A 54,490-nucleotide genomic window follows, 5' to 3' on the forward strand; every position below is an offset into this window, starting at 1 on the left:
AAGGGTAAGTAGGTGAATTCACAAACAGAGGAACATGAATAATGAGGATTGGCTGCACTCGTATTAACTGTTGGAAGATGTACACACAGAATCCCACACCTGCCCACACACAGCTCTGCAGCACTAGTGAGCACGGGTCATCCGTAAAGACAAGCACGGAGAAGGCCGAGAAGGCCGGGGCCGGGGCCCTTTCGCAGAATTCAGCTCAGCCCACAGGATCAAGGTCTGGAAAACAAAAGTTTTCTAAAGGTCAGCTCAGGTGAGCCTCGCTCTCTGGCCTCTTGATAAAGCCTGAGCCATGGCCACAAGAACTGGTTCCAGCAGCAGGTGGGAGCAAGCTTGCTCTGCAAGATTCTTGACCCACCAAGCCTCCATTTCCTTGTCTTCTAAATGGGTATAAATGATCCTGCATAAAGTGTTGTTCAGATCAGCACAGTGCTTGGTAAACAGTAGTCGCTGCTATGATCATTATTACCACTATCACCCAAGCTGCTCTTATTAGTACTGTCAGTGTTCATTATTATAACGATTACTACCATCATTGGCATTTACTACCCAGCCAGGCATCTGGCTTCTAGGTCATGACAGTCTTTGGTGGCGGGAGCAGATCCAGGTTTTGAGGAGTGAGAGGCTTATATGACTTCAGAGGATGTCTTTAAAAACACACACACACACACACACACACACACACACACACAAAATTGCAAATTAAAAATTAGATCCAGGGTCCTGGAGGGGGCCTTTTGGGTGAGAACCCCAAAGTTTAAGCTCTGTTAGCTCCAAAGTGAGCCCACCTTTTGGATCTCATACCAGTATGTAAATTAAGTCCTCCGTCATATATTCCTTTTTTAATTAATCAATTAAAAAAGTTAAACATAAAAAAAAAAAAAAACGAGGGATCCCTGAGTGGCGCAGCGGTTTGGCGCCTGCCTTTGGCCCAGGGCGCGATCCTGGAGACCCGGGATCGAATCCCACGTCGGGCTCCCGGTGCATGGAGCCTGCTTCTCCCTCTGCCTGTGTCTCTGCCTCTCTCTCTCTCTCTCTGTGTGGCTATCATAAATAAATAAAAATTTAAAAAAATATATTTAAAAAAAAAAAACGAAATCATCCTGTAAAGTCGGCATCCTGCCTAATGACTGACACACCATCTAATTACAAGATGATGTGATGGCTCTAGCATCCAAACATGTGTTGAACGATTGAGAGTGATAAGAACAGTATTCATGAAGCAAGCATAGACAAGAAGTGATAGCTCCTGAGGGGATGGAAAAGCTTCAGGGAAGAGGTCACATTTGAGTTAGGATCTTGCAGGACGGTAGATGAGAAAGTGAGGAAAATGGAAAAGCCACTGGAGGCAGAAGCAAAGCCTGAGCAATGGCACCCAGGAGTGCAGTGTGTGTCACAAAGTCAGAGAACACTGTGACTAGTGTGGCCAGAAGAGCAATTCCCAACATTGTTTCTCCAAGCCAAGACCCACTCACAGGACTGGCACTGGGTTTGCTCAGTCCTCCTCATGCCAATTAGCTCTGGAAATTATATTCTTTTTTTCTTTGGAAATTATTTTCTACTCAGGATCCCCTTGCAATGGAAAGGACTGTAAAAATAAAAGGACAAATACCCACCATTTGCTTCGATGTGGATGGAACTGGAGGGTATTATGCTGAGTGAAATAAGTCAATCGGAGAAGGACAAACATTATATGGTCTCATTCATTTGAGGAATATAAAAAATAGTGAAAGGGAATAAAGGGGAAAGGAGAAAAAATAAGTGGGAAATATCAGAAAGGGAGACAGAACATGAAAGACTCCTAACTCTGGGAAACGAACTAGGGGTGGTGGAAGGGGAGGTGGGCAGGGGGTGGGGGTGACTGGGTGATGGGCACTGAGGTGGGCACTTCACGGGATGAGCACTGGGTGTTATTCTATATGTTGGCAAATTGAACACCAATAAAAAATAAATTTATTAAAAATAAAAAAATAAATAAAAGGAAAACTCTTGATTCTACAAAACTACATGAAAGCAGAATATATTCAGCATCCACAGGGTTTTAACTTCTATTCCATCAAACTATTTATTATTATGCCTCATACTGGTGGAGCACACCCTGGAGCACCTGGGTAAACCTTCTGGAGCATAGCACTAGGTGATCACAGGGGCGTGACTGGATGGTGAGGTGGACCTCGTACGTCAGGCCAAGCAACATGAACTTTATTCCTTAAGCAGAAAGGAGTCATTGATTTTTTTTTTTTAATCCCAGAAATGACACACTCAATGCCTTCTAGATACCCTATGTACTAGTTTCTAGATTGGAGCCTTTTAGAAGATGTGGTAAAAGAGGCCAGTTTACAAAATAATTCCCTAAGTAAAGTTGTCATGGGCATGAGAGAAGTAACTGGAACTTTGTCATGAATCTACCTTGAAGCCTTTGAGCTATGCACAAATCCAGAGGGTTTCTAATTTCATATATATGATTTAATGCTTCTTTATAGAAACAAATTATTAGAGAGAAACTGGAAGATCTACAGAGGATATGCTTATACAACCCCCACTTATCGCCCTTGGACCAGGCAAATATTTCATTTAACCATTGTAACCAGCTTAGAAGCTGATTTAACTTCCCAATGATCACATAATCAAAGACGGAGCTGGGACTTCAAGCCTGGTTTGCCTGAACTGAACCTGTATCTAAGCCTGGGGTACTCACGCTCTCTCTGCCTCAATGTGCTCCAGAGTATCAGCTTTAATTATAACGACTGAAATTTATATTCAATTTAATTTTCGGTAGAAAGATAATTCCTTTTTTTTTTAAGATTTATTTATTTATTCATGAGAGACAGAGAGAGAGAGAGGCAGAGACACAGGCAGAGGGAGAAGCAGGCTCCATGCCGGGAGCCCGATGTGGGACTCGATTCCGGGTCTCCAGGATCCGCCCTGGGCCAAAGGCAGGCGCCAACCCGCAGAGCCCCCCCCCCCCCCCCCCTTTGGTCCCACTCTCCTAGTGGTCTGCTGCCTGCATAGAAGAATGCAACCCTGTGTGCTGCTGCCTCCTGGTGGCAACATTCTTAACTTAACAAAGACAGTGTTTGAGAAGCTTTCAGGTGACTTAAAAAAACAAATAAGAAAGCTCCTAACATCGTGTCCACAGCTCACTTTCCCATGTGGAGACGACTGGTGCCTGCTCATTAGTCATACCCATTGAGCCTGTGTCCTGTCCCTGTCCACGCACATCCAACCTGCCAACCGTTCCTGGGATTTTTCCATCACCCATCTGTGCCTCTGACCTCTTGTCAATCCCTTAACACTGCAGGCTCTCTTACTGTACTTACCAAGTCTTCTTTGCAGCAAGACATTGTTAGCACATAAGCTCTCTGAATCTGCTTCCTCAGCATGAGATGAGACGTTTGTGATGCACAATCGCTGGATTCTCTCAGAAGTATATGATTTGACTACTTGTCTTCTCTCTCCCACTAGCATTTAAGGTCTTGTAGAAGCCTGGGTCCTGAAATATCACTCACTGTCCTCTGCACAGCAGCTTCCACTCAGAATTATCTACCAGTAAACGAAAGAGGGAGCAGGAAACATAGGCTTCTATCCTCAGTTAGTCAAGGGGGTGCTCAGGGACCTTCTCTTCAAGGTACTGGTTCTGTTAGGATGTTATTACTCTAGCTCTTTCCAGTAGTGAAAGCAGGGAATATATTTATAGGTGCACATATTTCTATATCATCTGATTCATATATATTTTTACTTTTTATGAATAATTAGCGATTAAACTCATTTAAATTTTTTGTGGGTTTTTTTGTATATTTTTTTTATTGGAGTTGGATTTGTCAACATATAGGATAACACCCAGTGCTCACCCTGTCAAGTGCCCTCTCTATGCCGGTCACCCAGTCACCCATCACCCCGCTCGTCTCCCCTTCTACTACCCCTTGTTTGTTTCCCAGAGTTAGGAGTCTCTCTGCTTTGTCACCCTCTCTGATTTTTCGCACTCATTTTCATATATATTTTTGAAATCATGATTCCTTTCTAATACCTCTGAATCTAACACTACAGGGTTCATTCTAGCCTTTCTTTGTTTCCTATTTGTAACTGTTTCTTTGACTGTGAGAAGCATGGCTCTTCTTACCACCATATGTTTCCTTATGTGTTTAATTCTGGAATATACATAGAGCAGTTTCAGAATTGCTAGCTTATATACCTATAGACAGCAAACTTGGTAAGACTGCCGTATTTGTCCATAGAGGCAAATGCTATTTTCCAAAGTTACTAAGGTTAGTTCTTCCCATCCCTAATTCCTTCAATGTGATTATGTTGTTGTATCTTCAGTACAGTTCATATATTTGTTACTCATTATATTTCAGTTTTGGTTTGATTTTATTTATTTTTGTGGACCATGTGAAGCATTTTCATGGTTCTAAAAGTCAGAATTAAGCAAATATGAGCATTCAGGTAAGTGTCAACCCCCTCCTTCCCTTGTACCTTCTCCCCAGTCTCCCATTCCTTTGACCCCATCCCCATTCAACTCCTACAGGTACCAATCCCCTTATTTCCATGTTTATCCTTTCTGTATTACTCTGTGCATAAATGAGCAGACACACGTATTTTCTTATATCCTCTTTCTTCTTGCATGAAAGATAGCATGTTATAGATGTTCTTTTGTTCTCTTGACAATATTATTGCTGCTGTTTAAGTGACGTGCTTAGATGACATCACCAAGAGTGTGAATATAAATATAGAAGAAAAGAGACCTAGAGGAAGAATTAGAGCTCCCCTACATTAAGGGATCAGGAATAAGAGGAGAAGTCAGTATGGAACACTGTGAACAAAACCTAGAAACACAGTGAAGAAGGTGTGTCAAGGAGGACAAAGTAACCAAGTGTGTCAATATTGCTCCTGCCTCAAGGAAGCAAGGAAGGTTGGAACTGAGACTTCACCACTGCAATTAACAGCATGGGCATCACCAGTGACCTTGGTAACAGTAGTTCTGATATATTCATGGGAGCAGATGTTACACAGGAGTGAAATAAGAGGATTGTGGGAACTTCCCTGGAAGAGATTCTGGCTCTGACCACCACTGAGGGGAGTAGGTATTCAAGGCAGAGACGGAAGTACATAATCCACACTGGAAAACATCAGCATGGGCTAGACACACTCCCTCCTTCCAAAAAAACAGTAGGGGAAAGTGAACTTGAAAGGCAGACACTGACATTTACATTGCACAGTCATTTCAAGAAAAGAACTCCAAAGAACTCAGACGGATTATTGTGTTTTCAGTTTATTCAACAGAAAAGAGGTGAACTCACTAGGTTGGGGGCCTGCTCGTACCCATGAATGGTTTATGCATGTCTGGGTAAAAGCAGCTCCTATCAGGGACCTGCAAGAAAAGACAAGGGCTTTCCCCAGCTTCTGCCTTCGACAGACCTTAGGCTCCTGGACCCACAGTAGAGTTTTCTGGGTTTTTCTTTCTTTAGAGAGCACTTGTTGGGTCATTAAGTTGATAGAGAAATCGTTTCCTTTAATGGGAACACAGGGTTTTCAAAAAGCAGGAGGAATGTGTCCTGGGGTTAGATGACTGGGCCAGAGAATGGCCTCTTGCTTTTGGCTTCTATCTAAAGATCAACGTAACCCAATAGGGGGTCAGTGTTCACCTTAGAAGTCAAATTCTCTCCTTTAAAAGTCTTGGTCTGCCTATCAGGAGTGACTTTCATCTTTCCAGAGGGGATAGTCATCATTTCAGGGGCTACTGCCCTCTTTACAAAGGTCTCATTCTTTACAGAGGTCAATAATTGCATGGAAATCATAGTCATTTTTCCAAGGGTCACAGTCTCTCCAACAGTCTCAGTCTTTCCTTCCAGAGCCACAGTGTGCTTTACAAAGGATGCAGTTTTGCTCGTAGGGACATAGTGGGTGTCTGCCAAGGGCCATGGCAACGGCAGGGCAGTGCTCAGCCCTATTCCTGGGATTTGCCCCCCATGGACTGAGTATGAAGAGTAAACACCGTATGGAGGCAGTAATTCCACTGTTAACGAGATGATTGGTTAGGGAAGCAGTGTAATATAAAGGATAAAAGTCAGCTTTGGACCTAGGCAGGCCAAGGTTTGAATCTCAGTGTCATCAGTTAGAAGTTTTATAATTGTGGGCACTACGTATATCTTTGAGTTGCAGCTTCCATACTTATAAAATGGAGATAACAGTTCATATTCATTTCATAAGGTTTTATAGGAATTAATAAGACAAGGTGTGAAAAACTGTTAGTTCAGGACTTTGTGTATCATAGGGTTCAGTAAATAGCTGTTACTAAGGATGCTAAAAGAGTTGCCCTGCAGAGTGGGGTTCTCAAACTCATGTGCTGACACTTTCCAGGGAGGTAATGTTTAGGTAATATAAATGGGTGAAGTGGACACAGTAGAGTAGCTCACTCTCCATTTTATTAGAACAATAGTTCAAGCCCAGTGATACACACCAATTAACACGAAGTCTCTTGGTCAGGAGACAACAGAGCAGGGACTGTACTACGAGTAGCCACTTAATGGTGGCCATGTAGTAGAATAGACCCCATGTTGGAAGATTCAACTTCTCAAGAAAAGACAAAAATCTAATTTTTTTGTGAGTCAAGGATGCTTGAGCCAGTATATGAGCCAGGGCTGAGAATGTGTTAGGAACCTAAGGAACATGAGGAGTATAATTCTGGATACCTGAGTCAATATTTTAAAAAATAAAGCAACAATATGAAGAATAAACAAAATAGACCTGTAGCCAGATGCTTTTATGTGCCATCAGTGTTTTCCTGCTACAGAGGATCTCAGATCATGAGGTCCCACATTTCATGGTTTGAGTCTCAATCGTGAAGGCTGGATGCTCATCTTCTCAGGAGACTGAGAGCTCACCTAGTCCACATGTCACTGAGAGACTAACCAGATGTCAATATAATAAATGACACAAGGAAATATAATGACTAGTGGTTGAATATGCATCACTTCTCATATGAAGAAATCAGAAAAATCAGTTTTTTAAACAGATTGCTTGCATATCATGGGATAAGAGCACTAAATGGTATAGAACGGTTACACAAAGGATATTTCAGTAAAACCCTAGGCAAGCCTGATGGAATACCTCACCTAAAAGAGACTGTGTTTCCATTTGTTCATCCATCTTTGCTTCCTTTAAGTACTAAATGAATATTTTTTTAGCATATGCCAGGCCCTACTAGACACTCTAGATACAACGGTGAGCAAGACATAGTTTCTGCTCTCAAGAAGCTTCCAGTGAACAGACTGATCATACACCCAAGAGCTAGTGTATGTGTCTCTCATGGAGAAGTATGTCTCTCTCATCTCTCTTGGATAGGATAGGGGCAGTGGGGAAAACATGAGTTTTGTTGCTAACAGACTTGAGATCCAGCTTACTGTGCACCATCCACGGGGCCACTTGAGTCCCACTTGCATGCCCAGTGACACGTTCCATTCCTTGGGCTGAGTACCTTGCATCAGGAGATGATCAAGCCTCTCAAGAGCAACAGTGATTGGTCAGGCTGGGCAACAACTTGTACCACTGGTTACATTTCCCCTGGTATGGTTTCTAACACTAATGACCATGCTCTTACTGGGGTTTCCCAATTCCTAGCCTGAGTCACCTAATTCTTGTTAAATGAGTCTCTGCATTAATTTCCCTTCCTGTTCTGTAAACCATACACACTACAGTTGTTCCCCACAGGCTGGGTCCTGACTCAGTCTTGCCAGGCACCTGGAGCCCTTGCTGCCTATTTTTAAGACCCCCTTGAAGTGAATGCCTGCCTCTCATAAGCTTACCCTCATGCTACCTCCTATCCCCCAGATTCCATATCGCTGAGATTTCCCACTAGGTTTGCACCCTTCCATCCCAACTCCTGCCAGCACTAGTTCTTACTGCTGTCCCCAGCACAGAGCTAAAGTTGCTTGCCAGTCTGAACCATCATCTGCACCTGGGTCAGTCTTCTGGGATCCTACTCTGCTGCACTGGGTAAGGCTGGATCTCAGACCTAACCATTCCATGCCCTGGGATGATGAAGATAAAGAGAACACCACAATGTAACAATGGATGCCTAGGAGTGACCTCTACTTCGGTCACCGATGACTGCACCAAGGATGGCAACTGTGATTCCATGTGTAAAGCAGATGAATAGTAAATGCTGAATGACAGTCATGTTCAAAGTCATTTGCCAGATCACTCTGCTCTCAACCCTTGAGTTCTGTCAGAACCCCGCGATACTTGAAAATACTCCTCCCTAGTGCTTAGCCTGTTCTCATGAGAAGACATTTACAAAGGTCTTTTATTTGGCTTCCTGAAGAAATGGCCTACAGCAGTGCACCCCCTGCCGCATTTCACAATACCCAACTAGATGGCAAGATCAGAGTTGAAATATTTTGGTTTTAACAAAGCATTTGGCCAAATCTTTCATGACACTCCTATGTAAATTGGACAAGTATGACCTGAGCAAAATCAATTGGCTGAATCTAGAGTCCAAAGACAGTTGACTATAGATTGGTAAAACTTGAAAGATCTTTACCATTTTACATCTTTAAAATGAATAGGATAGGGGCACCTGGCTGGCCCAATAGGTAATGTGAAACTCTTGGCCTCAGGGTTGTAAACTCAAGCCCCACATGTGATGGGCAGTTTATTTAAAATAAAAAAATCTTTTAAAAAACCAAATGGGATAGATTTGGCAGTTTCCAATATTTGCCATGAGACAATTTTTGGTTGTGCATGAGGATTTAAAAATTATTGTATATTAAAAAGTTTATATTATCCCTACATCCCTAATTTCATATTGCTTAAAAATTGAGGCAACTCAAAAAAGGATTATTTTAATAAATTAATAAAGGTAGTACTATTTGGTTATTTTGCTGCTATGATGTGATGGTGAATCAGCAAGTAATGCCCATGTAGCTATTAATGACCTGGCCTGCTGCTGTCCTATGGGGCAGGAGACACCTTGGGAATCAGAGCAATGTCTGGTGCCACCTGAAACCATACAGAGCCTTCATCAGCATTTGTCTCCAGGCACTACCCAAAAGTTGAGCCTCCTGTAACTGTGGTGACTGCAGACCAGCAGTGGACTAGTGGGTCAGGATGGTGGTCTTTAGAATAAGAACGATGAAGTTAGGGAAATGGATTTACTCCAGCATTAGACATTTGAACCAGTGAAATTAAATGCAGTATGAATGCCTGTAGTTTTAAGCAAAGTAAAATGAGTCCATTCCCAACTGTCACCACTAAGTTCATGCTCACGCTACTCAAACTAGCGTCACGCCCAGGACTCACTGAACCACCCTACATGGGATACCTATTGCATTTCTCTAATTGAGAAGTCACTTTCTATTCTAAACCAACTTTTTTGCTCACTGTAACATACACATTCAACCCAAACTGGGATGGTCATTGCTACCTGGTATGGTGATTTTGATCAGATTTGCAAATGTCTTGGTGGCAATCATTAAATGATGTGATTACTCTCATTGGCAGAGATCTGAATCCAAACCAACTTTTTTTTTTTTTTAACAGTAAGAGAATTTTTCTAAAACTAAATTTTCCCTCTTTGCTGTCATTTTAACTACCTGGATACAAACATTTCCTTGGGTTCTCAACTTCACTGCTTTCCTCTCCATCGCTCAAGTGGAAGAAAAGGACTGCATAAATTTAGTTCCTACCCACTTCATCCCTCCTCACGTTCTCTAAGCCTAAGAAGGCTAAGAAGTTTATCTCTGTGAAGAACTTAAGCATTTCTACCCACCCACTCTATTACCTTCCAAGAAGTTATTGTTAAGAATAATGAAGGCTTTCTTCCCATCTTACCCCAAACCTAGTGACCACATGACTACAAATCCCAATGTTTTTACTTGGGGTCACTGTGACAACAGACCTTATGTTTGGCAAGGGTGAAGCATGGAAGCTTTACTTAAAATATTCTGTCCGTATTCCTTCAAACTGCCCCGTTTCATGCAACTGTAGCTGAGCTAAACTTGCAAAGCACCAAAGTACATAACTGATTATATTTAGTTTCATAATCAGTAATTAACCAGGACTTCTGGCAGTAGCCAGTGCACCAACCCAAGTAACCCAATATTTAAATTCCAACTAGCTACTCTTAAGGGGCTAGGGAAGCACACACACAAATCCTGGGTCATGATATCCTGATGCTTCATATAGTGATATGTCTAACTTCCAAAGACAGGCCAACGAAGCCAACACTTTTTATTTCACCAACTGGTATTTCTGATTTTCTGATGCTGCACTTTAAAATCTTCAGAGTCCACAAAAACAGCATTCAGACCTCCTATGTCCAGAGAATGGGATCCAGAGGCCAGGAGAGGTCAGGCCTCAAGCTGTTTTTCAGTGGGAATCATAGCAGACATTTTTCTCCAAGTCTGTGTCAGTTTTTAACTTAACTGAAATGCCTTTAAGCTCTCCATCATCCCAACTTTTTTCCATGGGATCTATGATAGGAAAACATTCATCTTTCACATATACAATTCCATGGGCCGGGGTTGGAGGTGGGGGGGGGGGGGCAGGGGGGAGCATAATATAGGCACCAGCCAAAATTTTATACAGCCAGAAAATGCATTTTTTACTCCGTTTAATGGCAAAGAGATGTGCAAAACTATGATGAGTGTCCTGGCTCTTCCTTGAGATGAGCTGGGCAGGATTTTTGTGAATGAAGCACTGCCATGAAAAAGGCAGACTAAGTTCTATAAAAAATAAAGTTGCTCCCATCTCCATGAGTAGTATATAAGCTGCTTCCAAGAATCCAGGGATGCCCCACATCCCATACCTCATCTAGTCATGGCCACTTCCTCATGCACAGCTACATAGGAAGCATAAAACCCTTTTGTGAACTTTGTGGGGTTTTTTTTTTTTTTTTTTTTGGTGGGGGGAGAACTTGGAAAGATGTTAAGATGGACTTAATTCCTCCCACCACCAATAACTATCTATCTACAGACACACACTCAGACACACCTACATATCCAATTTTAAGAACGCTGGTCTTCCCTATGACTACAGGATCCCAGAATCCAGCGTCCCTCAGGCCAAGAGACAATGCCTATTAACTGCCCAGATCTGGTGTAGAGCATACTGTAAGGCTCCTGTGTGGTCTCACAGGCTGAGAGGGCAGGGGCAAAGGGATACTCATGGGGGATTCGCTTTTTGTCTTAAATCCAATCTACTCGGCAACACTCTTAGGTCCAAGGGCTGGGAGAGGCTCTGTGGGCAGGATGTGGTGGATGACCTGATGATCCCAGCCTACTGTGGTAAGGAGGGAGTGATTGAGCGGGGACCACGTAGCATCTCTCACAAAGTCTCTGTGGGCTCGGCTTCTAAACCTAAAAGAGAAAAAAGGAAAGTTTGGGCATGGTGAGAGACAAGAGGAAAATGCAAAGGTGGAGAAGAGAGAATCCAACACAACCAGGACACCTTTCTGGATGTGTTACATAAACTTCACCATATGCGTGGCAATGTGGTTATCCATAGAGAACCTCATCTCTCACTCGATCCCGCGCCCTAATTCCATATAAAAGTGGTGGCTGAAGAAAGGTAGTAACATGGGCCAGGATCAGAAAGTAACTCCTGGCGAAGAAGAAAGTATAATTCCAGTACTCTGCTGCCTTTCACCCCACAGCAGGCCCATTTCATGTACGTGCCTTGTATGTGAAGAGTGCAGACTGCCCCTTTCTGGGGGACAGCTGCCACCACACCCCTCCTTGACCAGGGATGGAACTGGCTGTGAGTCAGCCCCAGGAAGAGGGAGACAGTCGTGTCAGCCGGTTGCCATTACCTAGTCCCCTTGAGTGAGACAGCGTACTCGGTGCACTTTAATGAAAACAGAAAGGACCCAGTCAACCACAGCTCTTCTCCCCGATTCCTGATGACTTACACCTCAGAAAGGCCACAGTCCAGCACAGCGAGTGAGCAGTCCTCACTGACAGCGGCCAGGAAGGGAACACTAGGAGAGCAAGGGGAGGGTTATGACAGGTAAAGCCATGGTTCCAAGATGAATCCTGCCCAGTCTAGTTCTCAGCCCCCACCCTAACGGGACCCAGGGGAGGTGGCTTGATCCTCACTTTGGGTTAAGGTCTGGCTACCACTCAACTCCACGTTACAAGTTCCTGGGAAAGATGAGGGAAATGGAACAAGCCAGGTTTACAATTATCCTGGCAACTAACTATCCCATCTGGTCCCTCCCTGCAGCTTTAGCAATAATCCAAAAACACAGTTTTCCCACCCAACAGTCTCAGAAGCTCACAATATTCATCATTTTGGGTGCTGAGCAGGAACAAGACCAGCTTTCAGCCATGTGAAGACAGACACTACATCACCCAAAAAAAGACTATGGTCTTAAGAGATCTTTAGCATTCTGAAACCTCAGCTAGGGCACTGTCTGCTTTAAGGAATGACCTAATTGGCTAATGCTCTGCAAACATAAGCATCCCCCTGCACTGTCCCATTCATACCCAGCAGGCCCCTGGGGACAAAGGACAGTACCTGTGTGGGGAGAACACCAGCCCAGTGACACACTGGGAGTTCACGGCTGAGCTGAGGGCACAACTTGCACTCTTGGTGTCCACCAGGGAGACGGTCCCACTCTCATCACCTAGAGAAAGCAGGGAGCCCATCACAGTGGGTAAGAGCATGGGCCCTGGAGTCAGCCAGACCTGGATTTGAATGTTAGTCCCTCAGCCTTACACAAGCTAACCACTCTGTGCATCAGTTTCTTCTTTTGCAAAGTGGGGATAATTAGTCACTGGTGGTTGTGAAAATTAATGAACGAGGTAGTTATTATTTTAACCACAAACTATGTCATCACAGGTACAGCCTCATCGCTGTGAGAGCATGAGAGCTACCCCCACTCTACAACAGAATTCTCTACGTAGCAATCCACTTGTTCTGTTGTGATCCACTGACTTCTGGCTGCACCCAAAACATAGGAGCTGAAGCACATACTCAGGAATCAAATCTACCAGGAAAAAAGTCATCACATTTTGCAAAGTCAAACTAAAATCACTTTTGGATCATTCCACCTTCCCACCTCACCACTGGCAGAATTTACATAATGCTCAGGTGTGCTGGTGAGACTGAGCGGCCAGGGCTTTGTGCTTTACAGGGTCAGCGTGCTCTCATCCTCCCCCTTCCCAGAATCAAAACGCTGTGTGACAGGCCGCCTTACCAAAAACAAAGACTTCACTCTGCTGAGGATGCCAAGCCAGGGAGGTAGGAAGGTAGCCAGAGGCAGTGCAGCCTGCAAAGAGAGAAGAGGGATCTGAAACAAGACTTAGAGCCCAGCTCTGGGAAGGAGCTTCTCAAACAAAATTCACTCCAAATCCCAGAATCACCTTAATTTGCCTTCTCAAACCCTGCTAGCTAAGGCAGTTGTGTCCTTGCCCTCAATCTTCATACCTTCATTTATCCTTCAGCCTCTCCTGTCCTTTCTGGACACTAGTCACAGGCAGGTTTCAGGTATAAAACATGAAGGCAACAATTCTGGTCCCTTTATCTACCCATCCCAGAAACGTAAAGTATATCAGCCACCCACGAACCAACCCATCATCTTGGTACCCACTGCACACAATGGAATCAACAGAGCTTCAATGGGAAAGAGAGTGAGTGATTATGTCTCTTATGCCACAATGACTGAGCATTTGGTGACCTTGCCTTTGTCTCTGGCCCAGGAAGCCTCTTCCAGGTGGGTTCCTACTACCACCCTCCCACCACCGGCTCTCAGACTCACCCATCTGTGATGCTGGCTTGGGACAGCGGGTATCCCAGAGTAAAATTCTGTTGTCCTAGAAGAAGGAACAGGAAAAGAGCTTCACAATCCAAAAAGCAGCTGCGGGCCTCCACACTAGACTTGTGGCCAGAGGGTTCGAGTGTGGTTAGAAGTGAGGAGAGAAGGAAAGGCTGTATCTCACCTCACTGCATGAAAGGAACACGGAATCCTTGTGGGGAGAGGCTGCGACACAGGTGACCTGCCCAGAGTGAGCTGTGAAGGAGAGAGAGGCAAGCATGACAGAAAAGCTGCAGGCATCACTACCAAGCAGCCCAGATACCACCAAGGGACCCCTTATCTCATGAATGCAATCTAACACATTTTGTGAGAGATTTTGGATCAGACAAAACCTAAGAGAAAATGTTGATGGAGTTCTAAAGCTAAAAAGGCATGGGGAAGCCAATGAATTAGTAAAGACAAAGGAAGAAAGATCAGGGGCTGGGCAACAAGAGTGAAGGAATTTACATCCCAGAATAGCAATTTTCAGATTTTAGTACACACACCTCCAGACAACATAGAGAAACTTTCAAGGGAGGTCTGGACACTGACACATTTAGGGAAATAAACTTTCCCAAAGTTCTGTTTCCTAAAACTGAACTGAGAAGTTTCCAGTCTGCCAGTGCCCCTTTCCTTCCTCCTCTTTTATATTCCCCTCCTCCCAGTTTTAGAAGAGACACGCACTTCTCAGCCACCCCACATCTCACCACGGTACAATGCCCAGGTGCCTGAAACCCTAAGGTATTAAACAAAAGGGGCTTTTCCCTGAGAGCCAAAGAGCATCTCGGCAAAATTCAGTGCAGGAGCTGGCCCTGTCTCAGCTACCACAAACCACAACACACCACGAGCAACTAGAGTATTCTGGGACTCTATTTCTGCCTAACAATGAAAATTTTGAGAACTATGACAGATGATGTCCTGAGGACACATCTGACAAATTTAACTGAACTTAAAAATGAAGTCAGACCTTTTCTGATAGAAAGTTGAGTCTAGGGGCTCCTGGGTGGCTCAGTGGTTGAGCGTCGGCCTTTGGCTCAGGGTGTGATCCTGGGGACCCAGGATTGAGTCTGTCGGGCTCCCTGCATGGAGCCTGCTTCTCCCTCTGCCTATGTCTCTGCCTCTCTGTGTCTCTCATGAATAAAGAAATAAAATCTTAAAAAAAAAATCACTGTAAAAATCAAAACCAAACTGACGTGTTACTCAAAGCTATGGTTGCACACCGGCACCATCAGTATCATTTGGGAGCTTCTTAGGAAATAGTCTCAGGACCACCCCAGAGTTGCACTCGGGTAATCCTTTGGTACATTAAAGTTTGAGATGCGGGAATTCCTGGATGGCTCAGCGGTTTGGTGCCTGCCTTCGGCCCAGGACGTGATCCCAGAGTCCCAGGATCGAGTCCCACATCAGGCTCCCTGCATGGAACCTGCTTCTCCCTCTGCCTGTGTCTCTGCTTCTCTGCCTCTCTCTCGTGAATAAACAAAATCTTAAAAAAAGGAAAAGAAAAAAAGCAGGTTGAGTCTAATTTGGCCAGCTGGCCTAACAAAGCAGGTTGGTTTTTAGCCAGTTAGGTTATTTGATAGACATTTGGCAGAGGTTACAGGGACTTAAACTGCAAATCCAAAATCTTGACCAACACGTGCTTGAAACCAGTGCACAATAAATGATATGGCCAGAAAGTACCTCCTTTGCAACTATTTAAATTTAAATTAGATGCCAATTTAAAAATGTGTGAGAGGGTAGTTTTTCAAAAAATTTTCAGGAGGGCTACATGCTAAAAACTTTAAAGATCACTGCCCTACGATGCATACAGGCTGTGGAAACCACCTACTCTGAAGGCATTTACCAGGCTACTGGAGATAGTCTGAATATGGCTCTGCCCAAGACAGGAGGATGTAATCCAACCACCTTTCATAGTTCTTCCCTAGCCCTTGAATCCATAAAAAGCCAACACAATGAAAAAGAATTGACCACTCACTTGAAAGCAAAGTTCAGAAAAGCACCATGGGAAAATACAAAAGATAAAAAGTGGTTCCTCTGCCCTCAAGGGATTTGCAATTCAGTGGGGGGAGTAAGACAGAAATACAAAGAACTGATGAAATACTATGAATGGAAAAAGTGCTGAAGGAGTTAGTGCAGACCAGGAAAATCCCTCATAGACCTAAAAAACAAAAGGCATCAGTGTTTTAACATTGACTATTTATAAATCTTGGACTCCCACTAGAGTCTAAGATTTATAAATAGTGAAGGTCCAGGATATGTAGGAGTTTCTAGTTTTTTGCTTTGGCACATATATGAATCATACACTTTGCAATTAGAATTGGCAGGGAATGGTACTTAGCTATTGAGTGAACCAGGTAACTACCTGGCATCTATATCTCTTAACCACACACACATTAATGCTCTAGGCATCATCTCCATAGAGAATGGCTCTAAGAATAAAGTCAGCTGCTACTGCTATTGATGAAAGTAAAAAAAAATAATAATAATAACATTAATAGAAAGTGACGGTTATCACTAGGAAAACAAATTTTATGGAAGTGAATATTCAAAAGTGCAAGATTCACAAGTTTCAGAGTATATACGTGGAAAATGCCAAGGCTCTACTATGGCTGGGTTTGATTAGACCAGTTTTTATTTACAGGGCAAGAGATAGAAGGGCTCCACTGCCATAACAAGAAAGTGAGATATTAATCCACAAGCCACGCAAATCATGAAAGGTGAGGGACTGCAGATGGAGAGATGAGGTGAGTGCCACCATCAGTGCGAAGTAAAACTTGGAAGCAAAAGGGAACATCAGAAATGGAAAGGGAGATCACTGACCAGGTGGAAAAAAATGTCAAAAGACTTGGGAACCCACTGATGGTGAGGAAGCAGGAGGGATGGAAAAGTTTGCCTTCGAGCTGGAGTCTCATGTGGCCAAAAGATGGGGAGGCCAGTACTAGAAACAGGAAAATTATTAAGAAAAGGCATGGAACAGATATTGGGGCCTGATATACTTTTTGGAAAAAAACTATAAAGCAGAAAGGGCAAGGAACTGCTGCCCCTAACACCCAAAGTTCAAAGAGCCCAAGGGGAGAATACAAACAAAACAGCTAAGGCCAGGATTAAAAAGAATGTGCACTTACCCCGGTATGAACTCAGTACCATCTGCTGGGCAAGGTCCCAAACTTTGATGCTAACAAGCAAAAGGAAACAGATCCTTAATTTTGACCTACAGTATCTACAAAAACACACGTGTTCAAACAAGAGCTTCCTTTAACTGACATGTCCTATGTCACTGCCTACTGGGCTTCTGGAAAGGCCTATTCACAATGAATTTCAGTATCTCTAAGGAAATGTTATAGACATATCATAATAAATCACTGTGTTCTTACAGTAAACCCAAAACATTACTTGGTGAGGCTAAGAGGATAGTAAAGACACCCAAAGGACGTCTCATTACAGGAGCAATGAGCACAAGGACCCACCAGAAGTCTTTGCTACCGCTGACAGCCTGCATGCCAGAGCTCAGGACACTAACTGTAGACACGATGTCATCATGCTCATACTTGCAGAACTTGCTGACAATGAGTGTCTCGTTCTCGTCCAGCTCCCACAATTCAACAGCACCTGTTGGGAGTGGGGAGAAGGTTGAGGGAAATGAGTGTGGATACCACCAAGACAGTAATTCACTTTCAGGATTCAAGTGAGTCCACTGTCACTAAACAAAGTAAGCTATCGCTATAAAAGCAAACTCCGGGGATCCCTGGGTGGCTCAGCAGTTTAGCGCCTGCCTTCAGCCCAGGGTGTGATCCTGGAGATCCGGGATCGAGTCCCGCGTCGGTCTCCCTGCATGGAGCCTGCTTCTCCCTCTGCCTGTGTCTCTGCCTCTCTCTCTTTCTCTCTGTCTCATGAATAAATAAATAAAATCTTTAAAGAAAGAAAAAAAAAGGAAAATCCACTGTCACAAGAGGATTCAGCTAATTACCAAGCCAACTGGTTTTATTCTGGCATTACTGTTTTCTTGATAATAGTTCAAACAATTTGGTGAGGAAAGCTTCCAGAAAGACAAGGAAAGATGAAATGGCTGGTAAAATCCGTTATCTGGCTTCCAGTGAGAAAACTCTAGAGAGTAAGTGCGAGGAGACATGGATAAAGTGTCAGCAATCTGTGTAGCACACAGTCCAGTGTGGTTAAATCTTCCCAATTACTTGGACATTAGTATTCACTAAACAATTTGAATAAACACCTTATAACTCCTTTAAAAATATTGTGAATAACTGAACGTCTTGCACTGTGACAGAGTAAGTACAGAGAACCCCCCAAGTTATCTTGGATATGTGGTGCTCAAGCTCAATTGTCCAAGGCTCCATCTGTAATGTCCCACTTTAATCCTTGCATGCAACGCCTGCCAATCTTCAAATTCTGATTTTTTTCATTCCAAAGACTCTATTGCTGAACTTGTCTTTCAAAGCAAACAAAGCAGAATGAAGACATCTAAAGAGAAGAAAATGGGAAGAGATGGAAAGAGCACAGACTGCTTACGCATCATCTTTAAGACCAAGATTATCCTTGGTCTGGGTTGAGAGGCGATGCCGGGAAGTTTACCGGGAAGAAAAATGGTTCTGATCCACTTCTTAATTTTGTTAGAAATTCCCACCAGGCAATTCAAAATCTCGGAAAAGCATTTTCCTGCTACACGTCTCCTTCGGAGCAGCACCCTGAAGGTCCCCGAAGCACGAGGTGGGACGGCAAAGGCTGCGCCGGTGCAGCCGCGTCCCGTCCGTCACCGCACCCGCGGGGCTGGGGAGAGTCACTCACCCGAGTCGGAGGCCACCAGGATACCTCTGTCCCCAACCCACGCGAGGTCGGCCACTCCGGCCTCCGTCTGCACTCCGGCGGAGCAGAAGCCTTCGTTGGGGGCGGCGCAGGGGTCCTTGAAGAGCCAGAGGGAGCCGGCCCAGCAGCGGCCGCTGAGGCTGGAGGCGCCAAGCAGGAGCGCCCCGTCTAGGGAAGCACGAGCCGTCAGCGCAGGAGGCGGCCCCGCTCGTCTCCACGGCGACCGCAGGCTGCGGCGGTCGGGGGGGGGACGGGGGGGCGAAGGGGGGAGGACGGGACGGGGGACCGGGCGGGGGCCGGAGGCTCGCGGCGCGGCGGGGTGGGCGCGCGGGGAGGGCCGGGCCCGGGGGGCGGCTCACCCGACCGGTAGCGCGCAGCCTCCAACTGCCGTTCCATGCAGGCGGGCGCGTTAGGGGGGAGGCTCCACTCGCGGGCCGCGGGGGGCACCAGGGGGGGCGGCGTTTCCTTCCGCATCGCCACCGCTCCGACTCCAACCGAGACCCCAAGCCTCACGCCCGCCCGAGCTCGGCGCCGGCAGCCCCCACGTGGTGCCCCTGCGGGCCTCCGCCCCTCTACGCAGGCTCGGGCCGCTCTACATCTCGCGAGAAGTGCTTCTACGCTCGCCCTCCGCCGTCGGCAGCGCCCTCTGGCCAAAGATTCATCCGGCTCCACGCCTCGTATCGCGAGAAAAAAAAAAATCGAAGCAAAGTTAATGGACAGAGGGCGCAATGCTCTCGTCTCGCGAGACTTGTGAGCGGCCATCTTGCTCCCGCCTCGGACGGAGCGCCCGGTCCGGGTCATTGGGACGCAGAGGCTCCTGCGTGGACCCTCGTTGACCATGCTGCGCCGGATGGTGCTTTCTGCGGCCGCCGCAGCGGGTGAGAGGCCTACACCCTGGTTCGGACTGTCAGGGTGATTGCAAGGGGGCGCGTCTAGGGTTATTGGAAGCGGTGGGAGGAGCGGGCGTGCAGAAGGGCGCAGCGGACTCGGGCCTCCGTGGCGTGGGAATCCCCCCGCCGGGGTGGCTCGGGGGCCTCGGGCGGGCCCCGCGGAGGCGGGGGCGGGGACGGGGGTCTCGGGCGGGCCCCGCGGGGACGGGGACGGGGGTTTCGGGCGGGCCCCGCGGGGGCTGGGGCGCGGACGGGGCAGATCGGACTCCACCTTGACTTTGCTGACCGCGCTATGTTTATGTGCAGCGCCCTGTCTGAGGAACGCAGCCCTCCTCGGCCCGGGGTAAGTGAGGGCAGAGCGCCTCCCTCCGCCCTATCCTGCGCCGCACTGCACCTCTCTGGGACCCCTCTGAGCTGCAGGCCCGCAGTCGCCCTTCGTTAGGTGATCTAGAAAGGCCTAAAGCTCATCCCGGCAGTGCTGCTCCGTGGCCGCCTGCAGCGTTGTCGTGTCGTCCCCTGGCAAAGACTAAGGGGATAAGCGCTGTGTTGTGACCAAACTAGAAGCCAGGCTTGGGGTCCTCGAAGCTCCGCCCTTGACCTTCAGCTAGGCTTACGTGCTACAGCGGGAATCCGGAGCTTCTAAAACAAGTTTCCTTAAGTAAAACCAGAAAGCATATTATTTTTAGTCTCTCAGATTCCAACTTTTACAGAGAAATCATTCACGAATTCTGTAAATATTTATCTTGCCACCTACATAACCAGATAGAAAAATGAGTGAGGCTGACGTGCGTATGTGGAGCTCACCTCCAGAGGTCGCAGCTCCAGCGTAGCGGGTTCGAGCAAGGGCCGAAGCTACAGTAACGCCCGGTTTCTCCACTGAACAAGCTGCGGGACCTCGATCTCCTCTGCAAAATGGAGATAATCGTACGTTATGGGTTAGAACTAAGAGACTGAATTCCTGTAAAATTCTGAAAACAGTGCTCAGTATATACCGTGTGCTTAGTCTTGGCATCTGTTATTAATGTTCCATAAATCCTATTAATTTCTTTTGGAATTCTCTTTCTGCTTCCAGACTTAGACTTAAATCTTGCCAAACATAATGACTTTATGCCTTGAAAAAATGGCTTTTAATTCATCTGATTAATTTTTGTGTGCACAATAAAGTGAGGCTACAATTGCTCCCAACATATCAGAGAAAAAAGAATCCATACAGACAGGTAAACAATTTTAATGAGTCACAAATAAAATGATTACAGTGTAAGATACAAGGAATGTACTCAATTTCTCCTCGTTTTCACATTCTATAATATGTCAGCAAGGCTGTCTCCTCCAAATTATATCTGGACTCTAACCATTCTTCCACTGCCACTGCTATGAACGCCCATCAGTTTTCACCTGGTCTATTTCAGTAGTCTCTTAACTAGTCTTCTTACATGTCTATTCTTGTCCCATAACAGCCCATTCTTCTACTAGCCTTAGGGATTACATAAGCCCCGGGCCCCAACAAAACCCTTCAGAGCTCCTCTTTCCACAACTTCAGTACAATGTGAATCCTGGGACCTTGACTGCTCATTGCTATACCCCTAGCACCTGACATACAGGTGAATGAATGTAAGATTGGAAAGGGCTTTATAAAGGATACGCTTGAGATGTTCTGAAGGCTGGGTGGGCTTGGCAGCCATTTAGTGAAAGACATACCAGGCAGAAAGAGCAGCATGAGGCAGGTTTTGGGGGTTTTTTTTGGGAGGGGGGGAGCTATATATAGCCATATGTGTGTGTGTGTAAATACATACATATATATTTATTATTTATGTATAGTTCCGTATGGCTAGAGGATAGGAGAATGAAGGAAGATGAGGATATAAAATCTGACAGGTGTTGAATCATGTACGCCATGTTAAAGATTTTGTTTTCTGTAGGTAGGAGAGCCTGTTGAGTTTTGTTTTTTAAGATTTTGCTTATTCATGAGAGACACAGAAAGGCAGAATCAGGCTCCAACGGTGAGTCCATGCAGGACCTGATCCCGGGATCATGACCTGAGCCAAAGATAGACAGATGCTCAACCACTGAGCCACCTGGATGTCTGGAGCCTGTTGAGGTTTTTTGGGTTTTAGGTTTGTTTTTGTTTTTTTGTTTTTAAGATTTTATTTATTTATTCATGAGAGATACAGAGAGAGAGGCAGAGACACAGGCAGAGGGAGAAGCAGGCTCCATGCAGGGAGCCTGACAACCACTGAGCCCCTCAGGTGCCTGAACCTGTTGAGTTTTAAAGTCAAATTTGCATTATAAAAACATTGGCACTAGTGTGGAGGAGCTAAGTTTTTTTTTGTTTTTTTTTTTTTAATTTTTATTTATTTATGATAGTCGCACACAGAGAGAGAGGCAGAGACACAGGCAGAGGGAGAAGCAGGCTCCATGCACCTGGAGCCGGATGCGGGACTCGATCCCGGGTTGGAGGAGCTAAGTTTAAAGGGGTATTTGTTGAGAAGCAGAGAGAGACCAGGGTTTGGATTATTAAGTAGTTTAGGCCAGAGATGATGAGGGCTTAAATTAAGATAGCTAGTTCAAGAGAGGATTTGAGTTGGCCTGAAATATTTATTTATTTTATTTATTTGTTTATTTTGGCCTGAACTATTTAAATATGTGGTTCTGGGTGGCTCAGTGGTTGAGTGCCTACCTTTGGCTCAGAGCGTGATTCCAGAGTGGGGATCGGGTCCCATATCGAGCTCTGCATGGAGCCTGCTTCTCCTTCTGCCTATGTCTTTGCCTCTCTCTCTCTCTGTCTCTCATGGATAAATAAATAAAAATTTAAAAATAAATGAAAGAACCTCGAGCATGATTGTCAAATTACAAAAGTTGGTGGGCTAGCTAAAACATAGGGAAGCAGAAATAACCTTTAAACGATAAGCAGCTAACCAAAATCAATTAAATCATATAAGTCCTTACCTTGCAAAGGGATAGAGGTTGAGTGGGGAGGTGGGGGATAAAAAACATAGAGAATTTGAAGAAGACTGAGGTTGACAGCGTGTATAAAAAGATGAGGACTTTATTTCATCGTAATTTTAATGAAATGGTAATATGTTGTAACTGCTAAAAATGCAGTCCTGGGCTGTTGGAATATGAGAGTAGTTTACAAATCTATGATAATACAATAATTCGAGCTGAGTTCTGTATACTTACCTCACTGTAGTAAACAAAACCGGGCAGCTTCTTGTGAACTGTCAGGATTGTGAGAGAACAGAGATGTTTAACCCAGATACATGGAAATTCTATGTGTTACACAGAAAAATGAAATTGGAATTAATGAATAGAGATTTCAAGTATGTACACAGCAGTTACATTTAAAGATGAACATAATTAGAGCTACCCCACACCGAAAAGGTCTGTTTCACACAATGGTTAGTTAGCACCCCATCACAGAGAATACTCATGTCAAAGTTCTTGCCATCAAGATGCTCACAACACAGTGAATATATAATAGGTATTCGCTTACATATTCTACTGTATGCTTAGCACCATTTGAAGCTCTTTACCTAAAATCTTCAGAGCAACCCTGTAAACTCCTTCTTTATTCCCACGCTACCTAGAGAAATCCGTGATTACAAAAGATTAATCTACTTGCTCAAAGTCAAGTGGCAGGTCTAGGATTTAAAACCAGATAATCAGGCAGCCTGGGTGGCTCTGCGATTTAGTGCCACCTTCAGCCCAGGGTGTGATCCTGGAGACCTGGGATCGAGTCCCTCGTCAGGCTCCCTGCATGGAGCCTGTTTCTTTCTCTGCCTGTGTCTCTGCGCATCTCTCTCTCTCTCTCTCATAAATCTTTGAAAAAAAAATAATAAAGCCAGATAATCTGAGTATAAAATCTATGTTCTTATATATTGGAATTCTAATAAGCATACAAAGTGCTAGACAGATGACTTTTAAGACCTACAGAAGGGTTTTGAGTATCGATTGGGTAGAAAGTTATATACAACTTTACTCTCGGGACGCCTGGGTGGTTCAGTGGTTGAGCGTCTGCCTTCAGCCCAGGGCCTGATCCTGGAGTCCTGAGATCGAGTCCCACATTGGGCTCCCTGCATGGAGCCACCTCCTGCGTCTACCTGTGTCTCCGCCTCTCTCTCTCTCTCTCTCTCTCTCTCTCTCTCTGTATCTCTCATGAATAAATAAGTAAAATCTTTATAAAAAACAACCTTGTTTGCCTGCCACAGCTAATTATTAGACCCTAACTTTCCCATTCCTGGTCTATTCTCTTTGCATTATGACAGTAGCAAACTGCCTCAGTCCTCATCCCCATTCTTTCTACTAATTGTGCATACGTTATGTTCTCTTTAAATTTGTGTGATTGCTACCCCTAGGGCATTGCAGGCGACAAGGATCTTCCACACAGGGCAGCCGAGTCTTGCACCTGTACCCCCTCTTCCTGAATATGGAGGGAAAGTTCGTTTGGGCCTGATCCCCGAAGAATTCTTCCAGTTCCTTTATCCCAAAACTGGGGTAACAGGTGAGCATTTGCCCAGTGTTTGATAGTACATTTAGGCGGTATAGTTTGTTTATCTAGGATTTGATGGTCTCTTACCTCTTCTGCGTATGCACAAAAATGAAGTCAAAGGTAAATTATGGAAGTAGTTCAATGTAACAGTTGTGATTTGGTTGCCCTGATTTGTCTGTGGTAAATGTGGTTGGGATTTTCACTTGATTTTATACCATTGTCTCCATTTGTTGATAAATCAGTCACTGAATGCCTGCTCTGTGCCAAGTCCTCTTCTAGGCATAGACTGTGAGCTGAGGTGCCTGCCTTCCAAGGAACACACATTCTATTATAGGATAAGCAGGAAAGAAAGGAGTAACTGTATAATATATCGTCAGGTGGTGGAAAGAGCTGTGTATTAAACTAGGGTTTATTAAATTGTATGTATAAGTAAAAACAGAAGTTGGGCAATATGTATCAGGGTTCCCCCCCCCTTTTTTTTTTAAAGATTTTATTTATTTATCCATGAGAGACACACACACAGAGAGGCAGAGGGAGAAGCAGGCTCCATGCAGGAAGCCTGATGTGAGACCCGATTCCGGGTCTCCAGGATCACATCCCGGGCCAAAGACAGTGCTAAACCGCTGAGCCACCGGGGCTGCCCGTTTTTGTTTTGTTTTTTTTCCTTTTAATAAAGCATACACTCTTCTGCAATCTTACATTTTCATAGTGCAGTCTGCTTTCACTTAAATTATTTAATCCTCATAGCAGTCCTGTAAGATATTTGTTACCAAGAAGAACTAGAAACTAAAGTATGGGCTGAGATTTATTCTTTCTAGTTTATGGGTTGGCCTTAAACCCAAGTTCCTACTTCTGAATTCTTGTGCCTCCTACTGCTGTGAGGAGGGGATTCTGGAAGCCAAGGGTTGTTTGTGTTTTTAAACCTCCAGAGGGTGACCGAAAATAGGGTTTCTGTAACTGAAATTGCAAGAAACATTAGGGTCCTCAGATCCCCACAGGTGATTAAAATATTACCAACAATAGGCTTTTTTGCAAATTCACATTTAAAGTTTTGAATTTATGTTCAGCTTTAAGATTTATATATTAGAGACAAATTTTTAAAAGAGCTATTGAAACTTTTTATGGGAAACTGGATAAAATACATTTGAGACCCTTATTCTTGTGTTACATCCTTTGGTATTCATTTTGCTCAGAGACACTGTAAAATTCTGCCTTAAGGAGGAAGCTTTGTCCTTCCCTAGCTCTTCTGAGGCACAACAGAAAATCCTAAAGAAATGTACATCATGGTTTTATGTCCTTTCAGAACTCAACAGCTTGGTTAAAGAAAAAGATAGCTATATTTGAAGCATTATAACTAGGTGTTACAGGAATTGAGAATCCTGATTCATCCTAATAGATACATACTACTTTCTTTGGGGGGATTTTTGTTTGCTTGCTTGCTTGCTTGCTTGCTTGCTTGCTTATTTCTAGTGTCAGGTTCCTCCTATTCAGTAAAAATAGGCAGGACCGGATAAATTTTATCCTTACCAGTGTTCCCATTCAATAAATAGTATGTCTTGCACAAATTACCTAAGCAGTTGTACTAGGCACTTTACATACATTATTTCTCAGTTTCATCCACCCTGTGAAGAAAGTATTGTTCCCATCTTACAGATGAGGAAACTAAACTGAAAGATTATTTATATCATTCAGTTTCTTCTGTGTTACAGAGTCAGATTCCCTGATCTAGATCCTTTTTTTCAGCGCTACCACACTGCTCCTCAGTACAGGGTTATTTTTAATCCAGTTGCTTTAAATCATTACATAACACCTTCAACTAATCAGATGTAGAACTTTTTGTCTTTCCTTTCAGATGTAGTATATCCATCATAAAATAATTTTTCCTTCTTTTAGGACCCTACGTGCTTGGAACTGGACTTATCTTATATTCTCTGTCCAAAGAAATATATGTGATTACTGCAGAGACCTTCTCTGCCATATCAACAATAGGGTTGCTTATCTATGTAGTTAAAAAATATGGTGCCTCTATTGGAGAATTTGCTGACAAACTCAGTGAGGTAAGAACTGTAAACCTTATTTCTCATTTTAGACTATTAAAAGTATCCATACCATCAAGTGATGTTTCTGATGTTCATGTTAGGGGACAAGCATATAGAAATTAACCTAATTACGATGATTAAAATTATAAGTGTTAATGTTGGTTATTAATTTGAGATAAATACTTTTAAATCTACCAAACTGTCCAGTTTTTTCATAGTTCTGCTCATTTGACAAGATACTTCATAGTTATTGTGAGCAATTAATTATCTTTAAGGATTTGTGCATGTCTCCCAGTATATGTTTCTTCATGAGTGATTTTCACAAATGAGGAATATAACTTTGAGGAAGCGTAGAATGAAGCTATTTTTGTTACTCTCTCTGTTTTCACTGATCTTTGTTGTAAAATCATAATTGCAGCAAAAAATTGCCCAACTAGAAGAGGTGAAACAGGCTTCCATTCAACAGATCCAGGATGCAATTGATACAGAGAAGTCACAGCAGGCACTGGTTCAAAAGCGCCATTACCTTTTTGATGTCCAGAGGGTAGGTTTCAGAACCTTCTAAGGAAAATAAAGTTAACCCGTTTGTGTGCATTTAAAACAAAAATCAAATTTTATGAGAATTGGTTGAATATGTTGAGCATCTAGTATTTAGAAAAGAGGTGGGGTTTGACAATTACAAGTATTTAGATATTTAATATCTATCAAGTGGATAAATAGTTACTCTAAAATTAGAGTAAAGGTTATAAAAACATATTTTTGGTTCTACACAGGACAGTAGTCATTAAATTACTGCTGACTAAAAAATGGTATTCACTATCTAAGGCCATAGGTGTAATACATGCTGTGCATTTCATATGTACTCGCTATGAGGAACTCTTACTTGACATACTTACAGTGAGGAAATCTGATACTTTAGATTCCAATTCACAAACCAAATTCAGATAGCTGTAAAGCTTTTTTACTGTGGTCAAGGCATCATTAGATTCTAAAATATACTTCATCTCTGAAACATTTCTAGGAATATGCTCAGGTATTTTTGTTTAAACAATCACATTGTTACCTACTTTGAGCCCTTGCTTTATTTTATGCCTTTTATAGTGAGATGCCCTATAATTGAAATTTTATGCTAAAGAAGCACATATGAAATGAAAAATGAGGTGGTAAGGTAAAGTATATGAAGTATTAAGGATCTAGGCCAGTATTTCTTAGTGTGGTTTGTAGTACCACATGTATCAGTCCTCTTTGGTGCAGGTTTACGAACCCAGCCCAAGACTTTGTAGATTCAGAACCTGTGTTAGGAACTGTCTAAGAATCTAGATTTTAAAAAACTGATCCCTAAAGATTCTTAAGCACATAAATGTTTAAAAAATCTCAGGAAACTTTAAAACCTCTTTCTGTACATACTTAGGTTTCAACCAGAGAATCCTTCCTACCTCATACATGATATGTACACACACAAAATTTGACTTTTGAAGATGTAGCCCTTTCATAAGAATCAGATGGTAGTCTTTATATTTTTACTTATTTTTGAAATATTTAGTGACTAGTGATAGAGCTCTTCCTGTGTGAGACTCTGGCAGGTGTTTGGGAATAAAAGAAAGTCTGCTTTTATGGAGTCTGCTTTCGAGCCAGGGGTTGAGGGGACAGAAAAAAAAATAACTGAGCAGATAAAGAATATCAAGTCCTATGTAGAACAACAAACTAGGAAAGGAAATGAGAGGGAGTTAGTTTTATTGGGCAGTCTAGAGAGGCCTCTAATATGATACTTGAACAGACACCTGAAGAAATGTTGGTGCAAGCTGTGTGGACTTCTGGGGAAATAGTATTACAGCAGAGCGAAGAAAAATTGCAAGGGCCCAAAACCTGGAAGCTTATTTGGTATGGTCAAGGAATAGTAAGGAGACCAGAATAGTTGAAGCAAATGGATGAGGAGGAGAAAAAGCAGAGAGTGGTCAGGGGCTAAATTGGGTCAAGTCTTGTAGGCTTCTCTGTGGACTCTTACCTGTCCTCTGAATAAGAAAGTCATTGAAGCTTTTAAGCAGAGGAGTAACACCATCTCACTTGTCTTTTGAAGGGTCACTCTGATTGCCTTGTTGGAAATAGCCTTCGGTCTGGTAGCATTGGTTTGAAATGCCTGCCAGTTAGCCAAGTAGAGTTACGTGGTATAGACCATTACATAATATATGAGTCTGGAATTTATGGGGAGAATTCCAGGCTGAAGATTTGGGAGTCACGAGCTGACAGGTGGCACTTATAAGACAAGAACATGGTGAGGGAAAACCGGTGACAAGGACAGTTCCAGTGTGTAGTCATCCTAGTTGTTATGGTCAAGAAATAAAGGGCCTAAAATTTGCCATGGATTTAGCAACATGGAGGTTGTTGGTGACCTTATAAGGGCTATTTTAGTAAAGTGGTGGGAGTTGCTTGCAGAAAAAGTAGAAGGGAAGAAATTGAAGTCAGAGTATAGACAACTGTCAAAATTGTCAAGGAGTTTTATTGTAATGGGAGGCAAAGAAATTAGTTGCTAAGCAGAATAATTCAGAGAAAGACAAATACCATATGATTCCACTTGTGGGATTTAAGAAACAAAACAAATGAACATGGGAGGAGGAGAAAGGCAAACCAAGAGGCAGACTCTTACCTGTAGAGAACAAACTGATGGTTATTTGGCTGGGGGGGGCGGGGGGGTGGGTAGTGAAGTAGGTGATGGGGATTCAGGAGTACACTTTGCTGCGATGAGCACAAGGTGATTTATGGAAGTGTCGAATCATTATATTGCACTCCTGAAACTATTACTACATTGTATGTTAACTAATTGGAATTTAAATAAAAACTTGAAAGAGAAAAAAAATAAAATTAAAAAAAACTAAAAATAAAAATTTAAAAAATTCAGAAACTATAAGGGGAAAATTTGTTAAATTGACTTCACAAAAATTTTTTATATAAAAATTAGCATAAACAAAGTTAAATGACAAACTGGGAAGAATGTGTGGGTTCCATATGACACAAAAGGGTAGTTCTTTTAGGAGAGACCAATATCCCAGTAGAAAACTAAGCCTAGGAAACAGACCATTCATAAATACATGTAAATGATTTCTAAATATGTCAATGTTCTTAGATAATGACAGTTAAAATTCGTATTTTTTCTGCTTATGAGAATAGAGAGTAAAAGGTTTTATAGTTATCATTGGTCAGGGAGTGATAGGCATTTGTGTTGCTGGTAGGACAATGACGTAGCACAATTTTATGTGGAATGTGACAGTGTTAATTAAAGAGCATCGGCTTTATAGCCTGGCTCCTTGTATTCAGATCTTGGCTTGCTTCACAATTTATTAGCTCTGTACAAATAGAACAACCTTGGACAAATTCCATAGCATCTGCCTCAATTTCTTTACTGGAAGTTGGATATAATAATAACTATGCCATGGTATGATTATAAGACTAAATTGACACATAGTTTGTAGAACATAGTAGATAATCAGCATGTTATTAGAGCAAGTATTTACACATAAGTGCAAAGACAACAGATGTAGCATTATTTCTAGTAGAAAAAATTTGAAGCAGTCTAATGTATTAATAGAGCTTGGTTAAATAAACTCTGGATTACGGGACACCAGTATAGTAGAATTCAATGTAACTTAAAATTGTGGTGGGTCTTTATGTCATAATTCGTAAAAGTGATGTGTGTGTGCATGTGCATACCTGCCTATACCTGTATTTTGTTTATTGAAAATTTCTGTGAGGGAGTTACAGGACGTACAGGAAGATGGTGGCCTTGGGTGGGCTGGAAGAAACTTACTGTATATACTTTGTTTTTGTTTTTTTTTTAAGATTTTATTTATTTATTCATGAGAGACCCTGAGAGAGAGAAAGACAGGCAGAAACGCAGGCAGAGGGAGAAGCAGGCTCCCTGCAGGGAGCCTGACGGATTCGATCCCGGGTCTCCAGGATCAGGCCCTGGGCTGAAGGCAGGCGCTAAACTGCTGAGCCACCCAGGGATCCCACTGTGTATACTTTTAAATATATTTTTACCACATCCTAGCAGAGTTTGTTTAGCACATGTATCTCTTACCCATTCATATTAAATAAAACCATTTTGCATAAAGTACAAGAAAGTGGTGGGGTATTCTAACCGGCGGAATCGCAGAGTGGAAGTGACCCTTCAACGATGCAGACTTTTTCATCAATTCTTAATTTTGCTTCAGAATAACATTGCTATGGCACTGGAGCTCACTTACCGGGAACGGCTGCATAGAGTGTACAGGGAAGTGAAGAATCGCCTAGACTATCACATCTCTGTGCAGAATATGATGCGTCGAAAGGAACAAGAACACATGATAAACTGGGTGGAGAAGCATGTGGTGCAGAGCATATCTGCCCAGCAGGTACATGGTGTCCTGAAGTTTCTGGAATTGTATTGACTTCTCACAAACCTCTGCTGATGCTCTGGTACAATAGGAATAGCTGGCAAGGAGTCATTAGCCTAGAGACGATGGGGTCGCCCTGCTTCATTGTTCTGGGAACACAGAACAATGCACAGCTACCTTGGTGGCCTTCCTCTTCCTCAGAATTTGGTCACCAAAGGGTCTCTTGCTGTCAGAGACAGTGACAGTTGAGAACACTGTGGCACACTTATATTCAAGTTCTGTCACTTAGGAAATGCTAACCAACATAGTTCATTTCTCTGTACAATAGACTGGATAAAGTTATTCCTGAGTCCCTTTCATTTCCTAATTCCATGATCTCTATTCCATTTCCTCTTCCCAGCCACTTACATCATTGGTCTTGAACAGAAAAGAAATGTTTATTACTCACCTAAATTTGTTTTCCTTTTCTAAAGTTTATATATTTTTTTATTATGATTTGATTTCTCTCCCAAATATATAGAGTATGTAGATATTTATGACCATTTTCTGTTGTAATCATCAGGGATTAGAAGAAGTGTTTTGTCTACCAACAATTAAAGGATTTTTTTTTCCAGTAAATTCTTTTTTTTTTTTTTTTTTAATTTATTTATAGTCACACACAGAGAGAGAGGGGGGGGGGGGGCAGAGACATAGGCAGAGGGAGAAGCAGGCTCCATGCACCGGGAACCCGACGTGGGATTCGATCCCGGGTCTCCAGGATCGCGCCCTGGGCCAAAGGCAGGCGCTAAACCGCTGCACCACCCAGGGATCCCTCCAGTAAATTCTTTTGCATAAAAGTAACATACTTAGGAATTGAGGAAAACACAAAAAAAATAAGAGACAAATTTTTATTCTTGACATTTCTGTGATTGTTGTTAGGCTGCTGTTTTTCAAGCAGCTGTTAGCTATGCAAGCTAACATCGTTGGCACGTGGTTATAGCAGCATCTGGCTTCCCGTTCTATATAGATTTCACTCATAAAAGCTGTGAGCCAGGGGATTTTTAACTAATTCCCTGGATTTGCTTAGAATAAATTGCATCCCTCTGTGGTACATAAAATATTCCTAGTAATCTGTTATGTCATCTTGAGATTGTGTAGGCATCTCAAGATCTTCTAGGAGGTATCCTTTAGAATTACAGTGTTTTGTGCCCTTCTGTGATTTGGAGACGTCTAAACAGATTTCTCTTTCCTTGTCACAGGAAAAGGAGACAATTGCCAAGTGTATTGCAGATCTAAAGCTGCTTGCAAAGAAGGCTCAATCACAGCCAGTTCTCTAAATGCATCTATCCCGGTGGAGAGAGCTAGAAGCAATTAACTAGCCTGTGACATCTTTCTGTTAACCTTTCCTAAAATGAAAAGTTTGTTTCATATAGTGAGAAAATTAAAATGATCTATTTGCCAGTGAGCGGTTTTTCATCCTTCTTGCTTGTATTTTGAGTTCCATGATCACTTTTGAAAGACCAGTTTGCTTTTTAATAAAATTTGTTGGCTAAGATTACCAAGTTATAGCTTAAACTTGTAATTAATTCTACTATCTTGTACTTTATAAGTGACAGTTAAAACAAGATTTTTCAAGTTGCATAATATTCTGAACTATTTTAACATATGGCTAAAAACTAAACATATTATTGAACTGATAATTCAGTGGTAAACTATTTCTGGCTAACAGGTAATAGGAAATTTAAAGCTTTTTATTAATCTTAAAATAACTAAAGAAAATGTGTATCAAGTCACATTGGTTTTATTGTTTTAGTAATATGTCATAGAAAATATCATGAACCTGACGTGTCATAAAATTATCGTAAAGAGTCTAGCATTAAAGTCAGAAAACTCTGCCTTTCCATAGGTTTGTCTGCATTTCTATAAGGATATGCTTATACACAAAGGACGACTTTAATAGGAAATATTTGGAAATGTGTACCATTTGGATAACTGCTGTTTTCACTGACTTCCTAGGATTTTAATTTATGTAACAGTCGATTTCGGGTCAGTATTTATTGATAGCTAATGTATTCCTCTGCTATAGAAATCAGATTGACATCTTTATTGTTACTTTAATAGAGGTGTTCCAAATTATTTGTTTCACAAAGGATTTATAAATGCCTAATTTGTGCTAAGTACCATCCTGCACTGGTCATATGGAGATAAAATTTCCTCCTAGAAAGTCAAAATTCTAGAAAGGCATAAGAGTATGCGAACAATAGAGACTCTAGCACAGGTGCTTTGAGATTATAATGACAAGTACCATTTCACAAGCCTCGTTTTTCTTGTACGTAACTGTCAGCATTCAGTCAGAGAAGCAGAACTACTAGGGTATAGTAATTTAAGTAGGCTTATATGGGATTGGACTTGATGCTGTTGTGGGAGCTGGTCAAGCATGGCTCTGCAAGGCTGTTAACCTTTGTTTCTGATGTAACAGCTTGAAGTCCACGGGGCAGGCTGTAAAGAGGGAAGATGGATGTAAAGTGGGAGACATGGGAACAAGTAGAAATCACAAGCACAGACTGAAACCCTTGTCATTTTTATTACCTCTGGCTTTGATGGTATGACTCCTGGAAAAGTCTCAGTCCTTTTTCACACATACCTTGTCCAAAGTTTAGAAAAGCTGAAGAATGATCCAGGGAAAGGTTGAGAAGTTGCAAGCTCAGCTACAGCTGGTGAGCCCCACATCAGCATTAACATGTATGAGCTACTAAATAGCTGTGGCTTCACACCGGCCCTCTAAAGTTGCTCAAGAATTGAATGCTTGCTCTAACCAAAACATTCAGGGACAAGAATTCTGGAAAGTTCAGCCTAACACACTTGACACATTACAAACCACCACAATAATTAGCGTATTAATAAATGTTAACCTGAATGAATAATACTTAAAGAATAATCTCAAGAAGTCCTTGAACATCAGTAAAACATGGAGAGAGCAGAAAGGTGACAGGTCAGAAAAGAAAGGCTGAGCTGGCATTTGAAAGAGGAGGTTCACCAAGAGTGAGAGGTGGGTCCAGAAAGGAGTGGCATTTGTGATTGTAGAAAAGCTAATGTAGGAGAGTAGCATTTTTGAAACTCAAGAAGTTATTTATGAACTATAAATAGAACATATATTGGGGTCCTTAAATGCTGTGCTCTGAAGTTAGGTTTTGTTCTGAGGAAGGGAGCCAGTGAACAGGTTTTAGCACAAGAATGACTAGATTTTTCAGAAAAGTAATTCAACAGTGGAGGACAGTTTACAGAGAGGCAAAGCTAGTTTGGCTCTGGGATCATTCAAGCCAAAAGACCTTGAAGACCTTAACTAAAGGCAGCATTAGTGAGACTTGACTGTGCCTATGGAAGAAGGGAACCATCAATATGAGTCACAGCTTTCTTAGAAAAGAACAGGTATTAGTATTGTTCCTGTGATTTGGGGTACAGGACTAACTAATGATTCAGGAAGGAAAATGAGGCTAAGTATAGAGCCATGAAGGAACGAACATCAGTGTTTGAGAAATGGCAGAGGATTCAGCAAAAGAAGAAATGGCCAGTTATTGAGGAAAACCAGAAGAGAACAGTGTCATAAACTCAAGACAGCAGAGAGTTCTGTATCAGAAGAGCCACTTTTTCAGGGGCATTAAGAGGACTTCATAGCTTGAAAGTCTTTGGTGGCCCCTTTTAGAGTAGTACTTATGAACAGCAGGGACAGAAGGTAAATTACAGTCGTGATAAAGGATTGAAAGACTGTGAGGAAATAGACCTACATAATTTCTGGAACACTACTCACCCTCACTTGTACTGTCTGCACGTGTATTGGATACCTTACAGGCATCTCAAATGTAAGTTCAAATATCTCTTAGTCTCCACCCCCCGCCTGCTTTTCTCTAAGTCTTCTCTATCTCAGATAATGGCACTACCATTTACCCAAGTTGGTCAGCCCAAAAAACCAGGAGCATAATCCCTTTACTTTTCTTTTTTTTTTTTTTTTTTTAATTCTTAAAAATCAATATTTGTTTAAAAAATTTTATTTTTTTATTTTTTTTTATTTTTTTTTAATTTATTTTTTATTGGTGTTCAATTTACTAACATACAGAATAACACCCAGTGCCCGTCACCCATTCACTCCCACCCCCCGCCCTCCTCCCCTTCTACCACCCCTAGTTCGTTTCCCAGAGTTAGCAGTCTTTACGTTCTGTCTCCCTTTCTGATATTTCCCACACATTTCTTCTCCCTTCCCTTATATTCCCTTTCACTATTCTTTTCTATCCGTCCATGAGCAAGTCTTGTTACCTCTACTCAAAATTTGTCACAAATCTGTCCACTCCTACCACTGCCTAATCCAAGCTGCCATGTTTCACTTGGGTTACTGTGATTCTCTGTTGTCACACTTGCACCCCTTTTAACAATCCTCTGAAGCCAAAGTGAGCTTTATAAAATAAAAATCGAGTCCTTTCCCTCCCCTGCATTAAAAGTTGTAATGCCCTATCACATTTAGAATCTAATCCTTACTGTTATTTTTAAGATGCTATATGATCTGATCCCCAACAATCTGACCTCACCTATCACTCTCCCTGTACTGCTCTGACCACCCTTTCTTTGCTATTCCTTAAACGTCTAAACTTGTCCAGTTTGCAGCCTTTGCACAAACTTAGAGCTTCTCAGGTTGCCACAGATGGCAAATATATACTGCTTCTCAATATGTAGGACAGCCAAGCTGTTAGAGTCCTCGGGCCAATGATTCCAGGCTAAGAACAGCTTCATCTAGGGCTTCTCATCAGGCCACTTGGTTGCAGCAGAGTCTGAGGAGAGCCCCACGGTCCCCAAAACCAGAGGACCGGATGAGTGATGTCCTCTGCTCATCAACACTGAAACCTCGCCAAGAGAGTGCTGTGCCACCTGGACATAAGAAATGGCAGCCAGTTGTAGGGCACATGCTGCTTCTGTTGGGCAAGGGACCACAGATCTATATGCTGGGGGAATTTGTATGCCTATGCCCAAGGAGTATGGGACCCAAAGTGAAGCCAGTCAGTAGTGAGAGGAGGTGATAAGCCAAGCAGGGTTTCTAGAGACAAAACTCCAGTGCCGGGTCTAAATCTCTATCTTCAAATCAGAAATTTATTTCTATTTGCTAGATGTAGCTTAGTACTTACAAACGCTGCATAGTGCTTGGCTGTGCAATCTGCATATTAGAGTATCATGATGCTTTTCTAAATACATGATATGAAGAAGTCCAATTGAAGTATTTTTGTATTAGCAATAGAAATAGTTTATAATGTCAATGAAAAAAGGAAAATATTACATTCTTTTGTTATAAGTTTTAGAGTGAGCATAAAAAATTTATTATCAATGATAATTAATCATCTGAAGACGATTCTACTCAATCCAATCCCCTAATTCAGTGGAGGGGGCTCGTATTTTTTTATTGGGGTTCAATTTGCCAACATATAACATCGAATGCTCATTCCGTCAAGTGCCCCCCTCAGTGCCCGTCACCCAGTCACCCCCACCCCCTGCCCACCTCCCCTTCCACCACCCCTTGTTCGTTTCCAAGAGTTAGGTGTCTCTCGTATTCTGTCTCCCGCACTGATATTTCCCACTCATTTTCTCTCCTTTCCCCTTTATTCCCTTTCACTATTTTTTATATTCCCCAAATGAATGAGACCATATAATGTTTGTCCTTCTCCAATTGACTTATTTCACTCAGCATAATACCCTCCAGTTCCATCCAGGTTGAAGCAAATGGTGGGTATTCATCGTTTCTAATGGCTGAGGAATATTACACTGAATACATAGACCACGTCGTCTTTATCCATTCATCTTTTGATGGACACCGAGGCTCAGTTTGGCTACTGTGGACATTGCTGCTAGAAACATTGGGGTGCAGGTGTCCCGGCGTTTCATTGCATCTGTATCTTTGGGGTAAATCCCCAGCAGTGCAATTGCTGGTCATAGGGCAGATCTATTTTTAACTCTTTGAGGAACCTCCACACAGTTTTCCAGAGTGGCTGCACCATTTCACATTCCCACCAACAGAGCAGGAGGGTTCCCTTTTCTCCGCATCCTCTCCAACATTTGTAGTTTCCTGCCTTGTTAATTTTCCCCATTCTCACTGGTGTGAGGTGGGATCTCATTGTGGTTTTGATTTATATTTCCCTGATGACAAGTGATGTGGAGCATTTTCTCATGTGCTTGTTGGCCATGTCTATGTCTTCCTTTCCTATGAAATTTCTGTTCATATATTTTGCCTATTTCATGATTGGATTGTTTGTTTCTTTGTTGTTGAGTTTAATAAGCTCTTTACAGATCTTGGATACTGGCCCTTTATCTGATAGGTCATTTGCAAATATTTTCCCCCGTTCTGTAGGTTGTCTTTTAGTTTTGTTGACTGTTTCTTTTGCTGTGCAGGAGCTTTTTATCTTGATGAAGTCCCAATAGTTCATTTTTGCTTTTCTTTCCCTTGCCTTCATGCAAGAAGTTGCTGTGGCCAAGTTCAAAAAGAGTATTGCCTGTGTTCTCCTCTAGGATTTGGATGGATTCTTTTTGTTTGTTTGTTTGTTTGTTTTAATTATTTTTTTCTTGGAGCTGAATTTGCAAACATAGAGCATAACACCCAGTGCTCATCCCATCAAGTGCCCCCCTCAGTGCCCATCACCCAGTCACCCCATCCCCTGCCCACCTCCCTTCCTCCTGCATTTTCTCCCCTTTCCCCTTTATTCCCTTTCACTGTTTTTTATATTCCCCAAATGAATAGATTCTTGACTCACATTTAGATCTTACATCCATTTTGAGTTTATCTTTGTATCTGGTGTAAGAGAATGGTCTAGTTTCATTCTTCTGCACGTGGCTGTCCAATTGTCCCAGCACCATTACTGAAGAGATGGTCCTTTTTCCGGTGGATAATCTTTCCTGCTTTGTCAAATATTAGTTGACCATAGAGTGGAAGGCACATTTCTGGATTCTCTATTCTGTTCCATTGATCTATGTGTCTCTTTTTGTGCCAGTACCACACTGCCTTGATGACCACAGCTTTGTAGTACAACCTGAAATCTGGCATTGTGATGCCCCTGGCTCTAGTTTTCTTTTTTAATATTCCCCTGACTATTCAGGGACTTCTCTGATTCCACAAATCTTAAGATGATTTGTTCCAACTCTCTGAAGAAAGTCCATGGTATTTTGATAAGGATTGCATTAAATGTGTACATTTCCCTGGGTAGGATTGACATTTTCACAATATTAATTCTTCCAATCCATGAGCATTGAATATTTTTCCAACTCTTTGTGTCTTCCTCAATTTCTTTCAGAAGTGTTCTGTAGTCTTTAGGGTATAGATCCTTTACCTCTTTGGTTAGGTTTATTCCTAGGTATCTTATGCTTTTGGGTACAATTGTAAATGGGATTGACTCCTTGATTTCTCTTACTTCAGTCTCAGTGTATAGAAATACCACTGATTTTTGGGCATTGATTTTGTATGCTGCCACACTGCCAAATTGCTGGATGACTTCTAGCAATCTTGGGGTGGAGTCTCGGTTTTCTATGTACAGTATTATGTCATCGGCAAAGAGGGAGAGTTTGAATTCTTCTTTGCCAATTTGAATGCCTTTTATTTCTTTTTGTTTTATTGCTGAGGCTAGGACTTCTAGTACTATGTTGAATAGCAGTGGTGAGAGTGGACATCCCTGTCGTGTTCCTCATCTTAGGGGAAGGGGTCCCAGTGTTTCCCCATTGAGAATGATATTTGTTGTGGGCTTTTTATAGATGGCTTTTAAGATGCTGAGGAGGGGCGGGGCAAGATGGCGGAAGAGTAGGGTCCCCCAAGTCACCTGTCCCCACCAAATTACCAAGATAACCTTCAAATCATCCTGAAAATCTACGAATTCGGCCTGAGATTTAAAGAGAGAACACCTGGAATGCTACAGTGAGAAGAGTTCATGCTTCTATCAAGGTAGGAAGATGGGGAAAAAAGAAATAAAGAAACAAAAGGCCTCCAAGGTGGGGGGGGTGAGGAGCCGGGCTAAGGCCGGGGCGAGTGTCCCCAGGACAGGAAAGACCTGCCTGGAGAAGTGGGAGTTTCACCAATCTTCCTGGAGGGAAAGGCACTCGCAGGGAGTTAGAGCAGGACCCCAGGAGGGCGGGGATGCCTTCAGGCTCCCTGGGACACTAACAGAGCACCTGCGCCCCAGGGAAGAGCGCCCACACCCCACAGCCCAGCTCCCTAAAGCGCTGCAGCTCCGCCCCATGGCCCCTGGAGCAGCTCAGAGGGGCTCCGGCAGAGGCTCCCCACGGAGGGGGCTGCCGGGCCGGGAGCACGATTCCAGCAGCGCAGGCTGGGGAGCACAGTGTGCTGGGGACACAGCCCAGGATCCGGCCTCCCCCCGGGACATGCAGAGGCCAGGAGGGCCCAGGACAGCAAGGACGCTCCTGCCCGGAGCTGAGCAGAGCACCGGCCCCGCCCCCGGAGCATCCAGGCCCTGCAGACGGAGAGCTCCTTAGTCACTGCAGGAGTTGAATCCAGGGCATCAGAGCTGGCTGCGGCCACTGTGGTTGTTCCTCCTGGGGCCTCACGGGGTAAACAACCCCCACTGAGCTTCACAGTGGCCTCACCGGATAAACAGCTTAAACATCTTTCACTGAGCCCTGCACCAGGCAGGAGATAAGCAGCTCCCCCAAGTGCTAACACCTGAAAATCAGCACAACGGGCCCCTCCCCCAGAAGACCAGCTAGACCAGTAGGGGAAAAACAAATTATTGATCAAGCAGCACTGGAAAGTTCCAGGGGGAAGTCGAGGGACTTACAATATACAGAATCAGAGGATACTCCCCCTTGTTTTTTTTTTGTTTGTTTGTTTGTTTGTTTGTTTTGATTTCTGTTTGCTTCCTCACCCTTTTTTTCTTTTTTTTCTTTTTTTCTTCTCTTTTTTTTCTTCCTTTTTTCTTTTTTCTTTTATTCTTTTTCTTTCCTTCTTTCTCTTCTCTCTTTTTCTCCTTTTCCCAATACAACTTGTTTTTGTCCACTCTGCACTGAGCAAAATGACGAGAAGGAAAACCTCACCTGAAAAGAAAGAATCCAAAACAGTCCTCTCTCCCACAGAGTTACAAAATTTGGATTACAATTCAATGTCAGAAAGCCAATTCAGAAGCACTATTATAAAGCTACTGGTGGCTCTAGTAAAAAGCATAAAGGACTCAAGAGACTTCATGACTGCAGAATCTAGATCTAATCAGGCAGAAATCAAAAATCAATTTAATGAGATGCAATCCAAACTAGAGGTCCTAACGACGAGGGTTAACGAGGTGGAAGAACGAGTGAGTGACATAGAAGACAAGTCTATGGCAAAGAGGGAAACTGAGGAAAAAAGAGACAAACAGTTAAAAGATCATGAGGATAGATTAAGAGAAATAAATGACAGCCTGAGGAATAAAAATCTACGTTTAATTGGGGTTCCCGAGGGTGCTGAAAGGGACAGAGGTCCAAAATACGTATTTGAACAAATCATAGCTGAAAACTTTCCTAATCTGGGAAGGGAAACAGGCATTCAGATCCAGGAAATAGAGAGATTCCCCCCCCCACTAAAATCAATAAAAACCGTTCAACACCTCGACATTTAATAGTGAAGCTTGCAAATTCCAAAGATAAAGAGAAGATCCTTAAATCAGCAAGAGACAAGAAATCCCTAACTTATATGGCGAGAAGTATTAGGGTAAGAGCAGACCTCTCCACAGAGACCTGGCAGGCCAGAAAGGGCTGGCAGGATATATTCAGGGTCCTAAATGAGAAAAACATGCAACCAAGAATACTTTATCCAGCAAGGCTCTCATTCAAAATGGAAGGAGAGATAAAAGCTTCCAAGACAGGCAGGAACTAGAAGAATATGTGACCTCCAAACCAGCTCTGCAAGAAATTTTAAGGAGGACTCTTAAAATTCCCCTTTAAGAAGAAGTCCAGTGGAACAATCCACAAAAACAAGGACTGAATAGATACCATGATGACACTAAACTCCTATCTTTCAATAGTAACTCTGAATGTGAATGGGCTTAATGACCCCATCAAAAGGCGCAGGGTGTCAGACTGGATAAAAAAGCAGGACCCATCTATTTGCTGTCTACAAGAGACTCATTTTAGACAGAAGGACACCTACAGCCTGAAAATAAAAGGTTGGAGAACCATTTACCATTCAAATGGTCCTCAAAAGAAAGCAGGGGTAGCCATCCTTATATCAGATCAACTAAAATTTACCCCAAAGACTGTAGTGAGAGATGAAGAGGGACACTATATCATACTTAAAGGATCTATCCAACAAGAGGACTTAACAATCCTCTATATATATGCCCCAAATGTGGGAGCTGCCAAATATATCAATGAATTAATAACCAAAGTTAAGATATACTTAGATAATAATACACTTATACTTGGTGACTTCAAGTCAAGCTTGCAAATTCCAAAGATAAAGAGAAGGTCCTTAAAACAGCAAGAGACAAGAAATCCCTAACTTATATGGCAAGAAGTATTAGGGTAAGAGCAGACCTCTCCACAGAGACCTGGCAGGCCAGAAAGCGCTGGCAGGATATATTCAGGGTCCTAAATGAGAAGAACATGCAGCCAAGAATACTTTATCCAGCAAGGCTCTCATTCAGAATGGAAGGAGAGATAAAGAGCTTCCAAGACAGGCAAGAACTGAAAGAATATGTGACCTCCAAACCAGCTCTGCAAGAAATTTTAAGGGGGACTCTTAAAATTCCCCTTTAAGAAGAAGTCCAATGGAACAATCCACAAAAGCAGGGACTGAATAGGTATCATGATGACACTAAACTCATGTGTTCTATGTATACAATGGAATATTACTCAGCCATTAGAAACGACAAATACCCACCATTTGCTTCAATGTGGATGGAACTGGAGGGTATTATGCTGAGTGAAATAAGTCAATCGGAGAAGGACAAACATTTCGTCTCATTCATTTGGGGAATATAAAAAATAGTGAAAGGGAATAAAGAGGAAGGAGAAAAAACAAGTGGGAAATATCAGAAAGGGAGACAGAACATGAAAGACTCCTAACTCTGGGAAACGAACTAGGGGTGGTGGAAGGGGAGGAGAGCTGGGGGTGGCGGTGACTGGGTGGTCACTGAGGTGGGCACTTGACGGGATGAGCACTGGGTGTTATTCTGTATGTTGGCAAATTGAACAACAATAAAAAATAAATTAAAAAAAAAGATGCTGAGGAATGTTCCTTCTATCCCTACACTCTGAAGAGTTTTGATTAGGAATGGCCGCTATATTTTGTCAAATGCTTTGTCTGCATCTCTTAAGAGGATCATATGGTTCTTGTTTTTGTGATAGGTATGATCTATCACAAGATTGCTTTACGAGTGTTGAACCAGCCTTGCAACCCGGGGATAAATCCCACTTGGTCATGGTCAATAATCTTCTTAATGTACTATTGGATCCTATTGGCTAGTATCTTGTTGAGAATTTTTGCATCTGTTTTCATCTGGGATATTGGTCTATAATTCTCCTTTTTGGTGGAGTCTTTGTCTGGTTTTGGAATTAAGGTGATGCTGGCCTCATAGAATGAGTTTGGAAGTATTCCATCTCTTTCTATCTTTTTGAAACAGCTTTAGTAGAATAGGTATGGTTTTTTCTATAAACTTTTGATAGAATTCCCGTGGGAAGCCATCTGATCCTGGATTTTGATGTCTTGGGAGGTTTTTGATGACTGCTTCAATATTCTCCCTGGTTATCCACCTGTTCAGGTTTTCTATTTCTTCCTGTTCCAGTTTTGGTAATTTGTGGTTTTCCAGAAATGCGTCCATTTCTTCTAGATTACTTAATTTATTGGCGTATAGCTGTTCATATGTTTTTAAAATCGTTTGTATTTCCTTGGTATTGGTGGTGATCTCTCCATTTTCATTCGTAATTTTATTAATTTGAGCCTTTTCTCTTTTGTTTTTAATAAGGCTGGCTAATGGTTTATCTATCTTATTAATTCTTTCAAAAAACCAACTCCTGGTTTTGTTGATCTGTTCCACAGTTGTTCTGGTTTCTATTTCATTGAGTTCTGCTCGAATCTTTATTAACTCTCTTCTGGTGCTGCGTGAAGGTTTTATTTGCTGTTCCTTCTCTAGCTCCTTTAGGTGCAAGATTAGCATTTGTATTTGAGTTCTTTCCAGCTTTTGGATGGATGCTTGTATTGCGATGTATTTTCCTCTCAGGACTACTTTTGTTGTACCCCAAAGATTTTGAGCAGTTGTATCTTCATTCTCATTAGTTTCCATGAATCTTTTTAATTCTTCTCTAATTTACTGGTTGACCCTTTCTTCCTTTAACAGGATGCTCTTTAACCTCCACGTGTTTGAATTTCTTCCAAATTTCTTCTTGTGATTTAGTTCTAGTTTCAAAGCATTATGGTCTGAATATATGCAGGGGACAATCCCAGTCTTTTGGTATAGGCTAAGACCTGATTTGTGACCCAGTATGGTCTATTCTGGGGAAAGTTCCATGTGCACTTGAGAAGAATGTGTATTCAGTTGCATTTGGGTGTAAACTTCTGTAAATGTCTGTGAAAACCATCTGGTCCAGTGTATCATTTAAAGCTCTTGTTTCCTTGGAGATGTTGTGCTTAGAAGATCTGTCATTTGCACAAAGCACTATGTTGGCCAGCCTGGGTGGCTCAGCGGTTTGGCGCCACCTTCAGTCCAGGGCATCATCCTGGAGACCCAGGATCGAGTCCCACTTCGGGCTCCCTGCGTGGAGCCTGCTTCTCCCTCTGCCTGTGTCTCTGACTCTCTCTCTGTGTCTCTCATGAATAAATAAATAAAATTTTAAAAAAGAAAGCGCTGCGTTGAAGTCTCCCAGTATAAGTGTATTATTATCTAAGTATGTCTTAACTTTGGTTATTGATATACTTGGCAGCTCCCACATTAGGTACATAAATATTGATGATTTTTAGGTCCTCTTGTTGGATACACCCTTTAAGTATGATATAGTGTCCCTCTTCATCTCTTACTACAGTCTTTGGGATAAACAATTTATCTGATATGAGGATTGCTACCCCTGCTTTCCTTTGAGGACCATTTGAATGGTAAATGGTTCTCCAACATTTAATCTTCAGGCTGTAGTTGTCCTTATGTCTAAAATGAGTCTCTTGTAGACAGCAAATAGATAGATCTTGCATTTTTATCCAGTTGAAACCCTGCGTCTTTTGATGGGATCATTAAGCCCATTCACTAGTTCTGTTCAGAGTTACTACTGAAAGATATGAATTTAGTGTCATCATAATACCTATTCATCCTGTTTTTGTGGACTGTTTCTTCGGATTTCCTCTTTCTTTTACAGAGTCCCCCTTAATATTTCTTGCAGAGCTGGTTTGGAGGTCACATATTCTTTCAGTTTCTGCCTATCTTGGAAGATCTTTATCTCTCCTTCTATTCTGAATGAGAGCCTTGCTGGATAGAGTATTCTTGGCTGCATGTTCTTCTCATTTAGGACCCTGAATATATCCTGCCAGCCCTTTCTGACTGCCAGGGTCTATGGAGAGGTCTGCTGTTAATCGAATACTTCTCCCATATAAGCTAAGGATCTCTTGTCTCTTGCTACTTTAAGGATCTTCTCTTTATCTTTGGAATTTGCAAGTTTCACTATTAAATGTCAGGGTGTTGAACGATTTTTACTGATTTTAGGGGGGATCTCTCTATTTCCTGGATATGAATGCCTGTTTCCCTCCCCAAGTTAGGGAATTCCTCAGCTATGATTTGTTCAAATTCACTTTATGGTCCTCTGTCCCTGTTAGCACCCTCTGGAACCCCAATTAAACATAGAATTTTCCTTCTGAGGCTGTCATTTATTACCCTTAACCTATCGTCATGAACTTTTCATTGTTTTTCTCTTTTTTCCTCAGCTTCCTTCTTTGACATCAACTTGTCTTCTATGTCACTCACTCTACCTCATTAACCCTCATCGTTAAGACTTCCAGTTTGGATTGCATCTCATTTAATTGATTTTTAATTTCGGCCTGATTAAGTCTAAATTCTGTAGTCATAAAGTCTCTTGAATCCATTATGCTTTTTTCAAGAGCCACCAGTAGCTTTATAACGTGCTTCTGAATTGACTTTCTGACATCGAATTGTAATCCAAATTCTGTAACTCTGTGTGAGAGAGTACTAGTTCTGATTATTTCTTTTGTGGTGAATTATCATCTCTAGTCATTTTGCTCAGTGCAGAGTGGCTAAAAACAAGTTGTACTGGAAAAAGGAAGGGGAAAAAAAGAAAATAAAAGGGAAAAAACAAAACAAACAAACAAAATCAAAACAAGGAGGGGTACTCTCTGGTTCTATGTACTTTAAATCCCTTGACTTCTCCTGGAGCTTTCCAGACTTGCTTGTTCAAGAACTTGCTCTTCCCCTATCCTTGCAGCTGGTCTTCTGGGGGAGGGGCCTGCTGTGCTGATTCTCAGGTGTGTGCACCCGGGGGTGCTGTCCTGCCCCCTGCCAGGTGCATGGCTCAGTGGGAGCTGTTTATCCGCCTGATACCCCTGTTCCCTGGCAGCCCGGACCTTCCCAAGCACAGGGTGACACAAGGAGGAACAACAGGACTGGCAGCGGCCAGCGTTCCAACCCTGGAGTCAGCTCCCACAGTAACTACCACAGTCTTCCAGTCCGCACTGGCCTGGATGCTCTGGGGCAGGGGCGCCGTTCTGCACAGCTCGGGGCCCTCCAGTTGCAGAAACGTCCTCACTGTCCTGTGCACTCCCAAGCTCTGCCTGTTCTGGGGGAAATGCAGGATCCTGGGCTATGTTCCCTGAAGCCCAGGGATACGGGGCGTGCGCTGCTGGAATCATTTTCCCTGGGACTGGCAGAACCCTCCACCCAGAGCCACTGCCTGAGCTGCTCCTGAGGCCCCGCTAGGCAAGAGCTCTAGCCCTTTACCATGCATGGCAGGCAGTGTGTGGCATGCTTTCCCCTGGGGCACACTTCCTCTGTTAGTGGCTCCAGGAACCTGATCGCTGCACTGCCCGGCCTGGGATACAGCCCGAATTCCCTATGAATGCCTTTCTGTCCAGGAAGATTATTAAAGTGCCTGTTTCTCTGAGACTGTGCTTTCCTGTCCTGGAGGCTCTAGCCAGCCGGCTTTAGCTTGGCTCCTCTTGGGGGCCGCTCCCCCACTGGATTCTTTTTTATTTAATCTTTATCCATCTTCCTACCATGATAATAACTTACTTGGAAATACTTATACAAGAGAGGCTACTTGAAAGTTGACTTCAAGGAATAATTACTTCTGAGGGTCATGGCAGGAACGTCCCACATCCTGACTACCTCTACACTTACCTTTCAACATCCTTCTGTTAGATGCTGGCAGAAGTTCTGTGAAAAGCATGTGGAAGTTGCAGGCCCAGACGCCTGGTGCATCTGATTCAATACAGCCATTTGCTAGTAAAAGGCTCAAGTAGAAAGGAGCTGGATTCCAAATTTCATAAACCAGAAGCTAGCTAAAATTTCTCTCCAAGGTATACTTACTTCTGAGAGTTGACCACAGGTCCTGTCCCTCACAGTTCCACGTGGCATCGGGATTCAGGTTCCAAAAACATCTTTTCAGATAATTCGCAGAAGGAGAATGAGAATGAAGTGGCAAGCTGCAGGCCTGGAAGGCTTGTGTCTCCAAGTTCAAGATGGGTTTTGCCTCAGTCAATCCTACCGCACAATGAAGTTATGCATTAAATCCCATAGGAGCGAGTCTAGGTGTAAGCCAGATAGGAGGCATACTTACTTCTCAGAGTTGAGCTGATGCCTTGTATCTCCCCCATCCCAACTGCCTATAACGTAGCTTCTGACATCCTTATGTTTGATGCCTGACAGAAGATGTGTGAGAGGCAATTGAACATTTAAGGCCCAGAAGTCCGGTGTCTCCATGCTCAATACAATGATTTTTAAGGAACGTGCCCTTAGGTGAGGATTAGGTTCCAACACCCTTAATTAGATACCTGATGGAAGAGCTAGAGGCCAATGGCAAGCTGCAGGTCTGGAAGGCTTGTGTCTCTGTGTTCTATACAGCTTTGGCCTCGGTCAGTCCTACCGCACAATGAAGTTAGCCACTAACTCCCCTAGGAGGGAGTCTAGCTGTAAGCCGGATAGGAGGCATCCTTACTTTTCAGAGTTGAGCTGATGCCTTGTATCTCCCCCATCCCGACTGCCTGGAAACTTAGTTTCTAACAACCTTCTGTTCGATGCCTGACAGAAGCTGTGTGAGAGGCAAGTGAACATTGCAGGCCCAGACTTCTGGTGTCTCCCTGTTGCATACAGCGATTTCCAAGGAACATCCCCACTGAGAATGGAGCTAGGTTCGAAGTGCCCTTGATGAGAGGCTAGTTAAAAACTGGCGTCAAGGACTACATCCTATGGAGAGGTGAGCACACCTGCCGTCCCTCACAGGACCACACCGCCCCCTCCCTGTGGAGGATTTGCTTTCTAACATGCTCATCGTAGAGTGCCAGAAGCTGACACTCAGAGAGGAAGCAGTACACTGCCGGCCTGCAAGGTTTGTGTCTCCGAGTAGTGTCAAGTGCTTTGCATGGATCCTCCTCACCTACATGCTGCTAGGGTCTATCTCCATTGGGAAGGGAGCTAGTTGAAAGATGGCTGCAAGACATACTTCTAAGTGTTGAGAAAAGCACCCATCCCTCTCGGGACCACACTGTATGTGTACTTAGCTACAAACTGCCTTCTTTTACGTGACTGTCAGAAGTTGTGTGACAGGCAAGTGGCAAGTTGGACAAAACAAAGGCTCATTTCTCCTCCTTCTATATGGCGCTTTCCGTTGAGACTTCTCATCTTGAGAAGGGCTTCTTGGTAATTCTCATAGGAGAGAGGCTACTAGAAAGCTGGCTTCCAGGCCTACTTACATCAGAGACGGGTCACATGGCAGGACCCTCCTGCATACTGACTGCCTGTGGACTTAGCTCTCAACATCCTTAGGTTTGATGCTGGCAGACGTTGTGTGCAAAGCATGTGGAAGCTGTAGGCCCAGACGCCTGGTGTATCCGATTCAATACAGCGGTTTCCTAGTAGCGTGCTCAATTAGAATGGAGCTAGGTTCTAACTGCCAGACGTGAGAGCCTAGTTGAAAACTGGCTTTGAGGCCTATTTACTTCGGAGAGATGAGCACACGTGCTATCCCTCACAGTACCACAAGGCCTGTGGATTTACTCTATAACATGCTCATCTTAGATGCTTCTCAGAAGCTGTGCATGAGGCAAGCAGCACGCTGCAGGCATGGAGGCCTACTGTCTCCTGAGCTCAGTACACCTTTTGCACTGGTTATTCCTGCAGGAGAATGACATCTGCTTGTAACTCCCTTGGGAGCAAGTATAGTCGTCAGCGGGCTACAAGATGTACTTATTCCCGAGGTGTGAACACAGGTGCTGTCCCTGGCGCTTTCACGCTGCCTGTGCATATAATTTCTGACATCCTATCTTGGACGATTGTCAGAAGCTGTGAATGAGCGAAGCAGCAAGTTTCAGGCCTGGAAGGCTTGTGTCTCCAAGTACGGTACAAGTGCTGGAAAGGAGCCTCCTCACCAAGAAGGGTGCCAAATTCTAACCCCTATAAGAACGAAGCTAATTGAAAGCTCGCTTCAAGACCTCCTTCCATCTAAGAGTTGAGCTCACTGCAGGACCGTCCCGCATCCTGACCGCCTCTCAACGTCGCTCCCAAGATCCTCATGTTAGATGCTGGCAGAAATTGCGTGCAAAGCCTGTGGAAGCTGCAGGCCCAGACGCCCAGTGTATCCGAGTCAGTGCAGCCATTTCCTAGTAACATGCTCAGTTACATTGGAGCTAGGATCGAACATGCATAAATGAGAAGCTAGTGGAAATCTGGCTTGAAGGCATACTTTCTTCAGAGAGTTGAGACAGGGTACTGTCCCTCACAGTCCCACACTGCCTGGGGATTTAGGTTCCAACACTCTCCATCAGATACCTGACGGAAGCATGAAAGGCCAATGGCAAGCCGCAGGCCTGGAAGGCTTGTGTCTCCGTGTTCTATACAGCTCTGGTCTCGGTCAGTCCTACCGCACAATGAAGTTAGCCACTAACTCTCCTAGGAGCAAGTCTAGCTGTAAGCCGGATAGAGACATCCTTTCTTCTCAGAGTTGAGCTGATGCCTTGTATCTCCCCCATCCCGACTGCCTGGAAACTTAGCTTCTAACATCCTTCTGTTCGATGCCTGACAGAAGCTGTGTGAGAGACAAGTGAATGTTACAGGCCCAGACTTCTGGTGTCTCCCTGTTGCATACAGCGATTTCCAAGGAACATCCTCCCTGAGAATGGAGCTAGAATCGAAGTGCCCTCTATGAGAGGCTAGTTAAAAACTGGCGTCAAGGACTACATAATATGGAGAGGTGAGCACACCTGCTGTCCCTCACAGGACCACACCGTCCCCTCCTTGTGGAGGATTTACTTTCTTTCTTTCTTTTTTTGATTTAAATTATTTTTTATTGGTGTTAAATTTGCCAACATATAGAATAACACCCAGTGTTCATCCCGTCAAGTGTCCACATCAGTGCCCGTCACTCAGTCACCCCCACCCCCGCCCACCTCCCCTTCCACCACCCCGAGTTCATCTCTCAGAGTTAGGAGTCTTTCATGTTCTGCCTTTCTGATATTTCCCAATCATTTTTTCTCCTTTCCCCTTTATTCCCTTTCACTATGTTTTATATTCCCCAAATGAATGAGATGAAATAATGTTTGTCCTTCTCCGATTGACTTATTTCACTCAGCATAATACCCTCCAGTTCCATCCACATCGAAGCAAATGGTGGGTATTTATCATTTCTATTGGCTGAGGAATATTCCATTGTTTACATAAACCACATCTTCTTTATCCACTCATCTTTCTGTGGACACCGAGGCTCCTTCCACAGTTTGGCTATTGTGGACATTGCTGCTATAAACATCGGGGTGCAGGTGTCCCGGTGTTTCATTGCATCTGCATCTTTGGGGTAATCCCCAGCAGTGCAATTGCTGGGTCGTAGGGCAGCTCTATTTTTAACTGTTTGAGGAATCTCCACACAGTTTTCCAGAGTGGCTGCACCAGTTCACATTCCCACCAACAGTGTAAGAGGGTTCCCTTTTCTCTGCATCCTCTCCAACATTTGTGGTTTCCTGCCTTGTTAATTTTCCCCATTCTCACTGGTGTGAGATGGTATCTCATTGTGGTTTGGATTTGTATTTCCCTGAAGGCAAGTGATGCAGAGAATTTTCTCATGTGCATGTTGGCCATGTCTATGTCTTCCTCAGTGAGATTTCTCTTCATGTCTTTTGCCCATTTCAGGATTGGATTGTTTGTTTCTTTGGTGTTGAGTTTACATAAGTTCTTCATAGATCCTGGAAACTAGCCCTTTATCTGATAGGTCATTTGCAAATATCTTCTCCCATTCCGTAGGTTGTCTTTTAGATTTGTTGACTGTATCCTTTGCTGTGCAAAAGCTTCTTATCTTGATGAAGTCCCAATAGTTCATTTTTGCTTTTGTTTCTTTTGCCTTCGTGGATGTATCTTGCAAGAAGTTACTGTGGCCGAGTTCAAAAAGGGTGTTGCCTGTGTTCTCCTCTAGGATTTTGATGGAATCTTGTCTCACATTTAGATCTTTCATCCATTTTGAGTTTATCTTTGTGTATGATGCAAGGGAGTGGTCTAGTTTCATTCTTCTGCATGTGGATGTCCAATTTTCCCAGCACCATTTATTGAAGAGACTGTCTTTCTTCCAGTGGATAGTCTTTCCTCCTTTATTGAATATTAGTTGACCATAAAGTTGAGGGTCCACTTCTGGATTCTCTATTCTGTTCCATTGATCTATGTGTCTGTTTTTGTGCCAGTACCAGACTGTCTTGATGACCACAGCTTTGTAGTACAACCTGAAATCTGGCATTGTGATGCCCCCGGCTATGGTTTTCTTTTTTAAAATCCCCCTGGTTATTCGGGGTCTTTTCTGATTCCACACAAATCTTAAAATAATTTGTTCTAACTCTCTGAAGAAAGTCCATGGTATTTTAATAGGGATTGCATTAAACGTGTACATTGCCCTGGGTAACATTGACATTTTCACAATATTAATTCTGCCAATCCATGAGCATGGAATATTTTCCCATCTCTTTGTGTCTTCCTCAATTTCTTTCAGAAGTGTTCTATAGTTTTTAGGGTATAGATCCTTTACCTCTTTGGTTAGGTTTATTCCTAGGTATCTTATGCTTTTGGGTGCAATTGTAAATGGGATTGAACTCCTTAATTTCTCTTTCTTCAGTCTCATTGTTAGTGTATAGAAATGCCACTGACTTCTGGGCATTGATTTTGTATCCTGCCACACTGCCAAATTGCTGTATGAGTTCTAGCAATCTTGGAGTGGAGGCTTTTGGGTTTTCTACGTAGAGTATCATGTCCTCGGTGAAGAGGGAGAGTTTGACTTCTTGTTTGCCAATTTGAATGCCTTTAATGTCTTTTTGTTGTCTGACATGTTGTCTCATTCCATGGAAGAGCACCTAGCTGAAAGCTGGCTTCTAGGCATGCTTGCTTGTGAGAGCTAAGCTCAGGGCAGCACCCTCCCGCATCCTGACTGCCTGTGGACTTAGCTCCTAATATCCTTAGATGGATGCTGGCAGAGATTGGTTGAAAAGCATTTGGAAGTGGCAGGCCCATAGTCATGTGTATCCATTTTCAATACAGCGTTTTCCAAACATCGTCTTCAATTAAAGTGGAGATACTTTTTAACTCCCATAAGTGAGCGCCTAGTGGACAGCTGCCTCCAAGGCATACACACTCCTGAGAGTTGAGCTTATGGCATGTACCTCCCACATCCTCATATCCTGTACGCTTTGCATCCACAGGATTTCATTCGATAAGGGACAAAAGTGTTGTGAGCACCAAGTGTCTCCAAGGTCAATCCAGCACCTAGTAGACAGCTGCCTTTATGGCATACACACTCCTGGAGTTAAGCTCCTGGCCTATACCTCCCTCATCCTTACTGTCTGTACGCTTTGCTTCCACAGGATTTCGTTCGATTCGGGACAGTAGTGGAGTGAGAAGCAAGTGTCTCAAAGTTAATCCAGTGCCTAGCAGACATTTGGCTCCCAGGCATACACACTCCTGGGAGTTGAGCTTATGGCCTTTACCACCAACATGCTAAAAGAGTGTACACTTCGCTTCAACAGGATTTCTTTGGGGGAAGCAAACAGAAATAAAAAAAAAAAACACAGGGGAGTATCTTCTGATTCTGTATACTTTAAGTCCCTTGACTTCACCTGGAACTTGTCCGTCTAGCTGGTCTTCTGGGGGAAGGGCGTGTTGTGCTGATTTTCAGGTGTTAGCACTTGGGGGAGCTGCTCTGCCCCCTGCCTGGTGCAGGGCTCAGTGGGGGTTTACCCCATGAGGCCCCAAGAGGAATAACCACAGTGGCGGCGGCCAGCTCTGGAGCCCTGGATTCAGCTCCCGCAGTAACTACAGAGCTCTCAGTCTGCAGGGGCCTGGATGCTCTGGGGCAGGGCCGCTGATCTGCTCAGCTCGGGGCAGGAGTGTTCTTGCTGTCCTGGGCCCTCCCAGCCTCTGCCTGTCCCAGGGGGAGGTCGGATTCTGGGCTATGTCCCCGACGCCCTGTGCTCCCGGTCCTGCGCTGTTGGATTCGCCCTCCCAGACAGCCAGCCCCCCTCTCTGCAGAGCCTCTGCCCGAGCCCCTCCGAGCCGCTCCTGTAGCCATGCAGCCACTAGCTGCGTTCTTACTGCAGTGATAAAGTAGCAGCCTTTTAAGTGAGGAGTTTCCGTGAATACCGCTCTACTGCACCTGTAGATACAACCTTCCAAGTCTGCAGTTTTCCACTTGCGTCCCACGGGCTTCAGACAAACATCTCGAGTGAGGATGGTCGAAACTAATTCTGCAGGCAGTGTGGAACTGTGAAGGACTGTGTGTGAGCTCAACTGTCAGAAGCAAGTTCCCTTGGACATTGCATTCAACTAGTTTCTCATGTATGGAAGTTAGTATGTAGCACCAATCTAAGAGGGGAATTCCTCGGAAATTGCTGGGTTTGAGATGGAGACACTAGTCTTGTGGGCCTCCACCTTCCACTTACCTCTCAACCACTTCTCTTATGCATCGAACCTAGGCCTGTTAGAAGCGAATTGTACTTGCAGTCAGGATGTGGGAGGTACAAACCATAAGGTCAACTCTCGGAAGTGTGTATGCCTTGGAGGCAGCTGTCTGCTAGCTCCTCAATTATGGGAGTTAGAACCAAGCTGCACTCTAATTGAACAAGGCCGTTGGCAATCGCTGTATTGAACGCAGATACACATGAGTACAGGCCTTGACACGTCCACATGCTTTTCACAACCCCCTTCCAGCATGTAATATAAGGATGTTAGGGGCTATGTCTACAGGCAGTCAGGATGCGGGAGGGTCCTGCCCCGAGCTCAGCTCTCACAATGAATCATGCCTAGAAGCCAGCTTTCAACTAGCTGCATTGTTATAAGAGTGAGAACGTAGCAGCATTCTTAGTGACGAGTTTCCATGAATACCGCTCGACAGCACATGGAGACACAACATTCCAAGCCTACGGTTTTCCTCTTGAGTCGCACGAGCTTCTGACAAACATCTCTTGTGAAGATGTACGGAACTCATTCTGTAGGCACTGTGGAATGGTGAGGGACGGCGTTTTAGCTCAACTCTCAGAAGCAAGTTACTCTTGGACACAGCATTCAACTAGCTTCTCATGTATGGAAGTTAGTATATAGCACCAATCTAAGAGGGAATTCCTCAGAAATCGCGGGTTTGAGATAGAGACACCAGTCTTCTGGGCCTGCACCTTCCACTTACCTCTCAGCCACTTCTCTCACACATCGAACCTAGGCCTGTTAAAAGCGAAGTGTACTTGCAGTCAGGATGTGGGAGGTACAGGCCATAAGCTCAACTCTCCGAAGTGCGTATGCCTTGGAGGCAAATGTCTGCTAGCCCCTAATTTATGGTAGTTAGAACCTAGGTACACTCTAATTGAACAAGGCCGTTGGCAATCACTGTATTGAACTCAGATACACGTGAGTACAGGCCTGACACTTCCACGTGCTTTTATACAACCCCTTCCAGGATGTAACATGAGGATGTTAGGAGCTATGTCCACGGGCAGTCAGGATGAGGGAGGGTCCTGCTCTGGGCTCAGCTCTCGCAAGCAAGCAAGTCTAGAAGCCAGCTTTCAACTAGCTGCTCTCCCATGGAGTGAGAACGCAGCAGCATTCCAAGTGAGGATTTTTCAAGAATACCGCTCTCCTGGACTCGGAGACACAAAGCTTCCAAGCCCACAGCTTGCCACTTGACTCCCACCAGCTTCTGACCATCATCTCTACTGAGGATGTTTGAAACTCCATCTGCAGGCAGAGTGAAAATGGGAAGGACCGCGTGTGGGATCAACTCGCAGAGGGAAGTTCCACATGAGACAGCTTTCAACTAGGTTCTCAGGTCTGGAAGTTAGTATGTAGCTCCAAACTGAGGGAAGAATTCCCCTGAAAGTCGATAGATTGAGCTTGGAGACACTTGCCACTCACTCCACTACTGTCCCGAATTGAACGAAATCCTGTGAAAGCGAAGCATACAGACCATCTGCCTCTGAGAGGTACAGGCCAAATGCTCAACTCTTAGCAGTGTGTATGCCTTGGAGGCAGCTTTCCTTAGTCACTGGTTTGTCCTTGGAGACACATGCTTCTTACTCCACTACTGTCCTGCATCGAACGGAATCCTGAGGAAGCGAAGCGTACAGTCTTTCATCATGTGGGAGGTAAAGGCCATAAGCTCAACTCTCAGGAGTGTGTATGCCTTGGAGGCAGCAGTCTGCTAGGCGCTGGAATGACTTTGGAGACACTTGCTGCTCACATTTCTGTCCCGTAACGAAGGAGATCCTGTGGATGCGAAGCATACAGGATGTGAGGATGTGGGAGGTACTCGCCACAAGCTCAACTCTCAGGAGTGTGTATGCCTTGCAGGCTGCTGTCCGCTAGGCACTCATTTATGGGAGTTAAACCTATCTCCACTCTTATTGAAGACAATGTTTGGAAAATGCTGTATTTAATTCG

The 54,490-nt window shown here is 43.6% G+C and overlaps 2 protein-coding genes across 2 annotated transcripts; one reads left to right on the plus strand and one right to left on the minus strand.

Moving 5' to 3' along the window:
* Window positions 1-10,201: 10,201 nt before the first annotated feature.
* Window positions 10,202-19,210, minus strand: WDR77 (WD repeat domain 77). The gene is made up of 10 exons (XM_077905864.1): window positions 18,976-19,210; window positions 18,599-18,784; window positions 17,266-17,407; window positions 16,924-16,973; window positions 13,944-14,014; window positions 13,763-13,817; window positions 13,202-13,273; window positions 12,520-12,628; window positions 11,912-11,980; window positions 10,202-11,360 (listed from the first exon to the last, which is right to left on the minus strand). The coding sequence occupies exons 1-10, from the start codon at window positions 19,088-19,090 to the stop codon at window positions 11,201-11,203; spliced, it is 1,029 nt and encodes a 342-aa protein (XP_077761990.1). The 5' UTR covers window positions 19,091-19,210; the 3' UTR covers window positions 10,202-11,200.
* Window positions 19,211-19,341: 131 nt separating this feature from the next.
* On the plus strand, window positions 19,342-31,941 carry LOC144318697 (ATP synthase peripheral stalk subunit b, mitochondrial). Its single transcript, XM_077905865.1, has 7 exons — window positions 19,342-19,494; window positions 19,813-19,849; window positions 23,862-24,007; window positions 25,889-26,052; window positions 26,453-26,578; window positions 30,243-30,422; window positions 31,643-31,941. Exons 1-7 carry the CDS (start codon window positions 19,455-19,457, stop codon window positions 31,718-31,720), a joined length of 771 nt encoding a protein of 256 aa, XP_077761991.1. The 5' UTR covers window positions 19,342-19,454; the 3' UTR covers window positions 31,721-31,941.
* Window positions 31,942-54,490: the final 22,549 nt, after the last annotated feature.

This window comes from Canis aureus, chromosome 8 (genome assembly GCF_053574225.1).
Source record: "Canis aureus isolate CA01 chromosome 8, VMU_Caureus_v.1.0, whole genome shotgun sequence".
Classification (NCBI taxonomy): Eukaryota; Metazoa; Chordata; class Mammalia; order Carnivora; family Canidae; genus Canis; species Canis aureus.

What these genes read in the sequence shown, in the direction of transcription:
- WDR77 (XM_077905864.1), bottom strand. Translation starts at nt 19,090, where the DNA reads ATGCGGAAGGAAACGCCGCCCCCCCTGGTGCCCCCCGCGGCCCGCGAG. An exon ending in AGCGGTAGCAAAGACTTCTG is followed by an intron (nt 16,974 to 17,265) that starts GTGGGTCCTTGT and finishes TTTGCTTGTTAG; the next exon opens with CATCAAAGTTTGGGACCTTG. An exon ending in TGTTCCTTTCATGCAGTGAG is followed by an intron (nt 13,818 to 13,943) that starts GTGAGATACAGC and finishes TCCTTCTTCTAG; the next exon opens with GACAACAGAATTTTACTCTG.
- LOC144318697 (XM_077905865.1), top strand. Translation starts at nt 19,455, where the DNA reads ATGCTGCGCCGGATGGTGCTTTCTGCGGCCGCCGCAGCGG. An exon ending in TTGCTGACAAACTCAGTGAG is followed by an intron (nt 26,053 to 26,452) that starts GTAAGAACTGTA and finishes TCATAATTGCAG; the next exon opens with CAAAAAATTGCCCAACTAGA. An exon ending in ACCTTTTTGATGTCCAGAGG is followed by an intron (nt 26,579 to 30,242) that starts GTAGGTTTCAGA and finishes ATTTTGCTTCAG; the next exon opens with AATAACATTGCTATGGCACT.